Source organism: Poromitra crassiceps, assembly GCF_964638095.1.
Source record: "Poromitra crassiceps genome assembly, chromosome: 10".
NCBI classification, from domain to species: domain Eukaryota; kingdom Metazoa; phylum Chordata; class Actinopteri; order Beryciformes; family Melamphaidae; genus Poromitra; species Poromitra crassiceps.
This window is the reverse complement of record NC_139631.1, coordinates 31,952,031-32,024,119: the sequence shown is the minus strand read 5'-3', so window position 1 is coordinate 32,024,119 and position 72,089 is coordinate 31,952,031. Positions and strand designations below refer to the sequence as shown.

Below are 72,089 nucleotides of genomic sequence, written 5' to 3'. Positions count from 1 at the left end.
GCTAGACGAAAATAGAAGAAATATCCCACACACACTAAAAGACTGTACGTCTGCCCCCCCCCCCCCCCCCCCCCCCCCCCCCCCCCGAGGTGATTGATGTAAACGTGGAGGCAGCCTGAGAAAGTCCAATCATAACAATGGCTCTTGCAACAAAATGGATGATAAGCATTAAGGTGCACAATCACGGAGGGCATACTTCCTCCTCGGCTTACAGAAGCAGCTACCGGGCCGGCACGTCCACACAGTACAACAGGAAGTCATTGTTTTGTTTTCGGCGATTTAAACTCATTAGCTTCTTGGGCTAACATGCTCTCTCATCATCACGTTGGTGCTGCTGCTCCATGCTCTCTCACCTAGGCCTGCTGGATCAGGTGTGTCTCGGACTTGTGCTTAACTTCCCCTTTTCACATCCAGAGAATTTGGAAAGAACGAGCATAATAAATGATAGGCTTAGTGACTATTTGCTCATGTACTTAATCCTGGAACTGACAACAAAACAAAAACAGCTATTTGAGGCTCCAGCTCCCATCTTGTTCACAGGGTACTTGAATAACCAACCCCCTCCTACACACACTCCCGCGCCGAAACAGAGCCAAGTACATTAGTCTGTGCATTTAGACCGGGTTGTCTCGGCTGACTGTTATTATGCCAGCCTACATAGTCTTACAGTGGTGGGAAATGTACTATAGAGGTACTGGCCTGCAGGATTGCATGGCAGTAAATCGATCCCTCAACGACACCTGTGAGAAAGTACAGAGTTTATTACACCTTTTGACTTAATTGCTTAATAGCGGTGAGATTATCAGCTCTCCAAACAAGGAGGACTGTAAACAATCCATCATTGAAAAGGAATACGAATTTTCCCAACACCGACTCAAAGGCCTTATTGACGATGAGTGATAATGTCTGTCTTGTCTCACACAGGTGCTTAGATCCAGCTGCCTCGCTCGTCACACGTGTCCTATTTTGAGCCCTCCTTTGTCACCCGGGCCGTTTGAGTTCGACTCCATCTGTAATACTACCACTACAATACTACCGCCGCATGAGTTGCTTGGGTATGAGGAGGTAATGGCTCAATTTTCATTTTGGGGTGAACTATTCCTTTAATGGAAGTAGCATCATAGAGTCCAGCTCCACAACGGCCTTTCAAATCAGAAAGTGTCTGGCTGTGAGAATGTTTCAAATCATTTTGAAGCAGCATCATTTGACCAATAATAACCAGTGTTGGGGGTAACTCATTATAAAAGTAAATATTACATGTAATACATTACTTTTAGCAGTAACTTAGTAATATAACTTATTACTTTTAGGATTTCAGTAATGTTATACCAGGTACTTTGTCAAGTAACTCAAGTTACAAATTGAGTTAAAAGAAATTGTTTAATCAAGGCACATATTTAAAGATACAATCATTTCCTAATCAAATTGTCTGCTTTTATGCAAATAACCACTACAGATGTCAATCACAAAGGAAAAGGATAACATTTAGAATTTTGGATTGTTTACACTGACTTCAAGGCGGTTGAAATTTTTTCTCGGGATGGTTCCGGGGCAGCGATGTCATTCTGCTGCTGCTGTTGTTTTGGTGAAAGTAATGCAAAAGTAGTGTAATAAGTAACGAGTTACTCTACACAGAGAGTATTGTAAAGTAACTTATTACTTTCAAATGAGAGTAACTAGTAATATGTAGTATATTACATTTTGAAAGTAATTTGCCTAACACTGATAATAACAAAATGGATCAAAAAAATCACTACAAGAGTGAAGGTAGCAGCACTCCAAAAATTGAGATGCAAGACTTCAGATTTCCATTTTCTTTTTTTATTGAGGGCTAATGCGTTTCGGCATATGTGCCTTCATCAGAGCATCATACAGAGTGGTAGGATTAGCCTCCTTTTTAAAATGCAGGTAAAAACAGAAACAATCATCCCACCTGTGTAGGGGGAGGTACTTCCTTACAATCAATTAGGACACAGAGCACAGACAGAGAGCACAGGAATACATTTCAATAACAGTGGTGCATTCTCAGACTATATTCTATGAAAATATCACATTTCTTCTGGAGTTCAGAGGCACTTGGGTTGTTTGAATGTGACCCATACAGCTTGCTGCTCTTGATGCCTGATCTGTACTGTTGTCTGACCCAAGTGCCTCTGAACTCCAGAAGAAATGTGATATTTTCATAGAATATAGTCTGAGAATGCACCACTGTTATTGAAATGTATTCCTGTGCTCTCTGTCTGTGCTCTGTGTCCTAATTGATTGTAAGGAAGTACGGTACCTCCCCCTACACAGGTGGGATGATTGTTTCTGTTTTTACATGCATTTTAAAAAGGAGGCTAATCCTACCACTCTGTATGATGCTCTGATGAAGGCACATATGCCGAAACGCGTTAGCCCTCAATAAAAAAAGGAAATTGAAATCTGAAGTCTTGCATCTAAATTTTTGGAGTGCTGCTACCTTCACTCTTGTAGTGATTTTTTTTTATACTAATTTCAGTAGCTGAGCACCCACAGCCAAGGAGGCAATTTGAGGAAGCGCACCTGCTCTACATCTCAACATAATAACAAAATGGACTTTGTAACCTTGTTTCTTTTCTTCGGGGTGACATAATATCATCTTTAAGTCAGCTGTGTTTGCCTGTGTTACATGAATGACCGCTCGCTGTAAATCCCAATATACCTGAAACAGACTTCAAACAGAGAGGCCTTTTTTTTTATCACAGCTTCTTCATGTGTTGGTCTTGATTTAATGGCCGTCCTCATGTTGGCATGCTTCAACATGCCGTGCCTCGAGTGCCTGGTCGACTTCGCTTCACATCGCTGTCCCACGTCCCCACAAGGCCAGAGGTGGAAATCAGATGTCTCGAGCACTGTGCAACAGGAAATGGTCTGTTATTCCCAGGCAGCAGTGGAGCGGAGAAGCCGTGTCGCCGCAGAATTGTGATTCGTACAACACAATCATTATTGTATTATTAAATCATTATTGAGGGTCCAGTGCAATATTCATAACCTTGGGAACTACGAGCTTTTATAACCGGAAATCGCATAAATTGGAGGTTACAGTCAGAAGCTAATTAAATAAATAGTCTTCACTCATGGCTGATAGTCAACGTTGGGCAAGTTACTGAAAATTAGTAATTAGTTACCAGTAGGCTACTAACTGATTACTAAAAGTAATCAAATTACTTTACAAATTACTGCCAACAGCTGTTTTTCCCCCACTATCAGCAGTGTTGGGAAGTAACGCATTACTGTAATTCCACTACTTTTTGCAGTAACTAGGAATCTAACAAATTACTTTTTGAGAGAAGTAACTGTAACTACAGGTAATTACTACATTTCACTTACTTGCGCAACACTGCATATCTGTTGCGTCTTATTGTTCTACTACTTACTTTCAATAGTGATAATGGCGACAATGATAGATCAAATTGAACAGTTGTCTTGTCCTACACTGTGTCACAGCAATACTAGAGTAGCATTAATAAGATAATTGAAGCAAAAAAAAAAAAGTAACGCAAAAGTTACTTTCCCTATTAACCAATTACTTTTATTATGCTAAGTGCTTTACTGTACCTTCCATCATCCAAACCTCTAAGTCCAGAAAAGGACAATCGTGAGATTCACACAAGTCTTATCGTGGTTTGAATCAGTTTCCCACATGTGTGTGATCATGTTCAAACTGCTGACACGGTGTACTAGAGGGGTTGTGGTTTCTGTGAGGCAGTATTTCTCGTTCCTCTTCAGGTACTACCTGCTGCTGCCATCTATCTCTCAGACCATCTGACTCCTGTTTCATCCATCTGACACCTGTCGTCCTGTTTCATCCCAGCCAACGGTTTGTTTCCCCTCTCCTCTCCATTCCTGCAGCACAAAGGAGAAGGCTCCGGGCTATTGGCCATTGTTTACCATCCAAACCCCATATCTCTTTCTCTCCCTGTGTGTGTGTGTGTGTGTGTGTGTGTGTGTGTGTGTGTGTGTGTGTGTGTGTGTGTGTGTGTGTGTGTGTGTGTGTGTGTGTGTGTGTGTGTGTGTGTGTGTGTGTGTGTGCAATCATTGGTGGGATTTTTTTCTCTCTTTTTTTAAAGCAGGAAGAAAATTCCTTTGGACCCTGGGAACAAACTCCTTAGTGGGGAAATAATATTGATGTTTCTGTTTACAGTTTGGTATTCACACACAATGCACACACACACACAGACAGACACACACACACACACACACACACACACACACACACACACACACACACACACACACACACACGGTTTCACTGGCACTTTTTACCATGTTTTGGGTCTGTGAGTCAAACTGGTCTTCGCCAGAAATACATTTGCATTTTAATGTGTGGCAACAAACAGATATGATACACAGGATATGATGTAACTAACTATTTAACAACACGGGCACATGTAGAACTTTATCTGGATGATTGGGGAGAGGGCTATATTAAGACTTTGTCCAAGCTTGCTTTGATGGGTGGAAAGACAAGTAAATCATATGGGGGAGTTACAGTAGTCAAAATACTTGAGACAGAACCTGTTGACGATCTCATCCGGCAACATGAGCATGTTTTTCCTTTCAACTTGGAGCAGAACAGTGGGAAGAACAATCAGAAAAATTATGCATAACAGAACTTTATGAAAATGTGTAGTTGTGAATATAGGTCATGAGTTTGTGTGGAAACTCTGTCACCACCAGATCTCTATTTGTCCAATTTAAGTCTGCAGGCAAATTCATTCATAAACAAACAAGGCTATTTTTACTTGTAATGAGGTCATGCTAACCTTCTGCGCTGCCTCTTGGATCACTGTCTGTCTGTCTGTCTGTCTGTCTGTCTGTCTGTCTGTCTGTCCATTCATACTCACTGAGCTGTACAGGGATAGGTCACATGCCATGTGTCTGTCCCTCTCACTGAGCTGTACAGGGACAGGTCAGATCTCATGTGTCTGTCCCTCACGTTAGTCAAAGTTAGTCACGTAGACAACAGTGATATCGCCTCCATAGCAGGGGTGGACATCACTGATTGGCCGTTATCCGATTTGATTGAAAGTCAAATATCAGCAAACAAGCAAGCAAAAGATGTATTGGTATAGGTTGGTAGACTGACCCTATCAGCCGCACATCCCAGTGCCAGAACATGGGGACCAAATGAGTGTGAGACCTTGTGCCGGGCGAGCAGTGTTTTGGGTGCGCTGGTCAGTGCCTCTCTATCTGGTCCCTCTGGGAACAAAGGCCCTCACTGTGTGCGGATGGACAATGTTCAGAACAACGAGGCGTCTGGCTCTGATCGAGTGGACCGGCCGGCGACGCAGACGCAGGCCACACAGGCTCACGTCCTTTCATCGTAATCGTAATTACGCCCCTTCTCCTAATTGCGGAGTGCCGGTAGGGCCGAGGAGAGGGGAGGGTGCAGGTTCAGACTGAGGAGGTCTTATTGAATGGAGGGATGGAGGGAGGTGGGGTAGGGCGGGGTCAGGGATGGGGGGATGAGGGGAGGAGGAGAGGGAGGGGGCGGGGTCAGGGAGATGGTCGCTCATTAGGGATTGAACAGCTGCCTCCGCTCAACACAGGGATGAACTGAGGAGGCAGGAGCAGAGAATCTGTAGCTCTCCGGCTCGCTTTCTCTCTTCCTGTCTTTCACCGTTTTCCTCTTTTTCTTCTTTTGGTCAAGTTTTTCCGATTTTCCTCTCTAGCACATGCTTCCTCCGATACATGTGCAGTCAGTCGCCAGACGCTCCTTTTCACCTGACATTGAGGAGTTTCACCTGCTGGACCTAACGCGTGGGAGGATCACACTATTCCCCCCCAGCTCCCCTCCCCCCGCAATTCAGTTAGTTGGAATTGGACTTGCACCCAGCTCTCACAGAAACACAGTGTGAATAGAATTGAAAAAACAAGAAACAATCGAATTCCACTATTTTTCCTCCAAATTGAACTTCTAAGAGTTTGACTTGACTAGCTAAAAATGATCATCATATCAAACGTTTCGAATCAAATGAAACACATTTGAACAAATCAAACATATTCAGTCATAATGTATCTACAGTATTACTTCGTTTTTACCTTTATTTATACAGGGAGAGTCTCACCGAGTGCAATGCTGTGTTTTCCAGGAGTGCGCTGTTCACATTTACAAACACAATTGCATGTTCTGTAATCTTGTGTAATCTATGTAAAAAATGAAAACAAAAATCACAGAATTAAATTCAACTTCTTGGGATTCCAACTCTGTTTCGTCTCCCCCCACAATTCCAGTTCCTCAGTTGAACTGGAATGACTGTAATGAGTTCACTCAGGGTTCACAGAAGGGTTGAGTTCATGAATTGACACACTCTCTCTCTCTCTCTGTCTCTGTCTCTGTCTCTGTCTCTCTATTCTCTCTCTCTCTTTCTCTCTCTCTCTCTCTTCCTACTTTTGAGAGCCCCTGTTGAGTTTCTTATCCCCTTTATCAATTAGCCTGGTCCTCCTCTCTGTGTGTGGCCACAGAGAAGGAGAGTGTGAGTCTGGCTTAGCAGCCAGATCAACACCGTCTCCTGTATCAGTCACCACTGATGCTCCGGATTAGAGGTCTTCACGGGGCCTAAAAGTCAGGCCCGAAGCCAAAAGCCCCCCCCCCCAAATGTATAGTCTCAACACCAGACCCATCAAAGTTCTTACGCTGATACACTATGTTACTGCATGCTGTAGATCTCTCTCTGCGTCCGTGCGTTCTAGCTCCAAACTGCTGTTGGATTCAGTGATTGCTTCCCCCAATATCTTGGTTGGCACCAACAACTTTAGCGATCAGGTGCGCCCACCCAACCTTACTCTTGTCGACTTTTGAAAATGAACCACTCTCTCATTGGTGCTACAACCTGTCAGTCATTTAATTTCGACCCCCTAGACCCGCCCTCAAAACAGCAGCAGACCTCTACTACGGATGCAGCCACCGGCCCGGCCCCATCGTGCCAATTAAACGGCACGTAGCTGCGTCGTTAAAGGGATATTCCGTCAACTGAACTTTCCAGTGACCCGCAACGATCCCGCTTTTTGAGGGGGCCGCCTGGGGAAATGTGGTTCAGCCGGTGCGTTCGTTTCCCATTCGAGAGCCCAGGAAAGTACCCGACTTTTATGGGGTGTTTGATACATTGCGTGGCAAATTAGCGGTTTATTAGCGTTTACGCGGTGAGTTAATCGAAGCCACAGGTCCCCGGAGGACGGGCCCCCGGCAGATGGGAGAGGAGCGGTGGGGAAGGAGGGAGGTTTTTAAGGAGGTTTTTGACATTTCCCACTCCAGTCAGAACAGAAGAGCCATTCTCTTTCATCCATGATCGTACGCTGAAAACTCTTCTCTTTAATAAGAAATGTTTTAATGTCATCCTCTCCTCGCCGAATCATCCCGCCGCTGCCAGAGCTTCCTCTTCTGCCCACATCAAACACACTCACTCAACCTCTCTCCTTTGCTCTTTAGACTGGTCTCTTTTATACTGCTCACAGGGAAGTTGTACAGTAAGAGCACTATGGCTTTGATCCTGTAGCCCAGTGCTTCTCAAACCTTTTTTTGGCTTCAGTACTTTCCCTGATTTCTGAATCCAAGTACCGCTTTTTACCCGACTACAACATTTTGCTTAGAAAACGGCAAGAGAAAACTATATCGTATGATATGCAATGAATGAATGATAAACCCACCTTCTGAAGAATATAACAAGAAATGGAGTGAGAGTTGCCTTTCTCTCAAGTACCCCTGTAGTACCTCCACGTACCCAAATTGCGATACGCATACACCCGAGGGGGGTGTATGCGTATCGCGATTTGGGAACCATTGCCGACAGAATATAATCTCTGCATTGTACGTTTCTGGAATCTACGTAAATGTAGAATAATTATGAACATTTCTGAACCAAAATATGTTTCATATCACGTTTCTTTTTTCTTTCTTTTTTTTCTGATCCTTCCCCCACCAATTTCCCCGGCTGCCCTGGTCGCTGCCCCACCACCTCTGCCGATCTGGGGAGATCCGTAGACACACTCGTGCTTCCTCCGATACACGTGCAGTTGCCAGCCGCTTCTTTTCACCTGACAGCGGGGTGCTTCACCGGGCAGGACGTATAGCACGTGGGAAGATCACACTATTCCCACCAGTTCCCTTCCGCCCCGAACAGGCATATCACGTTTCTTCATGAATATTAACGTTAATACATGTCATCGAGTCTAACAAGTGTCTCACGTTGAAGTATGTTGCTGGTGCCCAAGTGTGAAGGGCTGAGATTGGCCGGTAACCAATAATATATGCAGATGTGAAATAAAGATCACATCAAGGAGAATATGGCAGTAAAACACCATTATGAATGATTAATATGTCAAAATCACTTCACGGCTACGCCTTTCACTGATGTTTCATATTTCTCACTCACAGGAAGCTCTCACCCTGTTCGTTCAAGAAGTAGTCCTGTCCTCGAGCTGTTTGTTCTGTTTGTGCGCGTGTGCGTGTGCGTGTGCGTGCGTGCGTGTGCGTGTGCGTGTGCGTGTGCGTGTGCGTGTGCGTGTGCGTGCGTGCGTGCTTGTGCGTGGGTGGGTGGGTGGGTGTGTGGTTGGCGTGCGCTGCACACTCCTGTTTGTTGATACCGGGACGAGTTCTCGTACAGTACAGTATGTGGGAGAGCTGAATGAGGACATTGTTTGTGTTGTGATAAGGTGTGATTCAGTCTTGGTTGTGTACGAGAGTAAGAATCTACGGAAAGCATTAAGTTTTCCCCTCCATGTCAGCAGGAAGTCAATGTTGATTTCACTGCAAGACATGAGACAATAACCACAAGTGCACTGAGTGCAACTAGCACGCTTCCAAGTGAGCATATTGTGGGAAGTTACATTAAAGGGTAATTAGGCTACTTTAGTACTTACTTTACTTCAAGATGATTGACCTTTAAAAACGAGTTACTTTTTTTAAGTTACTTGTTGAAATTAAATTAGAGTTACTTTAGAGTACTTTTACATTATCCACTGCAAAAGCATGCTTTAGCAATATGCTGTGTAGTGTGTTGTAGATCATAGTTTTCAAATGCAATGCAAGACTATTACTCAAACTAATTTGTACGTTGTGTTTTCAATTAGCAGCATTACCAAGATGTTCACCTTTTTCGCCCTTTTTTTTTTAAACAAAACGATATGAAAGAAAAATAAAAGTAACAACATTATAATAACAAAATTATATATTACAATAATTGAAATACTAACAAATCAAGTGCTTCACACTGTTTGGAGCTGCCCAGACTTTCTGATTCTGACTAATAAGAACGATGAGATACTACTAAGTAATAAGTGGATATAATAAAATAACAATAACAGCAATAAATTAGAATATAGACAAGCTGTGTGTAAACATAAACATAGTGTAACCGATAGGCTGCCAACATTTTCAACACATTAAGATTAAGACTGGAAAAGTGATAAGTATTGGAATGGAATGGAGGCCTAACACTTGTTGGTGGATTGTAATATGAAGTTTCAAAGCAGCAACCCTTGATAAGTGACAGCAGTTGAGCTGGGCATGGGATCTGTCAGGAGCTCTAAGACTGGGCTTATTATCTCTGTCAGCTCATCATGTGTCTGGCTCAGACACAATGTCACGACCGTCTGGCATGTGAGACACGGAAAGGGACGAGGGGCCGCATGCCCCTCCCCCTGCGGAGTTCCCTTCCTGTTTCCTCAACAGTCAGATTGGTCTCAGCACACTACACATAGGCCACAGAGCAACTTGAAGGATTATTTGGCCTAATGGGGGTGATATAACCTGACGCTGCTAGATGGTTTGTTTTCACCTATACATCTGTACACATTCGATTTCTAGGGTGGAGACTCTGGAGATGATGCGCCATGGGCGCAGTTATGGAAATGTTTCTATGATTACAGGATTACAGCAGCTCCTTATAGACGATGTCTGTTATTCCCTCCTCATCACCTTCAATAAGTACTTTCATCATGCTGCTGGCTGGCTTTTGCCTGGAGAAGGCTGTGTAGAGCTGGCCCTGAGTAAACACTGGCTCAGGTAGGTAGATGCCAACTCAGTCATTCTCTTGCCCTTTGACCTTTTGTTGATGGTAAATAAGAAAGCCAATCTGATTGGGAACTGCCATCTGACAAAGGTGAAGGTTCATTTCTGTCATGGTGAGGACTTCTTGGCAGGAAGATCCTTACACCTTGTTTGTCCCTACAGAAATCTCACATTCAACCACCGTGTCCATCATCTGCACCCGCACCCCACCATCCGGGTGCTGGGGCATGCTGGTGCAGTGGCCCTGTCGTCTCACAGCTAGAAGGTCCTGGGTTAAGTTCCTGCCTGGGATGCTGTGGGCGCTGAGGGTGTGTCCTGCCCCCATGTCTTCAGTGCCCACGGCCCAGGTGGGCTATCTCGTCAAAAGGGCCTTTCTGTGTGGAGTTTGCATGTTCTCCCTGTGTTCCTCTGGGGTTCCTCCATACAACATCGGTATGGACCCCCACTAAACACACGCAGAAGATTGTCATCTGACCAGTGATGACATTAGATGGACCCCGGGCGCTGTACACAAGAGAGCTAGCTGCCCAGTGCTCCTGGCCTGCCCACCAGTTCAAAGTTAAGAAAGATAAGATTAGGCTAATAGGGTGATGTCACTTGAGCAATACCAGTTCAAAGTTAAGAAAGATAAGATTAGGCTAATAGGGCGATGTCACTTGAGCAATTGTGATGTCATCAGTGAAGTCACTCGAGTGACATCATCAATGACATCATCGGCGACATCATCAGTGGGAAGCAGGGAAGGGATGCTGATGATGTCACAATGGCTCTGAGAGTGCGAAGGCCTAAAAACGTAAAATATCGCTGTAGTGCCCGCCGTGGGCGGAACAACTCCGGTCGGACAACCAGACAATCAGACAAACAGACAGCTCTCCAATTATATTAGTATGATGTCAACAGGTGGAGTTTTAAACATAGTTCAACGTCTCAGTCCAGTCATGCATATCCTCTACACCCTCCACCCCTCCATCTGAGCACATGGCAAGCACTAGCTCATTGTCAAATCAAACGTGAAGTCTCCGACACCACGTAGATGAGAGGTATGACACATTTTGGCACTGTGTTCTTGTGTTTGAAAGATGACACTGATTGGCCTGAATGAGACTCTACACTATACAAGCATCGGCTAACATCCTTTTCAATGATTCGTCCAAACATGGACTCCATCATGCGTGGGCGATGATGTGTTAACTACAGTAAGTGCTGCCTTGGTCTGTTTTGCTTTAGCCTTCTTAGGGGCAATATGGGTGGAGTTGGAGTTGGAGTGCCAACAATTTAATATACGTTTCTATAATCACTTGATGCAATAAACTCCACACATCTGGTTCTACATGCAGGTGAAAAAAAAAGGTTATTTGCCTCAGGATACACATAGCATCAACCAAACCACACAGACACATATGTGTCTGCCAAAGCACACCAACACACATGCCAACACATACACACACACACACACACACACACACACACACACACACACACACACACACACCGTCTCCCTCATTTAGACTGTAACAAACCACACTTTGGCATGTGAGGCATTGCTTGTTTATTCCCTCGCCTGGGACAGCCTTGCTTTGTGAAACCTGAGTGGAGACAAATACGTCGCGTCTGTTTGATGATCATTTGTCGTGTCGTCCAAGAAGTAACATTAGACGCATATGAACTATCAGCTGTTGCTGTGTAGTTGGTGGTAGAGAGGAAAGCCTTTTGACACCTTGGCTGTGTTGACCTTGGCTTGTTGACACAATCCCTCAGAAACACAAAGTGATATAACTTGAGTCAGCATTCAGCGATTTGAGATTTCACTCCCAATTTATTTTTTATTTTTTCATTTCATCATCTCTTTATTTGCTTTCCACAATGGTTTGATTTTTGATCCAGGGGCTCAAACGCTCTAAAGCTAGTTCTTAATACTTAAGTGTCTTATAAGTTATTTCACCTTTCTCTACACTCTCTGACAGATAAAAGCCTTTTTTTTTTTAATTTTTTTTCCCCGGATTTTTCTCCCATTTTCTCCCCGTACTTGGCCAATTCTCCCGTTGTTCCACCCCCTCTGCCGATCTGCAGATGCTTCCTCCGCTACATGTGCAGTCGCCAGCCGCTTCTTTTTACCAGACAGCGAAGAGTTTCACCAGCTGGATGTCGTGCATGGGAAGATCACGCTATTCCCCCAGTCCCCCCCCCCCCCCGAACAGGCACCCCGACCGACCAGAGGAGGCGCTAGTGCCGGCGACCACGACTCATAGCCCACCAGCTTCCCACCCGCAGACACACACGGCCAATTGTCTCTGTAGGAACGTCTCTGACCAAGCCGGAAGTACCGCTACCGGGAATCGAACACGGGTCTCTGCGGCCTGCGGTGGTAGGCGAGTGCTTTTACCTCAACACTATACACAGGCAGGTTGAAAATGTCACATTCGTAGTGGAAAAATGCTGAGCAAATCAGTCCAGCGTGATGTGGATGATGATGATGATATTTTTGGCTAAGGGGTCCAGACCGTCCAGACTGGAACGTGCATTGTTGTAATAATATTGACACGATCCACAAGTATGGCAGGAGTTATAGCTGCAGCAGCGTGAAGGCAGGCCACACTGCTAAGAGCTTTGGGAGCTCCGCGCCGCCCTGCTGGCTGGCAGACATACATGCTGCTGACAGCTGCTGCACACACGCACACACGCACACACGCGCGCGCACGCACACGCACACACACACACACACACACACACACACACACACACGCACACGCACAGGAGGTCTTTACACACAGCGTGCCATTGTTAACAGCTGGCAGGGGTTTAACTGCTGTATTACCGTAGCAATGTGGGACACGCAAAGGGGGAGAGGCTAATATGGAGGAGATAATATGGCAATGATAACCATGACTGTTAACATTAACAATGTGACACAAAGAGCCATTTTATTTGCAACTGATCTTTAGAGTATTTGTCATTTACAGAGAGAAATATATTCTAGACAGAATCTAGATTGTTTATGATCACTTCTCCTAAGAGTGGTTTTTCTCTGCATTGTTATGGGGTGTTGGGGTGTGTTCACAGCAAGCATGTTTGGAGCGTATTCAAACTTAGTAATGCTTACTCCTATTTGCTATTACGCCTTTACAAAATAACTGTGCAAAGACGACTGGGTCTCATTTATTACTGAGTGAGAATATAATCTGAATAGACTGCAGGAAACAATCCCAAAACACACTTTTTATGGGTTTAAGGAAATGAATGTTGACTGATGCTCGTAGTATGTATTTAGGTTTGGCTATATAGAATCGGTAGGTTATGTCTTGTGGAAAATTATGCTTTGTTCTGCTTCTTTTATATTTGTCCTACCATTCTGTTCACTTGATTGTTTCAGTTAGATCTCGCTGGTCTCTGTCTCCTTTGAGACATGCTTGTGATAAAGGGCTATATCATTAAAAACGTGTATTTCTTCACATTGTCTTAACTGTTATATGAACATCAGAGTAAATTGCAGCAAAGAGCACAGACATATCCATCATGCTGAGCTCAATTGATCAGGCCTGGAATCCAATTTATTTTGTCTCAATTGTTTTTTTGTTTGTTTTTTTTTCCCCTATGCGAAAATGTCCAGTCTTGTGGGATGACCAGAACTCTGTATTTGCTGTGTAAGTTACATCTAGTGTACGTTTTTGTTACATGCTGAGCAAGTAGGCAGCGTGAACCTAAACTAAATGCAACAAAGTAACCATTTCCACTGTGGTACGGGGCAAAGAAAACAAACTGTAGGTGTGATCGCACCCTTATAAGAACACATCACAGAGAGGCCATTTACACCTGGCGCTAAAATGCGTTTTCTGTGATCAGATTGCAATCAGTTTTATCACTTGAAATGCCAGGTGTAAACACCACCAAAATGCATTGAAGAAGGATTGCAATCTGATGGGCCAAACCACCTCCAGAGGTGGTCAGGGATGCATTGTGTACACATTGAACACAAGTGTAAATGCAATGTGTCCTCTCAATCTGGATACAGCAACTGTATGCGGATTGAGAGGACAACCATTTCTGCAATCTGATTGCAGAAAATGCATGTTAACGCCAGGTGTAAATGGAATCAGGCTGAAGTGATAAAATACAATCTGATTGCAATCTGATGGCAGAAACCACATGTTAACGGCAGGTGTAAATGGCCTCAGAGCGTTTCACCTCGGACGGGACAAACAAGCAGCAGCTCGCTTCCCACCAGCAGCTCTGCTGAGGTCTCCTTCAATTATCACCTATATCCATGGAGGATTGGAAGGAGAAAATCACGGATATGTTCCCACACACACACGCATGCATGCACACGCGCGCGCGCACACACATCCACACACACACACACACACACACATGCATGCACACGCGCGCGCACACACATACACAAATACAATCGGAACTTCCGATCGGATTTACACTTCCTGTTAGTTTCTCAAGCCAGGCGGTCTCGTCTGCATAAGGTGAATAGGATCGTGATTTAGTTTTTTGATCCCACAGATCTGACTTCAGGCACCAAATGCATCAAAAGGTTTGTCTGAACTAGGCATTTATTTGTTTCTGACTCTGGGAGTCACACAAAAATTGTAGGCTCTTCTATGTGATCTCTTTTTCATAACTGATAATGTAATAACTAATGTAATATTTTTTTCACTTCCATTCACTGAGCCTCCCCTGAAACTGTTTGGAGGACTTTCCACTGCATTTGCAAACCTGATCATCAAGGGGTGTGTGTGTGATGGTTGATGGGACTGAGGGAGGTGGAGAGAGAGAGAGAGAGACAGAGAGAATGACAGCAAAAACAAGAGAGAGAGAGAGAGTGATAGTGAGGGGAAATGAGTGGGAGAACTGGGGTCCCAGACGGGCAGAGCAGGTCCCAGGCCGATGGGGGACTAGTTAGAGCACTGAGGGGGGGTTGGGAGGAGTGGAACAAGGTTCCCATGCCCCGGAGGCCCCTGGGGAGTAGTGGTGGCAGATGTGACGTCTGGGGCCCTTCCCCCCCTCCCTCCCTCCCTCCCTCCCTCCCTTCCTCCATGGTCTGGCTGGCTGGCTGGAAGTCCTCCTCTCCTTGTCCTGGCTCGTCTGCTGCCTGTCTACTGATCAGGGGAACACTCCAATCTATCACTCCGCCTCTCCTACTCTATAAATACATACGCAAAAAAAGTCCCAACACAGGCTCTTATTGGCCGATAGCAACTGCTAGCCTGGTGGTCGGTCCAATCAGAAGCTGTCCTTGTCTCTGGGAACCCGAGTTGTATCCTAAACCGCCGAAAGTCCCATCTGAAGAGGTCATGAACATGCTCATTTTTCTATTCTGTGTGGGTAGGTTCTGTGTCTGAGAAAACTTGGGAAGGGGCTTTGCAGAGAACTACACGTACAGAGTTATGATCGAAGCAGCACCATGGCATGGGGGGCTTTGCAGAGAACTACACCGAGTTATGAAGGAGCACCATGGGGAGAACTTATCATAACAATGATAAAAGAGGATCTGCGGGCAGAAGAAGAAGGCCTAGCTAGCTCAAGGGTTGGAAAGGAGAGGGAGGCTGAGGCGAGAGAGAGAAGAGAGAGACCTGTGGAGAGGAGATACAGTGAGAGAAAAGGAAGGGATCCTCCCAGATCCACCCCGAGCCAGTTTTTCCAACAGGCTGTCAGCGTGAGACAGCTGTGAGGAGAGGCCTTTATCTGGCTAAAGCACTGTATTACAGCAGGCCCCTTGGAAAAAGCCCCCGTCTCTGTGCGGCTGGATGAAACGGATCCGGATTGGAAAACCCTCCTCTGAACAGATTAGGGCCCTGCGAGCAGTCGCACATCTGCAGCCGCCACGCTGCTCTTTGAAGCCCTGCGAGTGGCTGTCGACACCCATCAAACATGGCCGCCGTCGGCACCCACCAAACATGGCCGGGGGGGGGGGGGTGAGACGCGAATCTCGGGGTTGGAGGAGGAGCAGCGGGCGGCCTGTCTTTGAGGCCTCTTCCCAAGCTCCCTGATGATCTGTAAATAAACATATTTTAAAGTCCCTGACTGATAAGTGCCTGGCTGGCCGCTGCCGGGTTTTCTTTGGGAAGGAGAAAAAAGGAGAGGAGGTGATGGAGGCATAACAAATTAAGCAAGGACTTCCTGGATGGATGGAAAACAACCGCTGGGCTATTCGAGATGATGGCATCGGAAATAGCACAACAGGACACACACAATGACCTCAGATCCTTTGTGAATCATGCCTGTGGTGTGGACTTGAGGTCCTTACTGTAAATCGGATACTTTAAGGTGGTTGTAGACATCCTCATTCTAGGATATTGATGTGTTCTTGGGATATTACCGAAGAACACCGTTTTTCTGTGTTCTGTTTAGAAAACAGTTTTTCTAAACTCAGACTATTGGTTAACTTTTTTTTTTTTTTTTTACCAAGGAGATGAAATGTTGTTAGGATAGGTAGATTGTTAGGATACAGTAGGTAGGTATACTTTATTAATACTCATGCGGCAACACACAGTAGACAGTCTTAAATGACAGTCAGACAGACTTAAATAAATAGATCAAATCAACATCACAATAAGAAGTTAAAACAATCGGTCAGTAAAACTGGCTACTGAAATGTCTTCTTCAGTTAATGTGAGATCCATAGCCATACATAAAACAAGTGGACAGACAGCTGTTTGCCACTGAGCTACAGTATATTAAACGGCTTGTCGCTAGCAGGCCAGCTGCTTGTTTTACTACTCATAACTTGTTCTTTATGGATGGGAGTTAGTTGTCTGTCTGTTTGTCTGTCTGTCTGTCTGTCAGAAGGAGATCTCAGAAATCTATGAATGGATTTCCAGGAAATTTGGTGGACAGGCATTTGGTGGCCGTAAGCCAAAGAATTTAGTAAATATTTTTAATTGACAAGATGGAGACTTAAAGGTATGTTTGCAAGGCCAAGAAATTGAATTTTCTCTAACTTCAATTTATGTAATAGGAATGATGGGTAGAACAGCAGCAAAATAGTTCTGGTTGTGTCTAAAATTGACTGACTCCTATCTCTCCTCTCCTCTTGAATAAGGCCAGGCAGAGACACTAGACTCTAGTGTATTTACTCTGACCTAGGTTGATGTGTTTCAGAGATGAGGGCATCAGCCATCAGGCCAGTAATGATCAACTCTGCCATAGACGAATCACAGTAGCTGAATCCTCTCTCTCTCCAACAGTGTCGTCTCTCAGCTGTGAAATGGAGAGGAGGAGGGTCAGAAGGGAATGCCTGTTTGCACCTCCACACTTTCTGACACTTTGACCTTTGACCTTATTGAGTGTTTCATTCATGACACTTGGCCCCCGACCCTAAGCATTATCCACACTTACATTTAACTTAGATCTCCCCTGTGTCCGTTTGGAAGTGTCTACATTGACAACTCTGCCAAAGATGCTGTTCAGATGATGTGCGTGCGTATGTTTTCACTGTAAAAATCCTGCTCCAATGGATATTGTGCTGTAAGACAACAGAGAAAGAGCTTAGCCTACTGTATGTGTGATTTGAAGACAATGACATTTATTTTTGTACAATTCTGTTTTGTGCAATTCTCAGCCAATAAATGTATATTGTGTATGTATAGAAATTAGTGAATCATTGGATCTTTAATCCATTGCCAACTTGGAATATATAATTTATATCTATTGATAGTTTTTCATTCTTTCTTCCATTTTCTCAGAAATTGTGCTTCCACAGATTCTTCGTCCATTTTCTCAGAAATTGTGCTTCCACTGATTCATGTGCAGTGGCCAGCTGCTATACAGTACGTTTCACCAGCAGTTTCACCCCCCAGTTCCTCTCCTGAACTCCCGCACTGGCTTCCCACCCGCAGACACGGCCAATTATGTCTGTAAGGACATCTGTAAGAACATCTGACCAAGCCGGAGGTACCGCTGCGCTGCCAGGAATTGAACCCGGGCCTCTGTGTGTGGAGGTGAGTACTTTATACCACTACCCAGACGCCTCAACTTGGAATCATTGAGGTGTCAGACTAAAACCCTGTCTGTGAGGTTTTGTCACATAGTAAATCAATAGAAAGGCGGACAATAGTAAGTTTTTTTTTACAGTTTACACCCAGCAGTGACTATAGATGCACGCATCTCCACCCCGAGACACAACAGGGATCTATGGAGACAATTGTCCGCTTTTAGAGGTGTATGTATTGTATTGCCATACAGCAGCATCCTCTCTTTACGTGCCTATTCACAGGCACGTCAACTCTGCACCATGCAGGGGGGGGGGACTCTTCCCTATCGCTCCCTGGGGAAGCCCCGTCCCATCCCTCGCAACACCTGTTACAAAAAGGACATCCTCTCGCACCGCCAACCCCCGACCTCCACGCAACAATACCCGAAAACCTATCCCTCCTCTGAAACACAACGCGGGGATCTATGGCGGAGACTTTAAGCAGGAGTAAATATAGATCCCAGACCCGGTCCCTGCGGAGCGCCCACCTGATACCATTGTCAGTGGGTACATGAAGAACACCCACGCCCACGCCGAGCTGAATGTCTGAGCACGGCTTGAGGACAAGGCAGGGGACAGACAATGGCTGTGTTTCTCCACCACCGCGGTGCCTTCCTCTCTCCCTATCTGCCTACAGGGCAGGGCTTCCCTGCCCCTGAAACGCTGATACACCGAGCAGATAGAGAGATACCAGCGGCGTCTCACAACTGGGATCTGGTCCCGCTGTTGACAAAGGGTCAGAGTTGGGCTTTCTGGTCAGGTTTCGTTTCATAATATGCTTTGGTTTTGTGAAAGAGATATTGCGAGTGTGTGCTATGAAGAATGGCAAGTGACTTTTAGACCAAGCTCACCTTGAATCAGTGTGAGAGTTATAGCACCACTGCCCCCTGCTGGCTGTGACAGCATACTGTATATCAGGCAGACATGAGCTGGCATGGGAAGGCCAAGTTTGTCTGTCTTTGTATTCTTTTAATTGTATTCTTTCTCTTAATATACATTTTTCTGTAGTGGTGTCAGCCGGAGTTTAGTCTGACAATTTTATGCAGACAGGATAGTTAGTTAAGTTAGTTCGTTTAAGTTGTTAATTAAGTACATATAAGTGCCTGCTGGGTGGCGAGCAGACGACAATATTTGATCATTTAGCTGGAGCTCAGTCAAATGTTATTTCACCTTAGTTTTCATTGTGAATTAGAAAATAGTCGGGGGGCCACCCTGCACCTTATCGCGGGCCGCATCTGGCCCCCCTGGCCGCAAGTTGAGTATCACTGGACTAAGGCAACTCTTCTGCATTGCATGGCTAAAATTTGTGTTGAAATGATTAAAATCTCCAACGTGTAAGCAAATATGACTTCATCAGTGAGCACAAGACTCAAGAATGTGTTTTGTTGACATAGAGGTTGAATTTTGACCACATTAACACTGACATAATGCTGACAGAATGTGAGTTTTGGACCAGAATTGAAGTCGCTGCCTTCTTTCCTCTGCAGGTCAGAGAAAGTGAGAACATTCCCTAGACTGCTTTTTCACACTGGGCGGCGGGAGGAACGTCTTTCCAGTCTTTGTGTTTGGCTGGCAGGCAGCCTGGCAGGCAGCCGTGCGCTGCATCCTGAGCACGTTCGTTTACACCCAGGCTAACAGCTGAGTCAACAACACGCTCCATCTCATGCTGATAATAAGCCATCAATGTGTTCTTGAGGACAGACAGAGATAAGGAGGAGGACTCACTTATTTAATGGGCATGGCCTTTAAACTTCAGCAACTCGGCTAGTTGAATTCATCTCATTGATTATTGTCCATCATCAACACTAAGCATCGAAAGAACTTGATTAAAAAGAAAACAAGAAATATCATGCGTGTTGTATAATTTACAATACAGTTAATAACCAGTGTTGGGCAAGTTACTTTCAAATTGTAATATACTACATATTACTAGTTACTTACATTTGAAAGTAATAAGTTACTTTACAATATTACTGTCTGTGTAGAGTAACTTGTTACTTATTACACTACTTTTGCATTACTTTCACCAAAATAACAGCAGTAGCAAAATGACATCGCAGCCCTGGAACCATGTCAGTGTCAGTGTAAAGTCAGTGTAAACGTCCAAAATTCTAAATGTTATCCTTTTCCTTTGCTATTATCATCTATAGTGGTTATTTGCATAAAAACACACAATTTGATTCGGAAATGATTGTATGTTTATTTAAATGTGCTTTGATTAAAAAAATAAAATTGTAAAAGTAACTGGTATAATACTACTGAAATCCTATTGTAATAAGTTATATTACTGAGTTACTGCTAAAAGTAATATATTACATGTAATATGTTACTTTTGTAATGAGTTACCCCAAAACACAGTTAATAACTCCTATAATAATCATGTTTCCTCTTCATAAACTCCAGTGTGTATGTTCCAAGTGATCCAGAAGCTTTTTCATGAAATGACTCCTCTCTAAGTCACCATATGGAAGTGATCTGTGGATCTTTATTAAACTGTCGGGGCTCGGGGGACAGAGGTCAGGGGTTACTGAGGGTCATCAGGGCCCCATCAGTGTCTTCAGCACCGCCACTGCCCGAGGTCGACTCGGTATAGCCTCTGACATGGACCTCTGTTGTAGATTTATTAGTTAGGGGCGGATCTGTTCACATAGAAATGAAAAGCCTCAACAAAGGTCTACCATACGTAATTGTACTTCTGCTCCAGTGATTATTGAGAATATTACAGGGAAAAAGAAGAGCAAAAATGAATAGACACTAATACTATCCATCCAAGTAAGGTGGAAAAGTATATGTATAAGTATGTTTACTCCGTGGATAAATATCTGTATAGCTGTGACACTTATTATTATCAGTCGAGCAAAGGTATTCAGCTCCTGGCTTGTAAGTGTTTACCTTCTGAAATTGCGTAAGTACCTAAAGTGACAAAGGTCAGAGGTTAATTCAATCTCAGGTCGTAAAGAGTTCCCTCTGCTACCTGGTTGCTGCAGTTCCTCACTGGAACACCGATAAAGTCCAGGCCTAAGCGCAGATGGAGTCTGGTACGGTTCAATCCTCCTAGAAGTAATTAACAGTTTAGGAGATAAAGTAGCCCACGAATAGTCCAGAGAAATCAGTCAGAAAATGGTTCATAGTGTCAAATGAATTCAGCTGAGGTGGTGAATATAGATATACTGATATCAAGAGTTTTGAGGATGATGTCCGGCGATGATCTCAGAATTTAAGCTTATTGATTTATTGATTGATTTAACATTATTTCATCAGGTAGAGATTTGAAATATCTTTTTCAGAGAGAGAGAGAGAGAGAGAGAGACTTATAGTTATAGTTATTCTGCCCATTTCTGCCCATTCTGAGTCACTGATTAGTGTCATAAATGCAAAATGAAAGCAACTTCATTATTGACAATGCTATATGATTATAAAACAACAGAAACATAAGGGACAGAAAGCCTGTCACTGTATTACAGTTAGATCCACCCGTCATTTTGATTGACAGAAGCTCAACTTCTTTCTGTATCATCTTTCACATGTCGTCTCAAAGCCGGCAATCCTATCCATATTAGCGCTGAGAGCCAATCGTGACCTTTCACTTGATCGCGTCGCCCGGTCAAAAGCCAGAGGTCAGCGTGTGACCCCCACACCCCCCCGCCAGCGCTGACCACTACAGACGGGACACAATGAGACACACAAAAGACCCGGCTCTGTCCCATTAAGGCCACATCCACTCTCCATTCAGCGCTTCCTGGATATCTGGTGCTGTGAGCGCGACTGAGTTCCAGTGTTTGTTTCTTTCCCAAGGCTTCCAACTGCAACAAACAAAGGGAAGAGACAAACACAGAGAGAGGGAAACACGCAGCGCCAGAGCCTGCATTCCTGCTCCAGTGTGGGCTCTTTATCAACCAGGAGCAGGAGTCACTGTATGATGGCTGATTGGAGTGCAGTGTGAGATTAGTCTGAGGTTAGAATCATATCAAACCCAAGAAAATACCGTAGCAGTGTCATCTATTGAACTGAGGATGCTTGGGAAATTCCAATTCAATTCCTGGAGTTGGAATTGGAATATTCCAAATAGCGAGTAGGTTGGTTACACTCACGCCCCCAGTATAAAGGCCCGTTAACCAGCGCCGTCTCTTGGCATAGCGGTTAGCGCGTACCCTTTGGAAGCGGGAGGTCGGCGGATCGAATCCCGCTCCTCCACTCCTGGCCGAGCCCTTAACCTGTTAACAGCCCTTAACCTGTGCTGTCAACGCAACACAGGTTACATTTACATGAGGGCAAACAAAGGTTACTTGAACATGTCTCTCTCTCTCTCACCACAGTCTGATCTGCTGGCCACTGGAGTGGTTGGGGTTAAGGGCCTTGCTCAAGGGCACCTCAGTGGTGGTAGTGAGGGCGGGGAAAGCTTTTTACTTTCCCCATCCAGAATTATCCTGTCGGTCCCGGGGATTGAACCGACGACATTCGTGTGTGTGTGTGTGTGTGTGTGTGTGTGTGTGGGTGTGTGTGCGCGTGTGCGTGCGTGCGCGTGTGTAAAAGAAATACTGGTATATATAAATGCAAATATGAACTGTAAACTCGAGTATCAACTTTCTTTCCTTGATAACAAATACCGATAAAGTGGGCATGGGTGTGTGTGTGTGTGTGTGTGTGTGTGTGTGTGTGTGTGTGTGTGTGTGTGTGTGTGTGTGTGTGTGTGTGTGTGTGTGTGTGTGTGTGTGTGTGTGTGTGTGTGTGTGTGTGTGTGTGTGTGTGTGATTCACTCACTGCTCCAGAGCCTGAGGCCTCTAACGTGTGCCTGCTGTCTGTCGGCTGGAGATGCTATCATGTATGATTAGTGTACAGCATGTTTGCAGGCGCATGCTTTCTCTGATAGCAGTTACACACACACACACACACACACACACACACACACACACACACACACACACACACACACACACACACACACACCCTGAGGAGAAGGCCCTGCACCTGCCTCTGCCTGTTGTAAACAGCTAGAGAAGGGGAGGGGAGGGCAAAGTGGAATATAAATGGAGTAATTTGCACAGACAAGTTCAAGCAGCGAGGGCAAACTGACGCCTTCATACCTGAGGAGATGAACTGTGTTGTCCTAATTAGAAGCACGGATGCCGGAGTGGAGATTACAGGGGTTCACGGGTCTGGAACCACCCTCACGCCACCTCAGGGAGCGCAGGAACCGAGGATCACCTCAGGGGGCGCAGGAGCCAAGGATCACCCATGCAAATGAGTTTGTGTGTGAAATGAGGAGGAGATTGGTGTGGATTACACCCAGCATGTTGGAGCAAAACACCACCTCTGGGGGAAGAGTCCGCCTCCACGGTTCACTGCCGCAGGCTCTCAAACCACTCCCACTGTCTTGTCCAGTCGGAGCACTGCTTGCTAGACAATAAGGTCCAATTTGTGCAAAAAACCTGTTGGGAGTTTTCAAATTCAGCTCAGAATTATAGTGCATCACATTTTGTTTGTTTCTTGATAATAATAAGAAATAACTCACAGCTGTCATGCATTAATTAAAATCATTGAAGATAAGAGATAACAGTTTCCAAATCTGTATGTAGTAATGTCATCTTATTTTAATTTCAAATAATGGTCCTCTTTTGGTTTATTTTACAGTCAATATGACTGTTTCTGCATGGGATCCCACGCACATCTCTTGCAAGCACATGAGCACCTGACGCAGCTTCTTCTTTTTCTTTTGTGTCTGAGTCTGTTTTTGTTTTCCATGTTCTGAAGATTGCAAAAAAAGAAAAAAAAAATTCTATTATGTTTTGTTGCTTGGTTTTTGTCTTAGTGCAGCAAGGTTATTCTCCAAACAATAAATTGTGAGATGCACAAGTAGGCTACAACATTTCAAATGTCATGTTTATGTTTTGTTTTGGTTGATTTATGGTGTTTCCAGATATAACATTATAAACAAGGCTGACATCACTCATCATCACTGTGAAACTGACAGTTAAGGAGTTGTGTGTCAACTTGCAACACATAGGCCTAACTGACAGTGCAGCACGGAGCCAGGGGGGGGAAAGACCCAGCCTACCTGATGCTGACGTCACTGTGACTCGGGCACCTGAAAACAACGTATCAATAAACCCTCTTATCTATTTTGCCGCATCAAACATGAACACTGCAACAAAACTAGCTATGGGTGCATCATTGAAGAAAATCATTTTGATTTGTTTCCACGCGGCAGACTTGAGATTTGCTCTTGCTATGTGCAATGATTTTCTCGGTCTCCACAGGGCGAGATCTGGGGGAAAAGTGGAAACCTGCCATCAAGGGAACTCTGATGTTGCGAATCCGCCCTCAGGTTAAAAGAGAAGGAAACTACAGCAGGCTTTGATCTGCGTTCATATCCAGGCAGAATAACGATGGCAGGGGGGTTTCTAGCCATACGCGCACCTTAATGAGTTGTATTTGTTATGTTCTCCACCTCCTGCTCAGCTCAGTGCAGTGGGTGATGGAGAGGAAGAGGTATCAGCCTTCCCTACCCACACCTTCATGGGGCTAATTATCCAGCCCTCGTAAGGATCACCGCACAGCTTCACCTAAAGCAGCAGATTTCTCTCCCGCTCTCCACACATCATTCTACATTAACCTCCTTCGTTAGTGCAAATTGGACTGCATCTGTCTGCCACATTGTTCTTGTTGTGGATGATTTTGCACACATTTTCATACTACCTGTTCTCATCCACAGCAGGGCTTAAAGCACTAGACTTCTCAACGGGCCTGAACATTCAAACCCGACCCGACCCAACCCTAGTAAGTTGAAGCCCGAGCCGGACCCGACCTGACCAATTAGCATGATATTGTCAGCCCGAACCCGTCAGGGTCGGGTTCTTTCGGGCTCAGGCTGAAACTGAGAACTCTATAACGCGCACACACTGCTGTACTGATGGATATGAGGGAAGGAGAGGTTTTGACAAGATGTGTGTCAAATTGCAACAAAATTGCAACAATTAGGCTATGTGAACACTTTTTCTGTTGCTTTGAAATATCAGAGTATGATGATGAACTAGCACATCACTATGAGGTAAAAAAAAAAAAACTTTAGCTTAATGACAAATTTTGAGTTTATCCTGTATGTTTTGAAAGGCTTTCATAAGAGGTTGGAGAATTTTGTAAACCAACAGTGGTTTTCAAAGTGGGATCCGAGGAACCCCAGGGGTCCTTGAGGGGGTTTCAGGGGGGTCCCCAGCAAAAAGGGTAATCATTTCTTTTCACTAGAATCCCTTCCATAAGTAGGCTAACACAATGACAGAAGAATGTATGACTATTTTGGTCAGTTTCAAACACTTTCCGTAATAAATCTAAAAGTGTGACGACCCTCCCCCTCTCCTGGCCCTGTCTTGCAGGAGCCAGGTATTGTGGCCGTTAGGCTGATTGGCTGCACCTGGGCCCAGTGGGCTTAAGAAGGGCTTCAGACCATTCGGTCTGGAGGGTGACCCCAACACCAGTCTCCTGCTAGACAGGATCAGGAGGGTGACCCCAACACCAGTCTCCTGCTAGACAGGATCAGCAGGGTGACCCCAACACCAGTCTCCTGCTAGGCAGGATCAGGAGTGTGACCCCAACACCAGTCTCCTGCTAGGCAGGATCAGGAGTGTGACCCCAACACCAGTCTCCTGCTAGACAGGATCAGCAGGGTGACCCCAACACCAGTCTCCTGCTAGACAGGATCAGGAGGGTCACCCCAACACCAGTCTCCTGCTAGACAGGATCAGCAGGGTGACCCCAACATCAGTCTCCTGCTAGACAGGATCAGGAGGAGGGTGACCCCAACACCAGTCTCCTGCTAGACAGGATCAGGAGGGTGACCCCAACACCAGTCTCCTGCTAGACAGGATCAGCAGGGTGACCCCAACACCAGTCTCCTGCTAGACAGGATCAGGAGGGTGACCCCAACACCAGTCTCCTGCAAGACAGGATCAGCAGGGTGACCCCAACACCAGTCTCCTGCTAGACAGGATCAGGAGTGTGACCCCAACACCAGTCTCCTGCTAGACAGGATCAGGAGGGTGACCCCAACACCAGTCTCCTGCTAGACAGGATCAGGAGCGTGACCCCAACACCAGTCTCCTGCTAGACAGGATCAGGAGCGTGACCCCAACACCAGTCTCCTGCTAGACAGGATCAGGAGCGTGACCCCAACACCAGTCTCCTGTTAGACAGGATCAGGAGGGTGACCCCAACACCAGTCTCCTGCTAGACAGGATCAGGAGTGTGACCCCAACACCAGTCTCCTGTTAGACAGGATCAGGAGTGTGACCCCAACACCAGTCTCCTGTTAGACAGGATCAGGAGCGTGACCCCAACACCAGTCTCCTGCTAGACAGGATCAGGAGGAGTGTGACCCCAACACCAGTCTCCTGTTAGACAGGATCAGGAGTGTGACCCCAACACCAGTCTCCTGTTAGACAGGATCAGGAGTGTGACCCCAACACCAGTCTCCTGTTAGACAGGATCAGGAGTGTGACCCCAACACCAGTCTCCTGTTAGACAGGATCAGGAGCGTGACCCCAACACCAGTCTCCTGTTAGACAGGATCAGGAGGGTGACCCCAACACCAGTCTCCTGCTAGACAGGATCAGGAGGGTGACCCCAACACCAGTCTCCTGCTAGACAGGATCAGGAGGGTGACCCCAACACCAGTCTCCTGCTAGACAGGATCAGGAGGGTGTCAAAATAATATCAAATGGGGTCCGTGGTCTAATTTGTGTCAGTTTAGGGGTCCTTGACGTGAAGAAGTTGGAGAACCACTGCATTAGAAGAGCATTAAGAAGTGAAAATTGGAACTCGAGTTGCAAGGTTTTGTGGACGTTGCTCAAGACCGCCCCCAAATGCTCACCATGTAGAACTCCAACCTAAAGCATGTAAAAAGGTCCCTAACTAACTTGTGTGTTAATGCTGGGCTCAAATCAAACACAGAGACTCAGCAGCTCTCCAGGGCTCTTTCTTGCATTCAACTTTAATCTGTCTGTTCCACTTCTGAACACCCCCCGAAAAGTGTGTCCCTCAAACAGTAGTAGGCCCTATCGGTGGCAGCGCAGCGCTTCACCCCAAACAATACCCTCCCTATCTCTCCGTCCCCCGGACCCGGTCCATCTCTTACTCATTAAGCATATGTCCTATTTTCCATTTCAGACAGGAGATAGCACATAGAAACGCACACAAAAGCACTATATTCAGGCCCTTCGGCTCATCTCGTCTGAAAGTCTAATTAAATGAGAGGGGATCAAATCTAACTGACACCGAGGGGAGACAAAGGGAGGACGTAGCCCTGGGTGAGGGATGAGGCCCGGGCAGAACAATGGGCCCGAGTGTGCCGTCACCGCGCTGCTGCGGCGGCACGGAGCGGGGCCAGAGAATGCAGATGATTCTGTAATCAGGGATTAAGTGCTGGATTACGGGTCTTTATTAAGATGTTTCTGATCCTCATTAAGGCTGAATCTCATATCAGCATATCGATTCCCCGCCTCGCTCGCCGGATTGGCCGCTCTCTGGAGGAAGGAGACAGAAGAGAGAGAGAGAGATAGTAGACACACGCTTTAGAAGGAGATAGAGAGACAGAGAAGCAGGACGTGGAGAATGTGTGTGCTCCTCTGTGTTTGATAGAAAGCGTTGTCTCCTTCAGACTGGAGGATGAATTTTGAACGTGTATAATAATGTGTGTCTGCATTTGAAGAGAATATAGGATAGCGGTTGGAGCGCACAATCACTAATTGGCCATTTAGTCAGGCCTCGCTCACAGAGTTGGCATGCAGCCTCTCCTCTCTCTCTTCCCAGAGGGCTTTCAGAGTCCACTTCCCTGGCTGATTCCAACTCCACGTAGGTGTGTTCCATCAGTCTCCATAGAGACATTCAAGCTGCTACTTGAAGATGCATTACATAGGGATTGCACTTGTTTCTCGTAGCCCTCTTATTTGTCTGCATCTGTGATGTGCATGTGATTTTTGTTTATTGTTTTATATGTAGGCTATTGTAATATTGTAATTGTTTTATATGTGCTGTAATCAGGGCGTCCTTGAAAAAGAGAGCTTGCCCTCAATGCCCCCCCCCCCCAAATAAAGGTTAAATAAAAATAAAAAATAAAAAAAATCAGTAATGAATGGAGCTCTCCATGGTGCTGAACCTGTGTTCACTTATTTTGGTCACTAATTAGCTATTTTTATGGATTTATGGTAACTGTATTCTTGGCTTTACTGTTATTCTAAATGCATTAGAAACAATACAAAATAAAAGTATCCTAACTAAATACGGTATATTTCTTGTCTCCAGTATATTGTTACAGATATGTATAATTTGTCATTTCATTGTAAAAAAGAAATCACTACAGTATGTGTTTGGTGTTTGCTCATGCAAAGGCTTCACAGACTGTGAGCTGCCCTTATGAGGATCAGATCCACTGCATATGAATGAAGTCCAAACATCTGCTCTCACACACCTGCCAACCGCACTGCTCTCTGACTGCATGTTCACTGAATGAACCAGCTTTCACTGTGTCCACAGACAAACACTGTGTGTGTGTGTGTGTGTGTGTGTGTGTGTGTGTGTGTGTGTGTGAGCGAGCGCATGCATGCATGCGTGCGTGCGTGCGTGCATGTGTTTGTGTGTGTGTGTGTGTGTGTGTGTGTGTGTGTGTGTGTGCGAGCGCGTGCGTGCGTGCGTGCATGTGATTGTGTGTGTGTGTGTGCGTGCAGGTGCGTGTGTGTGTGTGTGTGTGTGTGTGTGTCGGCCTCTCAGAGTAACAAGTCTCAACTCATTCCTTCAAATAGAAGAATGCTATCCTCCACTTTCCTTTTACAATGAATCATACAACCAAACCCACTAACCTGACGCCGTCACGCCGCCAGATGGGGGCGAGTGAGATGATTTATGGATTAGGCGGCTACCAAACAAATGTATTCGCATCTATCTTTTCTGATTTTTCTTTCTCTCCCTCTTTATTGAATTAAAAGAAAAGCTTGAAAAGCTTGAACGCTTTATACTTGTGAAATACTGCCTCCTCTCATAATCAAATGAAACAACCTCATTAAAGGGAAAATCTTTTTTGTGTGTGGCTGAACTGCCTGTGACGTGCCAGGGGAGAACCACTGTTACGATGATGGAGAGGCAGATTTGTGATCAGACAGTTGCTGACTTTTGTGGAAAAGCGGCATGGCAAAAGTCAAGAAGAAACACTTTCCCTGCTGTCAGAAACTGCTTTTGGGGCGGAGCCACTCAGTGGTCATTGATTGGTCAACAGTAGAAGGCCACTGGGCAACTCCAAAGTGGGTGTAATTATGAATGTATTGTATGTATATGAATGTAATGTATATGAATGTCATTGCAAAGCAGTTGGAAAAAGACTTGGACACAGCAGACAGCAGCTTAGGAAAGGACAGTTTTATTCAGTGCAAAGAGAGCCTAGTAGCAGGAGTCCATGATGCGCTTCATGCTCATGAACCTCATGCCGCTCCAGCCCATGTTCATGAAGCTCCTGTACTCTCCGGGCCTCATGTACATCATCTTGCCTCTGTAGTTGGGCTGCTCGTACATGAGCCAGTGGCCGTCCATCACGTGGCAGGACATGCAGTTGTTCATGCGGTAACGGTCCATGATGTTGTCACAGTCGTCCATCAGCTCGGACATCTGGCCTCCGAAGTTCTCCCTCTCGTAGATCTTCATCCTGTAGTTTCCTCTGTGCTGTAAAGGACATGTCGAAAACATAACATATAAGTGCCAATGTTGTTTTCTTTCTTTCATTTTTTTATTAAGTTTCCCCCCATTTTCTCCCCAATTCTTGGCCTATTGCCCCCTGCTGTCCTGGTTGTTGCTCCACCCCCTCTGCCTATCTGGGGAGAGTTGTGGACTAGCACATCCTTCCTCCGATGCATGTGCAGTCACCAGCCCCTCTGCCTATCTGCCGCTTCTTTTTGCCTGCCGGCAGGTCATAGCATGTCGGAGGATCATGCTGTCCCCCCCCCCCCCCCCCCCCCCCAGTTCATGTCCCCCCCGGAACGGACATCCAATGTTGTTTTCAAACTGTCAACCCTTCAAAGCTATTCAAAGGAAACGCTATCAAAAGAATGCACTATCTTACCATGGGGATCATACGGCAGGACCTGATGGCACCGTTCCAGCCCCACATGCTCATGTAGTCGGCGTACTCGCCCCTCCTCATGAAGTACTGGTTGCCCATGTAGTTGGTGCGGTCGTACACCATGAAGCAGCCGCTCTCCACACGGCAGGAGTGGCAATTGCTCATGTAGGAGGACATGTCGGGGCAGTCGCTCATGCACTCATACTGACGGCCCTGGAAGTTCCTCTGCTCGTAGAAGATGATCTAGGGGAGAGAGAGAGAGAGGCCAAGGCTTTGGTTAGCGAGCATCCATCAGGGGCAAGAGTCACAGCTGCTCAAAGTGGGGTCCGGGGACCTCCAGGGGTCCTTGAGGGAGGGGGTTACAGGGCTCCCCAGCAAAAAGGACCATTTATTTACACTATCCATCCATAAGTAACACAACTATATGACTATTTTTGGTCATGGGTTTCATACACTGTAATAAAACATCTAAAAGCAAAAAGTCTTATCAGAGGGGGGACCCTGTGACAACATCTTATCAAATGGGGGTCCGTGGCCTAATTCGTTTCAGTTCAGGGGTCCTTGACGTGAGACAGTTTGAGAACCACTGTGTTGAGCTGTGCTAAGAAGTATGTGGGAGAGAGAGAGAGAGAGAGAGGCAGAGAGAGAGAGAGAGAGAGAGAGCTTTACTGTACCTTGCCCATGTTCATTCCGGTGGAGGTCATGTTGATGGTTCCGTGGGGCTTGTGCTGCTGGTGGTACTGCAGTTGCTCCTGAATTGAACTGTACCACTACCTCGTTAACCCTTTCCTTTTATACCTGAGCGCCGGGGGTGGCCCCTTTGTCTGAAAGGCCCCGAGTCAGCAACACGTCACAGAGATCCACTGAGCACAGACGGGCCTGGCTGTCCACCTTTTCAGAGGCCCGCTGGTCTCATGGGTCCTTTCAGCGGCACGCGGTCATACAAAGCCCGCTTTGAAAGGGTTAACAATCAGCTGTCACATCTTGACATTGTCTGCTTGGTATGGAATACAGTGTTTTGTCAGCAACAATCTTTTTTTGTTGCTGTTATAACACGACTTACACATATAGGTGACAGAGTTCAGTATTTCAATGAATGTGGAAAGTTAAGCTACACTAGCTGTCAAAGGTTTTGGACACATCTTAATGTTCTCAAATTTACATGATCTTAAAGACGTTTTGATCTAAAGGCTTATGCTTAAATGCTTGAAATGTACTTCTTAGACGAATAAATAGTGACATTGATCTTATGGATTTCTTTCCAAAACCTTTGCCTTTTCATCTCAAGACAAAGGGGTGGCTACTTAAATAAAATAGAATATAAGATAGTTTTATTAACAGTTTTTTGGTCACTTAATTCTATTTGTTATTTTATATGTTTACTATTATTCACGTGGAAAATGATAAAAGAAGAAGTGGTGTGTAGTAGACCGTTTTCGTTTATCGAGGCAAGTGAAACAAGAACTTATTCACAACAGCAAGTCAGGGGAGAAGTTGGAGGGAGAGGGAGGGTTGTACACACACACACACACACACACACACACACACACACACACACACACACACACACACACACACACACACTGCATTTACCCTATGGTTTGAACAGTACAGTATGCTTTGGACTGGATTGATGCTAGTACACTCTAGAGGTCTTGAATATTTTCCTTTCATCATAATGTGCATGCACGCCCAGAGAGAGAGAGAGAGAGAGAGAGAGAGAGAGAGAGAGTGAGAGAGAGAGAGAGAGAGAGAGAGAGAGAGAGAGAGAGAGAGAGAGAGAGAGAGAGAGAATTTCTATGATTTCTTCAATAGCCTATCGAGAGAGAGAGTCAACAAAACAATGCAATCTGTGTAAATTCTTTATTATTATGATCATACATGTAGATTCATGAGATGGTTATGGAAAAGGGGTTCTACAACACAGGCTGCAGTAACAGCCTCTATTCGAGAGGGCGCTGTGACACGTGTGGTGCTCAATGACATGACTCTCTTGTCTTGGTAACAAAAACTATGTTGTCAAACGTTGCTAAGGAAGTCCCTGCTCAACGAGCTAACGAGAGTTAAGGCGCTAGGTAATATGAAAGCTAAACAACAGAACAGGGACATGTCATAGCAAGGTTTACTGTCGTTATTCCATCTGGCTCTGTTACATGTAAATAAGCGGTACGTCAGTTTATACTATGGCAGTTGCCAGAAAGTAAAATACGTTAGCAACTTGCTAACATTGTTCAGCTTTGGCTAGCTTTTTGTTCTGCAGTAACGTTACAAACGCGAGTCTATTTAATCTGTTTACACCTGGTGTTATGTTGTTAACTAATATAACTATATCAGCTAAAGTCGCTAATTTTAGAGTTTACATCGACTAACAGCTAATGTCCATTATGTCCACATAGTTCACTGAGTTATAAACGGACATTTGCACTGTTTACGTTAGCAAAAAAAAATCCGGCCAACGTTTCAATAAATCATATTGTCTAACCCTTTATCTTCATATTTCTATCAGCTAGCAATGAGAAAATGGAACCCAGTTGACCGCAACAGGTGTTCGACATGACGTGAGGATGACTGAGAATGGGGAGGACAGCAGCCTCCATCAGTCCTGTGGAGGTCATGGGAATTCAGCTGTCAGTGACAACAGGCCATTCAAAGCCCCCTTAGTGGACCCCAAAACCTACAAGGACCTCGATGACTCCCTCAAACTCCCCCAGGTCGCCAGAGGCCCAGAGGGTAACATCAATCCGTACCAGCCTCGCCCACCCTCATTACCCAGGCTGTCGAAGGCCAAGAATGGCTCGATGGAGGAGACGGTGAGAGGCAGGAGGCTGAGAAACAGCCAGGAGAGTCTGAGCGACCCAGCAGAGACCGGCTCCTCCACAGACTCCCTAAGAGAGGACCAGACGGTCCCAGCCCCAGGCGGGGTTGTTCTCAGCGGTGCTGCCACCTTGGGACCCCTCTCTGCTACACTGATGGGATCCCCCGTTTTCCGGAACAGGGGGAACAGTCTGTCTGAGTATGAGAGGAGGCCCCGCAACCAGCAGAGCGACCCCGCAGAGCAACGGGTCAGGTCGTCCAAGGTGCGTCTGTCTCCGGTGCAGCCCACCGGGCCACTACCCACTCTGGAGAAGAACTTTGCATTGGCCACCTTAAGGGCATCTAATCGGATCGACAGGGATTGTGTGGATTATGGCGCGCTGGCCAGAGGGGGGGCCGGGGAGAGGCTGCACCGGAACCTAAGTGACAGCCGGCTTCTGGAGAACATGGTGATGGACAGTGCCTCTGTCAGCTCCATGAAGTCCACCCTCAGCGTGCTCAACCCCATCAGACCCCAGGATGTGAGGAACAGGTAGGCTCAGTTGCTGCTGTGCCTGGGGTGGGATCGTCCTCAGACTAGATATGGAGGCTCGTTTGTGAGGTGGACTCGTGCTGGTGTCAGAGTACCAGTAGAAACCTGTGTCGGCGAGGCTAGTTCTTGGTGTGCATGCGCACCTTCTTTACAACTATAATGCGTTCCTTCATGTAGTAAAATATATGGCACAAACCTAGCATAATGGTCAGCGCGATAAAGCATTCACGAGCATCGGCACTCAAATCGGCATGCAAATTGGACTGGACAAAGCCAGATATAGGGCCCGCGCTGGCCAAAAAATAAACAAAATAAAATAAATGCAGATTTGCAGCTCAAATTTCTTTAGTATAACTATGGCAAATAGAGGAACAGACAAATTAACATAGTCAGAGAAAAAACATAAATTAAATCAGTTTAGAAATCATATAAAACATGAGTTAAAACAGAAACAGAGAGGGGGGGGATGCTGATTTCAGATTGAAGAACAGTAGAAATACTGGCTAATTAACAGCAATACTAAACAAGTGTAGATGTACTCCCTATCCTCTCAGAAAGGACATTTCTTGATCCATCCCAAAAATATTGGGAATACTGTATGCAGTAATCCTGGTGTTTCCCTGTGGGCTGGGCCAATGAGCATAGCACATCTGGTGTTTCCCTGTGGGCTGGGCCAATGAGCATAGCACATCTGGTGTTTCCCTGTGGGCTGGGCCAATGAGCATAGCACATCTGGTGTTTCCCTGTGGGCTGGGCCAATGAGCATAGCACATCTGGTGTTTCCCTGTGGGCTGGGCCAATGAGCATAGCACATCTGGTGTTTCCCTGTTGGCTGGGCCAATGAGCATAGCACATCTGGTGTTTCCCTGTGGGCTGGGCCAATGAGCATAGCACATCTGGTGTTTCCCTGTGGGCTGGGCCAATGAGCATAGCACATCTGGGGCCGGTTGCACCAACTGGTCTTACACTGGTCTTAAGCTAAGTTGGTCGTAACTTTACGACCTAACAGCTACGCCGGTTGCACCAAGACGACTTAAGCCTTATTTTCACTAAGAGCAGGCGTAACTCCTACGCCTCGTCAGGAGGAGGCGTAGAGCCTGCATGTAACAGAGATCTCCGCGGAGACCTTTTTGTCATCGTCGTAACACCGCCAGTTCGCCGTCTTTGAAAGCACGACGTTAGATTATAACTAACTAGTTAACCTAACCCGCCTTCCAAAATGTTGCCGTTAGTTTTTTAGAAGTTAATACATAGAATTGGGAACGTTACATTCAATTTCATTCAGACTGACTCTGTCTGCTCAATAGCCGCCATTTTTCCCCCGGAGCGAGGGAGGATGGGAGGAGGGAGGGTGTTTTACAGTAGTGGCTGAGAGAGCGTAGTGGCACAGTGCTCCAAGCAGGTCGCGAGGCACATTTTTTGCAACATCATCCAATCAGGGTGCATTCCCTGGCAATTCACATGGACGCGCATTGCTACGACCAGCATAGTTAAGACCAGACATAAGCCGTGTTGGTGCAACAGGCGTAAGTCCATGGTCTTAACTAAGACCGACGTAGGAGTTACGACCAGGCATAGTTAAGACCAGTTGGTGCAACCGGCCCCTGGTGTTTCCCTGTGGGCTGGGCCAATGAGCATAGCACATCTGGTGTTTCCCTGTGGGCTGGGCCAATGAGCATAGCACATCTGGTGTTTCCCTGTGGGCTGGGCCAATGAGCATAGCACATCTGGTGTTTCCCTGTGGGCTGGGCCAATGAGCATAGCACATCTGGTGTTTCCCTGTGGGCTGGGCAAAATGAGCATCGCACATCTGGATCTTGGCGCTCTAGCAGTGGTGTGTGTTTTTAGCAATGCTGACTTAAGTTCTGTGTGTAACCAAGGCGTCAGAGATTAGCACTTTGTGTGTGTGTGTATGTGTGTGTGTGTGTGTGTGTGTGTGTACAGTGCTCATTGTCAGGGAAGAAGGGAAGGTGGGAGAGTGGATGGGGATTAACACAGGATCAGAGAAGATGCTTGTTCAGCAGCACAGCTTTTGACAGTGAGACAGGAGAAAGGATGGGTCTAAAATACACAATCGGTGTCTTCTTAGCAGGGAGAGGCTCACATAGTCAACATCCCAGACAGCAGCCTTGCGCTCCTCTCTTTTCAAAACATATTCTGATTCACTTCCACATCCTATTCAGATTGAGGTCAACGTCGTCAGATGCAGTCAGTCGAGCTGTAGAAGCCTTAAGACAGCGGCCTGTAGGAGCGCTCGACTTCCCCTGTCCACGTGTCTCACTGTGTGTGTCTTTCCAGGAGCTTTCTGGAGGGCAGTGTACTGGGAAACGGAGCGCTGCTGGGGGCCGAGGAGCTGGACCGCTACTTCCCTGACAGGAGAGTGGGCGTCTTCATCGCCACCTGGAACATGCAGGGGGAGAAGGTACAGTCTTAGGGTCGGAAGAAGCCCTATATAGGCCAATTACCGCCTGCCTCATTCCAGGCGCTAAGTCACTTGTAACCATGTTTGTGTCTTTTCCAGGGGCTTCCAACCAACTTAGATGATCTGCTGCTTCCGACAGACTCTGAATTTGCACAAGACTTTTACATCATTGGAGTCCAGGAGGGCTGTCCTGACAGGTATGTTTTTTTCATTATAATTTTTTTAAATCAATGTTGAATGATTGAGATTGAATCAGAATGATCCCTGATAACAAGACAGTGCAGTATTTGTGTGTGTGTGTGTGTGTGTGTGTGTGTGTGTGTGTGTGTGTGTGTGTGTGTGTGTGTGTGTGTGTGTGACGTGTGTGTGTGACGTGTGTGTGTGTGACGTGTGTGTGTGTGTGCGTGTGCGTGTGTGCGCAGGAGGGAGTGGGAGATCCGTCTACAGGAGACTCTGGGGCCATACTATGTCATGCTGTATGCAGCATCACATGGCGTTTTGTATCTCACCATCTTTGTCAGAAGGGACCTCATCTGGTTCTGCTCAGGTCAGTCCTTTTTAATACATAACATAACATACATAACATAACACGAATAGCTGCAAAGCGCCTGGAAGTGCAGCCAGTTTCTTTTCGCCACCCAGACCGTCCGTGCCGCACCGGCACGCCCCCCCTGTAGTGCCAATTTCGCCGTCAGGTCTATTTTTTGCCAGAGCCGCGAGCGATTGTGTGAAGCTGCACAGGAAGTCGGTACAAGTTGTGCGCGGAGCGAAGCAAAGCACGTCTGGTGTGAATGACCAGGTTCCTGCTTGAACTGAATTTACGCTTGGCACTGGCAGCGCTTATGGAGCTGGTGTGTTTTGCACCATAAGATCCAAATGATAGACTTTTTCAACTCGACACCATAAACATTTTAAATTCCCCCAGCTTACTTCCTGTTACAGTGTCTGCTAGGACAATAACTGACGGGATATCATTTATTTTCTTTCATTTTTTTTTGGTTACTTATGCTTATATGTGACTGGTGGTAAACTGCTGTGACTTAAGAGGCTAAAGTGTAACGTTGGTTCTGTCGTCCGGCACAGAGGTGGAGCACGCCACAGTCACAACCAGGATCATCTCTCAGATCAAGACCAAAGGGGCTGTGGGGATCGGCTTCACCTTCTTCGGCACCTCCTTCCTCTTCATCACATCCCATTTTACCTGTGAGTATAGTAAGGAGGAAGGCTGCTGCTGAACGGTGCAGCGATTGATCATAGTCGTGGCTATCCTCTTGATGGCCTACACAGGAATGTTTCTGGTTAGTGGTTACCAATGGTTACCAGGGACATGCCGCCATATTGGACGAGGATCAACAAAAGCAAAATGTATAACATTACATAACATCGCCTCATTGACAAAACAAGGAAGACACCGTTTGGTACGGTGTTCAAATTGGATTATAAAAGAAAAACATCAAATCACTCATAAGAACTCACTTTCAGAATTGCTTGATTATCTTGCTTCTGTTGTTAAACTTTATTTTTATATTATTTAGCTGTACAGATGTGATATTTTCTTTTAAAACACTTTTTTTTAAAGTGTTCTATAAATAAGGGGGACGTTAATGTTGCAATCCATCCTTTTGTTGGCACTCCTCGAATATAGTGTGCCATGTCCATTGTAAACTATGTTGACCGTGTCTGTCTATACATTCTCATTACTGATTTTATGTCTGCCCATAATATGACATAATTTCAGTGAAACTATGTGATAGATTTGGTGAATCTTGATAAAATCACGTGCATCAAACTGATTCGAAGGCCATTTTCATGTTCCTCTAGCTGGAGATGCCAAAGTTTACGAGAGGATCCTAGATTACAACAAGATCATTGAAGCCCTAGCTCTTCCGAAAGGCCTTCCAGACACCAACCCTTACCGCTCCACAGCCTGTGAGTCTCTGAGTCAGTGTTGTTGCTGTTGTCGGTTCCTGAGTGTAGAGGGAACAGTGGCACGTCATTGGAATTGATACATTTGTAGCCAACAAGAATTGGCCGATCGATGATGTTTTAATATCAAAGCGTATTATTCACTGCCACAGCTGATGTCACCACAAGATTCGATGAGGTCTTCTGGTTTGGAGACTTTAACTTTCGGCTGAGTAAGGACCGGCTGGGTGTGGAGTCCATCATGAACCAGACAGCAGGGGGCGACATGGGCCCTCTGCTGCAGCACGACCAGCTCTCCAAGGAGATGAAGGATGGTAAGCTTGTCTAAAAAAGCGGTCGTTTTCAAAGTGGGGGCCAGGGGCCACTAGGGGGGCCTCAGCAAATTAATCGAAATGCTTAAATTAAAAAAAAAATCTTTATGGGGAAGGAAATGATTCAGTAATATTTTAATACTACAGTATAATAAATAAAGAATATAATATATATTTGTATTATATTTTAGAATTATATTCTCCTTTCCTTCCACATAAAAATCCTAACAATGTTTATAATGGAAAACACAAAATAAAAGATTTGAGATACAAATGTAATTATTAGGTTATTGCATTAATAAAAGTAAGGAAATATATTGTGAGGTTGTATGGAAATGATTTTTGACATTTTCAATAGTATTGTCAATGGGTTTTTAAAGACATCTTGCCAAAGGCTAATGATATTTGGGGGGCCTTGGCATGGAAAAGTTTGGGAACCCCTGTCCTAAAGGATCCACTAACACTGTACTATTCCATATAAATAGATTTTTTTATCCTGTGTGCGTTGGCTCTCCCCTAGGTTCAATCTTCAAAGGCTTCCAGGAGGCGCCCATCCACTTCCGCCCCACGTACAAGTTTGACATCGGCTGCGATATCTATGACACGACTTCCAAACAGAGGACGCCTTCATACACAGTAAGGCATCGGCCTTTGCCTCTGTAATCTTATGCATGGGCAGACCACATCTCGGGGAAGCCAAATAGAATCTTTCATAAACTGAACTGTGAATTGTCTCTGGTTGTGTGTGCAGGACAGGATCGTGTTCAGGAGCCGGCAGGCGGACGACATCAAGGTGGTGAAGTACAGCAGCTGCTCCAGCATCAAGACGTCAGACCACCGGCCCGTCATCGGCGTCTTCCACGTCAAGCTGAGGCCAGGCAGAGACAAGTGAGTCCCGTTAGCTCACACAGGTTTGGCTTTTCAGCCCAAATACAAACTGATGGACATGATCGGAAGGTTAAAGGTCCCATTCCGTGCAAAAGCTGTTTTTACTTGTAAATGCATATATACTGCTGTCAGCCCTCCCTGTAATGAGTGGTCACACGCTCAAAACTGCCACAGTTGGATTTGTCCCTATCCAGCGTCCCCCTGCAGTCTCCTCCAAGCCACACCCCCAAACGCTTCGTTTGCCCAGAGGGGAATTGGGACGTCACTAGCTTCCTCCTGCATACTGCGCGGGTCTCTCTCACACAAGCTACCTGCACCATTTAGTCTATAGCCACAAAATTAACACTTCTAGCTGGAGCGACGCCAACTGTACGTGATCCAGCAACTGCAGAGGTGCATTCGGTAAGTCTAGGCATTTTGAGATGTCCTCTTTAGCGTAGTACCGTTAAGTTAACGATAACTCGCAACCTAGCGTGCTGGTCCACAGACGCTAATCTGATTGGCCGCTGGGAGCCTGGGGCGGGCTCTCCCTCAGCGGCCAATGGGAACTGTTAGTTCTGAATATATTATAGAAACAGGCCATTCTTGGGAAGCGACGAGATGAGGAAGTGAGAACTCCGTCACAACAAACGGGGTTGCTATATTTTCGACAGATTAATCCAGAATCATGTTTTATGGACCAGAGACACACGTTTTTAAGAGGTTACAGCTGCACGAATTGGGACCTTTAACAGTAATCCATCGCCCTCTATTGGCGACCAGTAGGAATTGACAGGTCACATCCCCCAACCTTAGCCTGATATCAGACTGAATTTTGAACTTGTTACACTCATTTCCAGCAGCCAAAACTGCAAGGTCTGGAGTCCATCAACCCAACCCCCGCTCTTGTCATCCCTTTGACTTGACGGTGGCCTGTAATAGACACAAATAATAGTCATATTTTCACAGTAAAGACGAGTAAAGTAGCTAATTAAAGCAGAGATCCAACAGAAACGTCTAGTGAAGAGGTAATATAATCACAATGCAGATCTGTAAATGAGGGCCACCCTCAATGATTTTCGAGTTTAACTAAAAGCAATATATATATTGATCATCAACCTCTCGCGTGCAGTTAAATCTTACTTACTGCCCTTTAACAGTAGACTATTGCATGTGGGCCTCAGAAAACCAGGTGTGTTACATCTGCTTGTGTGTGTTTTGTCAGCATCCTCCTGGGTGCGGGGCAGTTTAGCCAGGTGTGTCACATCTGCTTGTTTGTGTTTTGTCAGCATCCCCCTGGGCGCGGGCCAGTTTGACCGCAGCCTGTACCTGGAGGGCATCAGGAGGAGGATCACCAGGGAGCTGAAGAGGAGGGAGGCCATGAAGAACCAGAGCAGCAGCAGCTCCGTCTGCTCCGTTTCCTAAAGCTGCTCTGGACTCGCCAGACTGGACAAGAGGATCAAAACCCCCCATCTGAAACCAACCAGGAAGGGACCAGAAGGCTGGTCTGGACTCACTAGACCAGATCAAACCCCCATCTAAAACCGACCAGGAAGGGACCAACAGGAAACCAGTTATCTTTCCAGCACAGAATCCCCAATGCAGGTTATAGTGACTGAGCAGTGTATGCTCTCTTTTGGGTGTTGTTGGGAAGTGCGTGTGTACATGTGTCCTGGTCAAATGGGTCTGGGGAAGTGGCTGGCTGCTCTTGAGGGCAGGGACCTTGAGGTCAGACAGAGGTCTGCAGACACAGCAGTCTGGCCTTTATTTACACAGCCCCCTCTACTCAAACAGGACGGGGGGGAGGAGGGACAGCCGTCGCAGCTTATTTCAGTCACATGCAATGTGAACTGACTAAACCTTCAAGGCTCTGTATGTGTCATTGCATTTTTCTAATCATTGTTTTGTATGTATTTTAACAAGCAAGGCTGATAATGGACCATGTTCCTCTTTTCCTCCAATGCTACTTCAGTGTTCAAATGCCTTGTGAATTAATTTCCATCGAATGGCGTACAAAACCACGCAGTGAAACGTTAGGTGCCGTTTTTAATGTATTGATGTGTACAGTTACAGTAATGCCAATGTGTGGCTTTCACTTTGCACTGCATTTGGGGGATGTTTTGTAGTAGATGCAAGAGGACCGTCGACGGGATCTGTCATAAAACATTATTGTATATTCTGTCCTACGCGGAGCAGAAACGCTCATCGGATCACATGTATGATTTCAAGAACACACACACACACATATATATATATATATATATATATATACTAGGGCTGTGGCGATTCACTTATCTCCCGATTCGATACTATCACGATTCTTGGGTGCCGATTCGATTTATATTGCGATTCTTAAGTATTGCGATTCTACGATTATTGCGATTCGATATTACGATTTATTGCGATTTTTGTTTATTTTTTTCTTTTATTTTTTCAGTTTGTTTGCTTTTTTACACTAGATTAGAACATGGGAAAAGTTGAATCATACACTACAGACTGTATATTATATCATGAGTAGGGCTGGGCGATATAGTTAAAAACAGGGGCGGACTGGGATCATAATTCAGGCCGGGCATTAGATACCAAGCAGGCCAGGCCGATATGGGCCGACGCGCGTGAAATTTGGGCTGTTTGAAGCCCAATTTGGGCCGTTTGAAGCCAGATTTGGGCCGTTTGAAGTCCAATTTTACAATGAGATGCACCCACTTTAACCCTGAAGTGTAATTATTACTTCAGACTAACTAATAAAGTAATAAAACCACTAGTAAACCAGTAGGCGGCGTCTGGCCTGCTGTTCAGTGAGTGGCCTTTTTTTTTTTGCGATTATCGATTCTGGAATAAAAGATCGATTCAAAAAATCGTGACATTAAAAATCGCGATACTTAGGTGAATCGATTTTTTCCCCCACCCCTAATATATACACACATACATATATATACACACACACTAGTGTCAAATTTCAGGGAGATCAGACTTATTTGATAGCTTGTTGAACCCATTTTCTGCAAGAAGTCACTTCCTCCAGCAGAAAGCAGATAGCATTACCTTAATGCCAGACGATACTGTATAACACCCATCACTAGATGACTGTCTCTTAACTAGGCTGACAGTAGGTGATCATTTTGCGACAGAACAGACTTAACTCAATTCGATGCCTTAGCGCTGTGTAACCTGGTCACATGTACTGTGCTACACTAACAAGCTCAAAGAGGAGTTGGGTTGTAGTCGTGTTCCCTGCATGCGGAGTGCTGATCTGGTGGATCTGTGAACCATGAGGTGTCGTCCATCCCTCTGCTCCTGAAAGTGCCTGTGGGTCTCGTTTACATTTCCTCAGGATCTCTTATATCCTTCTTCTATAACACACTCTGACGTCAACATCACCATAATAAATGTTTTGAAAGAAAGGGAACTTTGAAAGGACTTTGTTCATGGGCTAAAACTTTTCACTCATCTCATCGCAAGAACCGACCCGTCGATCACAACACAAACGCCTTTTAAAATAGATGTTCTTTTTTATTCATGGAAATAATTACATTTATGCACCAGCTAGATTGTACAAGTTAACAGACTTGAGGGTTCACGTCCAATATAACCACTCCAGTCACAAATGAAAACCGTAGTAAAATACTCATGCGTATTACTGCAGTCAGTGCAGACATACTAAATGGTTTTTGAAATGTTCTTTAGCCTAGTGATTCTCAACCTTTTTCATATGAAAGGGCCCTACTTCTGTCAGACATTAGGGCCACACAGACACCCCCCCCCATTTGATGAGGTTTTGGCTCTTGGACCCTAAATCGGAGAATATTTTGTTTATTGTTATGATTTTGTCCAGAATTCCATGATCGTCTGTGATGACGGCAAAACTATAATCAAAACATTCTTCTACATTCTTTAATTGTGTTAACTTCTTGTCAATTAAATAATGGTGAAATGTAACAATTCATCAATTTTCTGGGGACCCCCTGGAACTCCCTCAAGGACCCCAGGTGGTCCCCGGAGCCCATGGTGAGAACCACAAATTGTAACAGAGGAAAACAGACATCCACGGCAGAGGAGATGTATCCCTCAATTTAATTTAGCCCCTTCCTCTCTCTGGTACTTGGCAAGGACAAAAACACAACCACACACAGAAATACAAATATACAGAAACAACAAATGGCAAAGTCTGACTTGAGGATAAGAACCTCCTTACAGTACAGCTGAGAGAAGTGCATGTAACAGAAATCACATCACTTTAAGTCTTGATAAGTGAAGACAAACAGTTACATGGTTCATCAATTACATGGTTCATCAAAACATTCCCAGTAGTTCTTGGGACTCATGATTTAGAGGTACTGTGCCCTCGATTTATAGACGTATTTATATAGTGTCTCTTACGTGGGAGCTTCTCAAGGGAGATTCTGAAGTGCTGCTGTCACTTGAATATCATCCATTTTTCAACAAAGTTTTGAGCCATCCTTTCTGGGAAAAAAGACAAGGCTTTATAGGTGAAGCTCAGTGGGTTTTAGAGAGCTGAGGGTGAACCGGCCGAGTGAAATAATAGCTCAGTAAATGGGTCAAAAACTGCAGGGACGTTTGCCTGCCACCCGCCCCCTCTCTCTTAACACACAGAACAAGCCTGCTAACCAGGAGCAAGACCCAACCCAAAACCTGTTACTTTTTAAGACCATTTCACACTTTTTTCCACAGTCATTCAAAAACGTCTTAGTTTGGCAATTTTATTGTGTGAAATTAATACCTCAAATTTGGGTTTTCTTTTTTTTTTACTGTCCCCTTACAATCAAACTCGTGCAAACTCATCCCAGCAGGAAATAAAATAGGTCTTCTCGCCGGCAAAGAAGAAATACAAATACTCCAACTGTATAGACCATAATAGACCAAGGTTAGTAAGGCTAGTAAAGAGTAAAATGTCGTTTTCTTTAAAATCACCAGGTTCTCAACAAGCTCAGTTGAGATCCTGGACATAGTCCCCTCCCGGTGCTTTGTGAAGCTCTGCGTTGGGAGGGAACACTAGTGTGAAGCTTCAGTGTCTGTCTCAGTCCAGTTTATTTACAGTGTTGCTTGCCAGGCCAGTGCTGACCGGTTAAATAGGGGGGAAGGCGTGGAGGAGGTTCTACCGGAAGAGGCGGTACTTGCGAGGCAGACGGCCATCCTTGCTGGACAGCGCCGCCTGGATGTGTTCGTAGGAGGGCAGCTCCGTCAGGTCGCCCAGCGCCGCCACCGCAGGCTTGCTGCGCAGCATCCTGCTGGTCACCTTCTGGATGTCGCTTGCCGTCACGTTGCCTGGGAGACAGGAAGTGGAGACGTAAGGGATATGCAACCACAACAGTATCAACACAATCAAAACAGCACAAACCAATCGTCAGATTTGGCTACAAGATGCATTTAGAATGTCAAAATGTTATTTAGGGAGTATTGAAAGACAAACAAACTAAAACTAAGTCAGCTTTGATTAGTCCCCTACTAACCCTAACCCACTCGGCTCTGTGGTGGAAAACAAGCTATTGGCATGTCTGGCAATACCATAAAAATGAAGATAAGAAGAAAACAGGACTAACAGTTTTTTTCTCCGATTTCTTTCCTTTTGGAATTTTATTTGTCTACGAAATAATATATTTGCATTGCATATGATAGAGTACTTTATATTGGCAAATGAATAAAATTTGTACCACTAAAATTAATTGTATTTTAAATCACAATATACCACACATTGCACACTATATTTGATTACTCTATGGAAAAAAAATAACAGATTGAAATGCAAAAAAGAATGGTACCTGTGTGTGTATTTGAGGTCTTAATTTTTTTAATTTAAATTTAAATTTCATTATGAACTTTCAAAGGTGTTTTTGCGCTCAGCCTCCATTTAATAACAAGCCAATTGCCAATATGCCGAACCACAAAATGTAGTTTTGGTCCAGTACTCACTTATGAGTGTGCACAGTTCATGTGGCAGCTTTCGCTTTCCCGTGGAGAGAACCTGGCGGCCAACATCCTCAAAGATGACCGGCCGCGACTCCAGGTTCATCATCAACATGGACTTGAGCTGCGTCTTGGCCCTCTCCAACTCAACCTGGATACACACAGAACAAAATCCACCAAGTCATCCACCAAGTCCCCCTTTGAGTGCCACGTCACGCAAGGGATCTGCTACTGTCGGAGTATTCTGCAACAGCCATCATTTTGGACAAAAATGTGGTTATTTTCCCTTTACTAAGCCACGAATGCCCAATTAATTACCTCTTTTGCTGTGCCAGCCATCTGAATAAACTCTCTGGTTATTATCTCCACCATTTCTCGCACCTGGAGATGAAGGTATGAGATAAGAAAACTCACATAAACAAGATTATTAGCCACTCGCATACGAGCACCCATTCAGACATGAATACCACATGCAAAATAATGAAGAGAAATAACCCTAAGCCATTACAATTCACACCAATCATTTGCAAGTTCCGTTTTGCAGGGATATTTGACATGCTTGTAAAACCCTGTGATTTTTTTTGAAAATGGTTATGTGGATGCCAAGTTACAAGAAAGCAGAGCCATTGAAACCCTGCTGTTCTGAGTCTGTACCGACCTGTCTGGGGTCGGCACTGGCATGGATACACAGCAGACCGCTATCCTCATAGCTATGATGGTAGGAGGTGGCGTTGTACATCCAATGATGCCTAGAAGAGACAAAAATAAAAGATTGAACCTCCAGGAAAAACTGATAACACTTACTGCCCGGTGTGTTTAAGTGCCATATGGTCAGGATCATCTGAAAGACTGCAGAATTACGTATGCGTGATGTTCACCTGTTGAGTACGTTCAGGTACAGGCGGGTGAACATGCCTTTGCCAGGCCCTCCGGCAGAAAAAGACCCGCCTCCTCCCATCATCATGTTGAGAACAGCGAATGGGATGAATTCGTCTTCCTGCCATGGGGAAACAAAACGTCCCTGTTGGCTTACAGATATCCATCAAGTGAACAGAGATTCTCAGAGATAGCCAATCATTATGAACACCCACCAGGTAGGAGCAGCTCTCCAGGCCAATCATGATGTGGGTGAGCTCTGGGATGGGGGTGGGGCCCAGGCTCACGTCAGACATGTCCTTCTCCATCTAACAGGATGAAACAAGATGGCTATTAAGCCTAACCAGCAGAGCATGCTTATATATATATATATATTAAAAAATGGCCTTTGTTGAATACTCAATTCTGATTTGCCAATGAACGCATTCTGCAAAATTGGTCATTTCTGATTTAACAGACCACTGCTTCACATGATCTCATAATATATTAATAATAAGAAGAAGAATAAAAACGTTATTTATATTACACCTTTCAAAACCCATCTGTAATCAAGATGTCTGGTCGATTTTGTAGATTTCTAATCAAATGAATTGGCTATGCCTTGCTAGATTTGTCCAACATTGCTTTGAATTTTTTATTATTCAGACAGCACAAAACTTTTTGATCATATTGATGTTCATTTTGATGATTCAGACAGCACAAAACTGTAAATCACCTTGACGATGCCGCCAGTGTACTGTGCCACAGAGAGGTCGACGTTGGCGGGTGTGCTCCCTCCCCACACGGGCTTGACCCCCGTCAAATACTTCCTGGCACACTCAACCAGCTGCTCGTGCTCAATGCCCACGCCTGCCAGCACCATGCGCTCGGGACAGTAGTAGCTGCGCAGGTAGCTGTGAAGCACGTTCTTGTCGATCTTGTCCACGTTGTCTGCGGGACAGAAACGAGGCAGTCCGACTGTGTTGCCTCGATACGCTGCCTGGAAACAAACAGAAAATGAAGAACCGTCACAATAATGTAGGAAAAAGCAATGACACTCAGTGCAACCAGCATTACAACTAGATCGGGTGCAATAAGTACGATTTTTTTTTTTACTACTCCATAGCACTAAATAATATATCTGCAGAGATTTGATCCAGAATCAGTGCTCGTGAAGAAACTTCTGTAGAAGATCTAGTATGAATGATGTTGCAATTCTTACTGGTCGCCCATAGAGGTCGATAAAGATAATAAATTCCTTGCAGCCCCTCTTTACAGAGAGCTAGTGTTGGGAGCATGTGAAGCAATGGTGTGACTCACAGCATGGATCATCTCTGTGAGTAAGGGTTCAGGGTCCGGCCTCATATTTAGGTCCTCCATCTCAAAACGCACGGCCATCTTGGTCATCTCGACTTCTTCGTCTACAGGTACAACACACAAATGACGTCTCAAAAGAGGCAGTTACATCAGTGGAGACAGAGACCCATTTTTCTCTGAAAGTGTCATATGGACTGACCTAGCAGGCGAGGCTGCAGCACGGCATCAGAGAGAAGGCTGACCACTGTGTCCAGGCCCTTCACTTCAGCAGACACTGCGTACATGGTAGTATCCCTGCAGAGCAATATACATGTGTTATATAACCAGTGTTGGGCAAGTTACTTTCAAAATGTAATATACTACATATTACTAGTTACTTTCATTTGAAAGTAATAAGTTAACTTACAATATTACTTTCTGTGTAGAGTAACTCGTTACTTATTATTACACTACTTTTTCATTACTTTTACCAAAACAACAGCAGCAGCAGAATGACATCGCCGGCCCGGAACCATCCCGAAAAATTATTTCAACCGCCTTGAAGTCAGTGTAAACCATCCAAAATTCTAAATGTTATTCTTTTGTCTTGTTATTGTCATCTATAGTGGTTATTTGCATAAAAACACAGAGTTTGATTAGGAAATGATTGTATCTTTTTTAAATACCGTAAATTCCGGACTATAAGCCGCGGCTTTTTTCCCGTTTTTTGGCCTTTTTTGCCCCCTGCGGCTTATATAACGGTGCGTCTTATCTATGGATTTTTTCCAAAAAAAAAAAAAATCTCTCTTTTTTAGCACTCTTTCTAACTATAAATCCACTTCTGTTTTAATTTCCTCTCTTGCCCTCTTTTAACAACATAACATAACATAACATAACACAACACAGGTAAGCAGAAAGAAAAAGACGAAGCAATCACGCCATGAATGAGGAAATGACTCACCTGCTGGAGGCTGGAGATACACGCTTGGGCTAAACTTTTACTCCGTGAAACACTATCGATTAAGTCCGACATCGCTCAGAGGTTTTGAGCAGCTTGAAAACAAGTTTGAAAACGTGCAGAAGTCCATCCACTCACTCACTAAAGAAACTAAGGCAACCGTGAACAGAGTTTATAATGCGGAAACATCCGCGCACTGGAGGACAAAAACAACACAGTGAGTCCGAAAATGGATAAAATGCAAAATCGAAACCCTGCACACGCAGGTTGATGACTTAATCAGCAGGAGTAAAAGAAATAACATTCGCCTGATCAATGTAAAAGAGGAGCTGAGATTGGTGACATGGACGCTTTTGTGGCAAAATCCTGTGTTACATCCTGGACCTGAAGGAAGGCGAGAAACCACCAGAGGTGGACAGGGCACACCGGGCGCCTCGGCCACGTCCAGACCCCGGCCTGCCACCGAGGGCCATCTTCATCTGCCTACTCCGCTGGCCCGACCGTCAACTCATCCTCCAGGCTGCGGGGAAGAAGCCCCTCACCTGGGAGGGTACGCGCTTTTTCGTCCTTTTTCGGACCTCTCCGCGTTGGTGCAACAGAAACGCGCAACATACAACAGCATCATCGAGTCAATGGATATCGCTTTGGCGTACTGTACCCAGCGAGACTCGTCATAACCAGACCGGACTATCTTTAGCACTCTTTCTAACTATAAATCCACTTCTGTTTTAATTTCCTCTCTTGCCCTCTTTTCACCACACCGCGGACACTGTGTGCCCAGCGGCGGAACAAGAGCTCAAAGTGAAACTGCCGAATATCTTTTGAGTTGGACTGGTCAATAGTACTGTGAGTAACTAAAATAAAAAAATAAAAAACGGAATTCTCTCTTCTTTAGCACTCTTTCTAACTATAAATCCACTTCTGTTTTAATTTCCTCTCTTGCCCTCTTTTCACCACACCGCGGACACTGTGTGCACTGTAAAAAAAACAAAAAATACCACAATGTGTGATTTTGTCTGGGGATTAGTGACCTGACTTTTGTTTTGTTGAAATGTTAATAAATGGGAGCTTCCCCAAACAGCCATCGATCCCGACAATCCCCTCTGTGCACGAAGCCTTACATATGGTAATTAAACATCAAAACACCCGCGGCTTATAGACCGGTGCGGCTTATAGAAGAAAAAAATAGTCACCTTTGAAGGTGCGGCTTATAGACCGGTGCGTCTTATAGTCCGGAATTTACGGTATGTGCTTTGATTTAATAAAATGTAACTCAATTTGTAACTTGAGTTACTTGACAAAGTAACTGGTATAATATTACTGAAATCCGATAAGTAATAAGTTATATTACTGAGTTACTGCTAAAAGTAATATATTACATGTAATATGTTACTTTTGTAATGAGTTACCCCCCCAACACTGTATATAACACAGCATACGCCTGGAAAAGCCTATTTTGCATGCGGAACGCAAGACTTTACAGGCTGTTTTATAATACAGAGAGAGGCAGGGCAATGAAAGTCAACAACATACCTGGATGTTTGGCAGTCACATATCCCTCCATGTTTTTCGAGTGTGAGTAGAATTTCATCTTTACTCCCATACTGAGCTGTGGACTAAATATGCAAATGACTTCTGTCAACATCAGTCAGAGCACAATGCAGCCCACGGTGACTGACTGTTGGTAACTTGACAGTTACAGAGGAGAGTCACTACTTTAATCTCAATGTAATTCCATAATTATTAGATTCATGTTTGGGGCATTGTCACTTAATATCCAAGTTTCTATTCATTTCCATTGGCAAGCTCAGCACTGCAACAGTGGGTCATACAAAGTCGTATGAACTGTGAGCGCACAACACTGAAAAGCCAGGGGAAACACACTGTACAATAGTGGATACAAACTGTCTATATAGGCTAATCACACCATGTGTAAATACACAGCGTACTGCTGAAAGTGTTTGCTGTTTTTCCCCCCCTGTGTCACGCTTACAATTCAAAAGTAGTTACATAGTTCCCCCGGCCTTTCAATTTAACATCCTTTTCCTTTATTAATTTGATGTTATTTATTTGCATGTTTCTGTGTATGTGTGAGCATGGCATTATGTTTTAGGCCGCCCTGCGTACCAAATGAAACTAGCATTTAAAAAGGCAAAATAGCTGGTCTCTTACTGTGAACTAGTCAACTACCAACAGAGCCATTGAGTAATGCTCCAAAACCAGCATTGGATATCATTTACTAATTTTAACCCAAAGTAATGCTCTATTCTGTGTCTCCAGTCAATGTCAACAGTCACCTAGGGCTGGACGTTGCAAAAGAAGCAAAGTTGCAAAGAAATTGGCATTGTTGCATCATGTTGCAACTGTGTGTGAGGAGGCTGACAATATTAAGTTGAGTTAATAAGTCTGATATGGCCTGCTAAAGTTTGTACTTACAGAAAAGGCGAGTTTCTCTAAGACGTGCGCTATTCCACTTGGGTACTTTGCCTCATGTCTGGATCCAGAGTTGACTAAAACTAAAATAGAAAATAATACATTTTTATAAAATCTGCTATAACTCAATTCTAGAGACAACTGGAAACAAAATTATTTCGTATCACTTTTTGATACAACTTACTTCCAACTGTGCAGAATTGACCAAACTTGTTTTGGGAAGCAACTTTAAGGCCATTTTCCAACGTGGTGATCTTGGTCTCGTATTTCTCATGGCCATCCACGGATGCAAACACCGGCTTGGGGATCCCGGGCAGGGGCGAAGAGAGGGCGATATTCGGGTACCCGCCGCCGCTGCTGTAACTGTACTTTCTGTAAGCTGCGACTCCAAACCTGGAGAGCAGCAAAGCAGCCAAGTTTCAACTTACACAAGCAACACCATTCGGCATTTACACAAAACATAACGTTACACCAGCCTGCTAATTATCCCCATCAGCATCAGTGAGGTCAACTCACTGACGGACCTTCTTGTCTTTACGTGTTTAACAAGGTGTCAGTTGTCCTGCTTGCTAACGTTACAGTAATGGTTACAGTGCTTGTTTGACGGCTAACAGTTAGCATCATGCTAATTGAGTAAGCTAATCTTGGGTGATTGCGTAAATGTTACGACAGTAGGTTGTCAATGGGTGATGAGAAAAACAGTGTGTGGCTGTGCGTTTCTGCCTTTGAATTCGTGCTGACGATAATTTAAGCACATTTTATTTAACCGTTTATTACCTACCTTTGAACACGATTCCAGGTTCTACACCGCGACATGTGGGTCGCCATCTTGGATCCAGTGTGACCACAAAATCAACCCGGATGATGATAAAACTGTCATGAAGCACTTCCGACGGTCATGAAGCACTTCCGCCGCATATCCCCCTTCACAGGAAACAATCAACAATCCAATTAATAGTGTCAACAACGTGTAATTGTAATGTACAGTCATTTGAATTAATCACTCAATATGGGGAAATACTAGTCTGATATCAGACTATATCGTCAACGTCAACTCGTTCACTGACTGACTCAACTCACTGGAGTCAGTCGGCGGATTCGAAGGTTCTGGACCTCAATGTTCTGGACCCAGGCCAGTCAAGGTAAATACTGTACCTGGCATCTGCCTAGTTACATACTGTATCCACTTTAAAATGTGTTACAAATAAGTGATCAGATTAATAGCTTTATATTTATCTACATTTATTTAATTAACATTTGGCAAACACAAGGTGATGCAGTATATGGGCTATTGCTGACAGTAATCAAAGATTAATTTTAATCAATTGAATCCTTTTGGCAGTTATATGTGATATCTAGTTTGACTGCAGCTATATATAGAAAAAAACATCACATGGATGCAACTGGGACGTATCATCAGTGATGTACCCTGGGGTCATAGGATGTTTCGGGTACTGCAACATCATACACCCTCGCCCAGGTGACCCAGCCGGGGTTGATCAAGCCCCGACCTACGTCCCCGTAGCTACCCATAGTCAGCCCTCTTAGGGAAAGACAGTGCCACTCAATCCGCTGCTCCAGAACTACTCTGCCGGGACCGGGAGGCTCTGGCACGTGGAGGGACTGGGCTCTGTGGGTTGACTCCTGTCCGGGCTCCTCCTACGTCTCACCAGGTCCAGGACCTGTGCGTTGCACCAGACTCCCCCGCTCCAAACATTTAATTCTGGTATGATGTTTCTTGGGCCGTGGTGGTACTGCAGGCTCCACTTGCGGCTTGAATGGCCCTCCTAAAAGGCCTCTCGTGGATTTGTTGGGCTTCTTCCTCACGGAAGACACAGGCTGGGGCGCTAACCCATACTGCTCCCGGGTGCCGTCTACATTCCGGCTGTCAACTGTCTCTCCAGTGGACACCAATGTATTCCTGGTTGTCACGTAGTCTATTCCTAGGAGTCACTGGCTAAGCCAGGCTAACTATATAGAAAAAACATCACATGGATGCAACTGGGACGTATCATCAGTGATGTACCCTGGGGTCATAGGATGTTTCGGGTACTGCAACATCATACACCCTCGCCCAGGTGACCCAGCCGGGGTTGATCAAGCCCCGACTTACGTCCCAGTAGCTACCCACGGTCAGCCCTCTTAGGGAAAGACAGGGCTACTCAATCCGCTGCTCCGGAACTCATCTGTAGTCCATGATGTAATAACTCATTAGACTCTATGCTAGTGTTTATAGGATAGACTGTAAATATAAGGGTTTATACTCAAATACCGATACTCAAAATGCAAACAAAACAGAATACTGTGTAGCTGTCACTGTGTCAGCAGGTGTGAACAACTGATAGGATAATCAATACATATTGAACAGCTCGTCAGAGCACTGAGATAAGTCAATGAGTCTTCAGTACAAAGGATAACATTTCAATATCTCTGTTGAATTGTGTTTTTCTTAAGCTCTTTCACACAAACTGTCAGGGAATATTGATATGCTACACCTGCTTTGATAGATTTATGTGTTTGATGTTGTCCTGAAGCAACAATGTTGGATTTTGCCCACAAAATCAGTCTTTCTCTGCGTAATTAAATGACCCTTTCTGCATAGATTATAAATCGGTCCATTTGTACTTTAATTTCCATTTGATTATGCTGAATGGATTGGGAAAATACGTCAATTTACATTTGTAAAGGCTTCCTCTGACCAGGTAGATGCGGCAAGACGAAGTGCTGCTGCCTGTCACTGATGTGAAACAGAAACCGCTGCAGGGACAATTGTGTCCTGTAATGCAACCAAGAGATCATTTTCATGATGTTAGTTCAGTGATGCACCTATGTTTATTTAGCACATTTTCATACAAATACAGTTCAAAACAAAACAATAAAATAAAAGAATAAAAACAAATGCAACATTTGAGGATTTTTGTTAGTTTGTAAATACAAGTAAAGTGAGATGATCTCAGCCCACTGCCATATTTATTCACTTGATCTTAAGAAATCAAGATTTTAAGAGTACCGTAGATGCTTTAACCTACATTTAAGAGAAAGCTGTCCTACCTGCACTTTGTGACACATTTCATTAACAAATCCACGGAGGTATAGGTCACATGGCAGTGAATGAAGCATTAACAAACATGACTGTTGATGCAATATTGGCTTACATATTATTGACTTCCTAATACTAGAAATACTTCTCAATGTTGACCATTGACAGTTTTACTTTTCTTTCCCAAGCGCATGCTACAGATTAGACGCTTGGCATTACATTTTGATTATATTAACTGTATTTGTGAGGAGGAGAGTGTTTGTCTCTAGGCTAACAGATCATTTTTGCTTTTCTATTCACTGGTCTATTAATGATTGCTACACTTCACAATCATGATTTTGGGCTTCACTGCAGCCGCTCGTTATGAGTGAGTGAGTGACTGAGTGAGTGAGTGAGTGAGTGTGTGTGTGTGTGTGTGTGTGTGTGTGTGTGTGTGTGTGTGTGTGTGTGTGTGCGTGCGCGTGCGTGTGTACACCACATGTAAGCGGCAGTTGCTTGTTGTTCTCAGCCAGCTGAAAGCTAAGCGTATGCATCAGGAGCAACAGAGGTTCTCTGCACAGCTACAGACAGAGACCGAAGGCGAATGGGCTCACTGCAAACCAACACAGAAACAACAGTAAGTATAATTTACTCTCTGTTGTATTTTACATAGTACTCATCTTCTTTCAGTGACACTGATATGGGCGAAAGAAGGTTTTGCATCATAACATCATGCAAAAATGTTATGTATTGTCCCACTTGTCTGCCAGAATATAACACATTTTGAGTAGTGTTGCATGTCTGATGCACAATTTTTCAGCTTGACATTGCCTTTCACTGTAGATCACTCAAATAGCGTACATGTTTGAATGTGCTGTGTGTTCCTACTGGCAATGTGCTCCACGTTCTATCATAATTATGCAAATGTTTCGCCCTGATCCAGTTGCTGAGAGCGCTGTTGCTGCACAACATGCACTGCATTTGAACAAGCATTGCATTTCTATTCGTTTTTTTGCATACCGGGTTTGTCTGATTCCTGCATGCATTTTAGAGTGATTCTGTCACTTTTGGTGCTGTGTTGTGTTCATGTTGCTGGGACTGGGGATGATCTGCATCACGATTCGATCATCTCATCATTAAATAATCATAATAATTAATTATCATAAATCATCTCAAAATTGATGAGAAGAGGGGGACAAAGAGAAGGAGAAGAGGAAGGAAGGAGACAGAAGGGGACACACTTGGTCGCAGAATAGCCTTAAGATTGAAAAAGAAAACAAATTACTTCACAAAGCGTTTTTGTAATTTTGTAACTCATTAGGGGCAAATCACATTTATATAGCCTATATATCAAACTTGTGGAGAATAATAGCTCATCATCCATCCACCATCTGAGCCAGAACACCTTTGGTGAAATTTGCAGAAAGTGTATTGAAAGAAGGGGCATCCATCCAAGTGATTGTGTGGTTTAAAAACAAACATCTTAATGACATGCTAAACAGTGTAAATGGTCTGTTGTGAGCCACATACACACCACCCGGCCCAGACTGCCAAGCCACCAGGCCCGATGAGTCACACCGCTCAGAAGTAGACGATCAAGCACTTCCTCAATGCATGTAGTCCAGCAGTCATTTCTAATGTACTATTGTCTCCAGACTTCTGATCATATTGCTACAAGGTGCTGATGCCGCTGTAGCTGTATCGTCATGTTAGAACTGATGCTGGTTTGATTTCACAATTTCCACCATGTTCTTGCACAACTAATAACTTAGAGGCCATTTACACCTGGCGTTAACATGCGTTTTCTGTGATCAGATTGCAATCAGATTGTGTTTTATCACTTGAAAGTACAGGTGTAAACACCCCCAAAACGCATTGAAGAAGGATTGCAATCTGATCAGCCAAACCACCAGGGTGGTCAGGGATGCATTGTGTACACAGTGACCACCACAAGTGTAAAATGCAATGTGTCCTCTCAATCTGGATACAGCAACTTTATGCGGATTGAGAGGACAACCATTTCTGAAAATGCATGTTAACGCCAGGTGTAAATGGAATCAGGCTGAAGTGATAAAATACAATCTGATTGCAATCTGATGGCAGAAAACACGCATGTTAAGGTGTAAATGGCCTCTTAGATTGCCTGGTTTGCTGATTTCACAAAATCCTGATCACCTTACAGTACAAATGAGTAGTGATCAAATCTGAGGTGAGGTGTCACAATTGACATAATTCTGTGAATTACGCTGAATTGCATATCCTAAAATATCATGCTATAATTTCTTACAAAATATGTCTTTATCTCCTGTGGTCTCTCTGTAAAATGTCCACGTCTTACCTTACGATGCAAACCAAACCAATTTTACATTTGATTGTAGTCAACCCTTTCATCATACATTTTCTCAGATCTATGAGCTTCTTGAGATCAAAACTATACCCTGGGCATACTGGGATAATAACGTATTTTCAGGATACACATCCAATATGAAAGGACTGCACCTTGGGTATGTTTCCTTAGATCATCTCCCGTCATTCCTGATGATTTTCACTCGCACAAATTCAGGGCTTGCCTGAGCAAAAAAGAAGTGGGTCGCGTTCAGACAATGAGGGATCCTTACATGGCCATATTGAGGATCATGAAAGCCTGATATGATCAGACAGCTACTGTAGCTTTCCTTGCAGGGAGGACCGATAACTGATCTTCTCAGTACAAAGCTCCGCAGCCTCTTTTCATGTCACTTTCATTGAGTGGAGGGCCACAACGTGAGCCCGATAAAGTGCTTGGCCCCATTCAGGGGACTAAAGAGGACAAAGCTGAACTGCTGCCACAGCATCACAACCAAAATGGGAATGAAACAGGGAGGGGGGGGGGGGTGGGGCATGGAGAGCAAGATATAGAGGGGGTGGGGCATGGAGACAGACAGACAGACAGACAGACAGAGAGAGAGAGAGAGAGAGAGAGAGAGAGAGAGAGAGAGAGACCTTAATGTTAAATGCATCTGCTGAGGATATTTGCTGGGAACTAATCAAAAAGGAATCTTTTCACAGAGCATCTGCTGCATTGTTATGGTGCAAAAATGCATTATGCACACACCTACCTACTGTATCTAATTTGAATAGTGACATCGATCACTATGTTATAAGAGGTGGTAATGATGGAGTGAGTGCATCAGAGAAAAATGAAAGCGTTCAATCTGGACCCTATTTTCCCATCTTTTTTTTTCCATTATACCAATCAATCCTGACCAGAATCTCCTCAGTTGCGTCACTCACTATATAGAGCTGCTAACGTTCTAATGCTCTCCAGTAGGCCTAACAGTCCTACAAGGGCAATGGATGCTCCAAAAATCAACCTCAAAAAGACTTAAAGCTTGTCTTTGATACTGACTGAGAATGAGAATGAGACATGTCACCAAAAAGATTGAAATACAAATGATGTAAAGTCAGGTCTTGAGCTCGTACAGTGATGCTACCTTGGCCACTGCTTCAGCAGCTGTGACTGCCTTAAACAGTGATGGCTTGTGAGTTAGTGTCAATATGCCCGGGGGCATGACGTAAGGTCAGAGCTATCATAAAACAATTGACACAATTTTTGTCAGAATCAAATGGTATTGTTCAAAATCATGGGCTAAAAAGTCTATGTACTGTATGTCCAGATGTTCCTGGCTGGTACCATGGATGAAGCGGTTTGGGTGTCTCCGCACGCCTCCCAGGGGGCGCTGCAGTAGGATGCACGGCTCCGTCTCTATCTGGACTCTCCCACTGATGCCTTCCCACCTCTGCCTGCTCATCTTGTCCAGCTTGTTCTCTGTCCAGCCAGTCTCATCTGAACTGGGTGAGTGAAGCCCACACAGCCCTGACTGTAGTGTCCCTCGTTGGCCACAGGGGTTCCTCTTTCCTGGGCCAACTGAGAGATCTTTGAAGATGAAGAAATGTAACCCTAACCCTAAGAAGAAGAAAAATGCATGTTGTTAGCAGAATGTGATGCCAATTTATAGCAGAATTGGTCCTTTTCACAAGCAACCATTTTTAGGTGGTAAAGCAGGTGTATAACCAATTAGATTAATGGGGGCCCTGGCACTGGAACACCTAAATGCAACGGGACCATCATTAATGATATTAGTTACACCTTGCTTTACTTCCTGCTTTACCACCTCCAAAATGGTGGCTGTGAATGGGTCTTTGTGATCAATTCAATTGAAACAGGCATGACACTGAAAAAGGATCATGTGGTGGATAGAAGAAAGCAACAAAATAAGATGATACGTCCACTTCAAATAAATTCTCCTTTCCTTGCAAAGTCAGTTCGTGCAGGCATGTTTCTCTCGTCATATACTGGAAATCGGCAAGCAAAGGCCTATAATGTGACTAGACATCCATGACAAATGATTCTTATGCCATTGATTGTCTCTTGTTAGTATTGAGCCCATACTAATTTACATACCCCATGTATAATGTGACAAGTGCTTAAAAAAACAACTAGCCCAGCTTCATCAGTAACCTAGCAACATGCATTTGAAAGGTGTGATCTGATTGAAGTTTGATGCAACTGAGAGGGATCGTGTGTTTGTGAAATAGCAGGCATTTAATCTCCAGCACAATGAGATATGCTGCTGAGAGAAAAAAACTATATTTTTATGACCAATACAGTTAAACAAATGAATGTGATATGATGTCATTTGCTTCATGAAAATGCACAATATTGACATTTTCAAATGATCCTCGAGATTTTTGATAAAATGTCTCAATCTAAATCTTTATATATTCTTCATAAATAAGGTTATTATTAGGCTATTATTGTATTATATTTTTGTTGTTAGTATTATATCATTCTAATCTAATGCAAAATCAGTTTTGTGCTGTCAATCAGCACTTTCCACTTCATAGTATTCTGTTACATCACCACAATAAATTCACAGGTTATTATAATCAAATGTGTCTGTGGTAAAGCACCAGTAGGAAATGCATGTGACATCATGGGAATACTATGAATAATTTTAGACCCCACCAGACCCAAGACCCACTAGAACAGGGGTGGGCAATTTTCTTTCCTGAGGGCCATACTGACTTACATCAAGTAAGCGAAGGGCCACACATTGGAGATTATACCTGCCAACACTCCTGATTTTCACAGGAGTCTCCATATGTTTAACCCTCTCTCCCATTGTGATTGCCGTTGTGATTGGTAATTTATTGGTAATCTCCTGATATAATAGTGATACAAATCCAATGGCTGTAGCAGATGAGATTTATTAACATAATTCTGCCTTTTATTGAGTTTTTGGGGGTCGTTTTGTTTTTCTTTGAGTCCGGCCCTGGGGCCGCATTTTGCCCATGTGTGCTCCAGACTCTAGAGCAGAGGTTCTCAAATGTTTTTCAGCCAAGGACCCCTTACAAGATAGAAAATATACCGGGGACCCCCTCATTCTGATTTGTGATTTTGGGCTAAGCTTAATTGTTTCCACGGTAACGTGCTTGACTTTTAATTTGATAGGTTTGTTATTAGAATGTAATCCATGAACCATTTTAGATTTAAAGCATGAACTATTTTCGTTGAACTATGAAGATTTTGCAAAAAAAATATATATATGTATATATTTTTTTATTACATTACATTTACCGTACATTACGTCATTTAGCAGACGCTTTTGTTTTGTCCAAAGCGACTTACAATATCACAATTTGTCAACATTACAGAAAACCACTATGCAACACAATCAATGACAGCCAAGATATTTTGATAGACTAGCACCATGTAGGAAGTAGTTTGAGAAGGAATAAGTAACATGTAGCATTTTTTTTGTTTTTATTAAAAAAAAAAGAATTAACCTGAAAACTTTTCGCGGACCCCCTGGCAAAGTGCCACGGACCCCTGGGGGTCCGCGGACCCACATTTGAGAACCACTGCTCTAGAGCACACATGCACACATTTTGCCCCAGGCCAAGAAATGGCAAGACATGACTGTAGAACAGTCATGTCTTGCACATGAGATTACTTTTAGCCTTTTAGTCATAAAGATTATTGAAAGATAGCCTATTCCATATTCCAGACTGAAATGTTATAACAGAAGTGGAGTATTGACCAGAATGACATGAACATTTGGACACTTATTCAGAGGGTATCTTGCATGTTGCATTCAGGTGCACTGTAAAAAAACATTCCATCATGGGCCACACAGGGGGCGTCCGCATCCGGCCCGCGGGTTGTATTTTGCCCATGTGTGCACTAGAATTAGGCATTAACCCCCCCCCCCTCCCAAATAAATTAGTCCCAGTAATATTGATGTAAGCATAGGCCCTCTGTGTCTCCTTTGCAGTCCAGATGTGTGAGACCTTTCCCTCTCCTCATGCAGTATTCTCCACCCAGCCGGAGGATGCGCTGGCAGAGTTGGGGGCATCTCTGGTTCTGCGCTGCGCAGTGTATGACTCCCGCCAGCAGAGGGCGCTGACGGTGCGGTGGGACAGAGCCAGCGGAAAGTCCGTCCATGACCAAGGAGGTCTCCTAGTAGATCCAGAGATCCACCAGCTGGCCAACGGCTCTCTGCTTTTCCCCCGGCTGAGAGAGAGACACCTGGGCAAATACGTCTGCAGCGCCGGTGCCGGATCCGAGAGCATCAGCAGTGTTGTACAAGTGGAAAAAGCTGGTTTGTGCCCATGACAAGTACATTGGCAGTTATTAGGCCTACATGCCCCACATAGTCATAGACTCATACTTTTTAATTGTCCAATCCATTTGGAGATGCACTGTTTTCAGCTTCATTGTAATTTGTTTTGTTGTCGTTTGTTTGTTTGTTTGTTTGTAGGTTTGGATGATGTTTTCTTTAGTCCCCAGGCCCAGACGGTCCGGGAGGGACAGGGCTTTTTCCTCCAGTGTGTGTCAGGGGAAAGCTCACCACGGGCACACATCACCTGGCTCAAAGATGGGACCCCGGTCACAACAGGTAGACATATTCAGGTAAGCTCTGTGTGTGTGTGTGTGTGTGTGTGTGTGTGTGTGTGTGTGTGTGTGCGTGTGTGTGTGTGTGTGTGTGTGTGTGTGTGTGTGTGTGTGTGTGTGTGTGCGTGCGTGCGTGCGTGAGTGCGTGCGTGCATGTGACGCACAAACATTTAATTGCAGGTTTCATTGACTGTTTTTATGCATCTGTGATCAGGGAGGGACCTCCATCATATACGTAGTGGACGACATGACTGGCTGATAGCTGATCTTTAGGCGCTATGGGTGAAAATATAGCTAAATGGATGCAAGTGTGCGAGTGCCTGTTTCTACACCTCTGTAAGCATTCTAACTTCACAAATAATAATAACAACCGTGTTTTCCTGTTCAGGGTGAGTATGGAGGCGGTAAGCAGAAGAAAACCTCCAGCACGCTCCATCTTTCCAACGTGAGCCTAGAGGATGATGGGACATACGTTTGTGTCGCACGCAATCCTTTCCTGAACATCAGCCGGGAGAGCAAGCCAGCTAAACTAACCGTGCTGGGTGAGTCCGTCCACAACAAGTCTGCCTTTCTCTTCTTTATCCTGATCAATTTCTACCTGCAGGGGGCGCTGACTGGTGCATCTGACAGCTGTTAGCGCAGGTGGCTGTCAAAGTCTGTCACAATCATTCATTCACGAGCATATAAGGTCACAAATATTCAGTCTAAAAATCATATTTGTTTGTTTGTTTCAAATTTCACTTGATACACACTTGTGTTCCCACAGCCTGGAAAGCTTCACTTATAGTGCCTGTCCTGAAAACATTGAGAGCACAGGTCTTAAATTATTCCCCTTCCAGGGGATGTTTTGCTGTAGTGGCACATATTTCTGCTGTCTACATTGACAGCGGGCACATTTATTTCTACTTTTTTGTTTGCCCTTTTGTTCAATGAGATGAACATGAACATGAATTATGATTGAGCTCGCGATGGGCCCTGGTTGTTGTTGTGGTTGCTATGATGTTGTTTTTCAACCATAATTGTCCAACCCTAAATGTGAAATATGAGGGTGTGTCACTTGCATTTTGTAGTATTCAATAATTGCTCATTGATAGGGATGTTGATGTGACTTTGTGGTCAAATATCTGTCTTAATTGTACTGTCTTTCCTGTGGTTGTAGTAGTTGTCTGACTTTTGCCACAGATGCAAAGAGAATTTCCAAAAGGATAAATAAAACTAACTCTTCGAGGATGCTGACGTCCTCGGCTGACATTGCTGTCTTTCAGAGGCTGTTGCGGGCTCATTTTAGAGTGAAGATACTGGGATCATATGTGACTAGAAGACCTAAGGCATCCATTGGTACCAACCTTGTCATGCTAGCGTGTCAGGAAGGTGGCTAAATAACAATACAATTTAGGCAAAACCTTTGCGAGGAAAAAACTGGCATATCCATTTTTAGGGTCGAGTCCCCATGAGAGGCCCCCTTGACCTCTCACCTCAAGATATCTGAATGAGAATGGGTTCTATGGGTACCCACGAGTCTCCCCTTTACAGACAGCTGCTATTGGTACGTGATCGGCAAGCTGCGCGATCACTGGACAGGCGTGCTTGTCAGGGGCCTTTCGAGGAACTGCAGTTTTTGCCATTTCCCCCATTGGCTTCATCTATCCAAGCCTAAACCTCCCCATGGTGTTCCCCATCTCTCTTGCAGGAGTCCCCAGGAGGCTGCAGATCACTGAGGGCCCTGACAACATCACTGTCGCCATGGGAACGGAGGCCTTCATGCGGTGCGCCGTCCGCGGCTTCCCTGTTCCCATGGTGCACTGGTTCAAAGACGGTTGCCTCCTGACCAACTGCTCCGCCTCACTCAGCCTCCAGGACAATGGACAGCTGCTCGCATTCAGGTCCAATACTGCAGACAGAAAAGGAACAATGGTTCTTTATTGTTTAGTGCCAGTTTTATATGATGAGATGAGAGGTGTGCGCCAAAGCTAAATTACTTCAATTTCTTCTTATTTCTTATGGTTAGACCAGTGGTTCTCAGTGTGGCGTTCAGGGACCCCCAGGGGTCCTTGAGGGGCTTCCAGGGGGTCCCCAACAAAAAGGCGGATCATTTATTTTCATTATAATTCCTTCCATAAGTAACAAAATGACTGTATGAATGTATGACTATTTTGGTCATGGGTTTCATACACTTTCTCTAATAAAAGATCTATTACCAAAACTCTTATCAAATGGCGGACCCTGGGACAAAAGCGTATCAAATGGGGGTCTGTGGTCTAATTTGTGTCATAGGGGTCCTTGACATGAACAATTTTCAGAACCACTGGGTTAAACTATGAAAGATTTTAGATGTTTCAAAAAGATGCACTATGTGTTTTACGTCATCTATACACCATTAAAACAGTAAGAGTAACAGTAAGTTTGTAAGATTCCCGAGTTTGTTCAGGAATATGTTTGTTAAACATAAATTACAAAATGGACGGCATCTTCAGCACTGTCATGGCCGCTCCTTAATATACTGAAGTCTTTGATGCTTTTGAAATCAAGTTTATCGTTCCCTAAAGTGTCATTTCTGGCCTTGTCCCGTAGGAATGTGTCCAAGGAAGATGAGGGCTCCTATCACTGTGAAGCGTCCAATCAGAGAGAGACAGTCAAGTCTCAGGCCGCCTTCCTGCTTCCAGCTGGTACTTTATGCCAACAACTGCAGTCAATTAAAGCACTATATATCTCTATCTATCTATCTATCTATCTATCTATCTATCTATCTATCTATCTATCTATCTATCTATCTATCTATCTATCAATCTATCTATCTATGTAACTATCTATCTATCTATCTATCTATCTATCTATCTATCTATCTATCTATCTATATCTATATATCTCTATCTCTCTCCCTCTCTCTCTCTCTCTCTCTCTCTCTCTCTCTCTCTCTCTCTATATATATATATATATATATATATATATATATATATATATATATATATATATATATATATATATATATAGAGGTTTAGTCACAGCTCTTGACTGTTGCAGCTCAGTGGAATGGGAAACGGTGAAATACCCACAGGGACACAAACCTGCAAATGGACTTCAATGACCCCCTGCCTTCTTTGCAGTAATGGGTTGGAGTTTTGTCCAGCAGCCGAGCGACCTGACGGCGAAGAGAGGAGAGAAGGCCACTCTGACCTGCAGGCCGCCCCACAGCAGGCCCTCAGCTCACGTCTCCTGGTTCAAAAACAACCGACTTCTCTTTGCCACTGGGGCTCACTTTACTGTCACGCCCAGTGGAGACCTCTTCTTCCACAGGTGTGTGTGTGTGTGTGTGTGTGTGTGTGTGTGTGTGTGTGTGTGTGTGTGTGTGTGTGTGTGTGTGTGTGCGTGCGCGTGCGCGCGTGCGTGTGTGTGTTTGTGCGCGCCCGTGTGTCTGTGTGCCTCAATGTTTTGTCTAAAGTGTTCTTGCCTCCCCAGTGTCCAGGAGTCTGACAATGGGACCTACTTCTGCAGGGCCTCCAACAGCCACCTTCACAGATACGTCACCTCTAGAAGAGTCACCCTAACTGTGCTGGGTATGTCGTTATAACAAGACACCTGCCATCTCATGTCATCCATCAATCAAACAGTATATCACTTCATCAGTTACCCCATCTCATCATAGCCATCCTGCCTCGACATAATATAGCAGTAGAGACACATAGCTCAGCAACATAAACCAGCTACAGTACCAAGCAAACCAGACCCCCGCCCCCCCCCCATACAATTCTTCTTGGCGATGGAGCGAAAATGTCTGCATCTATTTTGTGTCATAAATCGGCCGAAGCCTAATCAGCCTTTAACAGTCCTCCTCATCCTTCCCCCTCCCTGCCAGCCCCCCCTTCAGTGACGCTGTGGCCACAGGTGGTGGCACTGGGTGCCCGGGTGCTGCTGGAGTGTCAGGTGCACGGCCACCCTCCACCCTCCATCAGCTGGCTCGTTAAGGGCCGCTCCACGCAGGCTGGAGACAAGATGACGATGGGGTATGTTCACATATATATTATATATGTATAGATTATATACATTGAAATGTTGACTCTGTGAAGAGTTTACCTGTTGCGTCTTTATACAAAAGGAATAACAATACATGTACTGGAATATAAATGTAAGTTGTTTTCTGCGTCCTATAACCATAATTGATGCAGCTTTAGCAGTTAACACCAGTTTTATTCATTGCAAACAGTAGTTTGCATACATTTTCAGCATTAGTGCTCCCTAAACATAGCAGTTTAATTCATATCCAGTGAACTAACAGGAAAAAAGTGAAGTAACCATTGAGACACGAGAATAATATGTTCTGCCTCGTAAAAACTCCTGGCACGCTAGCAAAACCACAGGAAGGACTACTGTAACGGCATGATCTTGGGTCTTTCTCACACAGAGTGAGAAACGCCACTCTTCACATCCTGTCGGTCATGAGCTACGACGCGGGGACGTACGCGTGTGAAGCCTCCAACACACTGGGCCGAGATCGCAGCATCGCCATGCTAACAGTCGCTGGTAACTCTCACATCAGCTTTCTACAGAGTAATGCACTAACAGCTCTCACGTCAGCTTTCTACAGAGTAATGCACTAACAGCTCTCACATCAGCTGTATACAGAGTAATGCACTAACAGCTCTCACACCAGCTTTCTACAGAGTAATGCACTAACAGCTCTCACACCAGCTTTCTACAGAGTAATGCACTAACAGCTCTCACATCAGCTTTCTACAGAGTAATGCACTAACAGCTCTCACATCAGCTTTCTACAGAGTAATGCACTAACAGCTCTCACATCAGCTTTCTACAGAGTAATGCACTAACAGCTCTCACATCAGCTGTATACAGAGTAATGCACTAACAGCTCTCACACCAGCTTTCTACAGAGTAATGCACTAACAGCTCTCACACCAGCTTTCTACAGAGTAATGCACTAACAGCTCTCACACCAGCTTTCTTCAGAGTAATGCACTAACAGCTCTCACATCAGCTGTATACAGAGTAATGCACTAACAGCTCTCACACCAGCTTTCTACAGAGTAATGCACTAACAGCTCTCACACCAGCTTTCTACAGAGTAATGCACTAACAGCTCTCACACCAGCTTTCTTCAGAGTAATGCACTAACAGCTCTCACATTAGCTTTCTAAAGAATAATGCACTAACAGCTCTCACATCAGCTTTATACAGAGTAATGCACTAACAGCTCTCACATCAGCTTTATACAGAGTAATGCACTAACAGCTCTCACATCAGCTGTATACAGAGTAATGCACTAACAGCTCTCACATCAGCTGTATACAGAGTAATGCACTAACAGCTCTCACACCAGCTTTCTTCAGATTAATGCACTAACAGCTCTCACATCAGCTGTATACAGAGTAATGCACTAACAGCTCTCACACCAGCTGTATACAGAATAATGCACTAACAGCTCTCACACCAGCTGTATACAGAGTAATGCACTAACAGCTCTCACACCAGCTTTCTTCAGATTAATGCACTAACAGCTCTCACATCAGCTTTCTACAGAGTAATGCACTAACAGCTCTCCCATCAGCTTTCTACAGAGTAATGCACTAACAGCTCTCACACCAGCTTTCTACAGAGTAATGCAGTAACAGCTCTCACACCAGCTTTCTACAGAGTAATGCACTAACAGCTCTCCTATCAGCTTTCTACAGAGTAATGCAGTAACAGCTCTCACACCAGCTTTCTACAGAGTAATGCACTAACAGCTCTCACACCAGCTTTCTACAGAGTAATGCACTAACAGCTCTCACACCAGCTTTCTACAGAGTAATGCACTAAGAGCTTGCAACCTTATTTACCACAGTGCAACGCAAATACCACTGAGGAACGCATGCTGCATCAATTCAAAAGCATCAAAACTGATCTCCAGTCAGAAACAAGTCAAGACCAGATCCAAAGATGGATAGAGACCAAGTCAAGAGCGAGGCCAGAACAAATCAAGTCTTATTTAAGCCCGAGACAAAATAGGCAGTAAATGCTGTAAATTGGATTCCAAATGTAGAAATATTCAATTTCTTAAGGCTGAACAGAAATGTATAGTACACCTTTCTGAAATCTGCTCTACACTAAACCTTCAGCATCCAACTAATCGATGCATAGAAGGGTTTCTAGAGAGAAATCCCTAAAACAAACATCAATAAAATTACAAATTCTTTACACTTTTAAAAGAAAAGACAATGTTGAATCATTATCCAATTATGGTCGCGTCTGAGATAAGTCCAAGTCGAAACAGATACAAGCCCAAGACGTCAAAAAAGTGTTTTCAAGACTGGACTCAAGACCAAGCCTAGATTTGAATACAACAGCCTTGGTGGAAAGCATGACAGTTACATGACAGCAGTCTTGAGCTCTTGATGTGTGAAATATCCTGTGTGTTGAGAAATGATGTGGAGAATATAAGTGGGAACTCTCCGTGTCTCCACCTTTCTTCTCTCCTCCCAGTGAGTCCCATCATAGTGTCGTCCGTGCGGCAGGTGAGCAGCAGGACTGGAGCTTCGGTGGCGTTGCCATGCAGAGCTGTAGGGATTCTACCCATCACATACACCTGGACCAGAGGCGGGGCGGACACACCCACACCCACTGAGGAGGACTCACACATGGACGGTGAGGCCTTCAGGACCTACGACACCATTGTAATGTAACTTACTATTGATCGTGTAAGCAGTGTAAACTAAAGGTGCAGTGGCCAGTGGGCGCAGAACAAGATGATTATGTAAAACACTTTGACAGTCCCTGAATGCACCTCATAGTTGTTGGACCATATTGTCCAGGTTAGTATACTGTATGGTTTCCTCCCCTTTTCTTACCTTTATTTATCCAGGGGGAGTCTCACTGAGAGGAATGCTCTCTTTTTCAGGAGCGCCCTGTTCACATTCACACACACATTCATACCTGGAAGCTGACCAGTACAACCACAGTCTGATCTGTTGGCCACTGAGCAGCTCCACTGGAGCAGTTGGGGTTAAGGGCTTTGCTCAATGGCACCTCAGTGGTGGGAATGAGGGAGGGGCAAGCGCTCCTTTTTCACTTTCCCTACACAGATTTATCCTGCCGGCGACCTTCCAGTCACAAGCTCGCTTCTCTAACCTTGAGGCCGACACTGCCCTCATGCGGTTTCTCACAGGGGCCATTTTGTGTGGAAAAGGCAGGGTAGGAAAAAAGTGGAATGCGCACACATCCTAGTAAACAGGTGCTGGACCAAATGAGATAACTTAAGAAAAAAGATAGAGGTCCGCACACTGCATAATGCTCCCGAAGTGGATTTATTAAAAGCACAACGTTTCGGACGTCACGTCCTTCATCAAGGTGAAAAGGCAGGGTAAACACAGGTGCAAGCAAAACAGTAATGAGCGGTTCCAACTTTCAGTCATGGAAGTTGGAGCCCCTCATTAGTGACTGGATTGACATATAAACCTCTTTGTCTGCATCCTTTGTGATCTTCCTGCCTGTGTAGACGATGGAGCGCTACATATTAGCAACGTGCAGCGGGCCGACGCAGGGGAATACTACTGTACTGCTGAGAACCGAGCGGGACGACAGCAGAGACAAACCACCCTCACTGTCACTGGTAGGCTAGTCTCTACTTAACATCCATCCTCTTTAATGGCAGAGTAGCAAATTAATGTGTAGCATGCTATTACTGTATGGTGAATACAATGCACACATTTTCGTTTTTAGCCTACTTGTGAGGCCTTGTGTTATACTCCTAGAGATGGTCATACCTGCTCAGAAACACACACACACACACACACACACACACACACACACACACACACACACACACACACACACACACAGGGGTTTCTCTCTCACGCTGACCATTATCTCCTCTATCCTAAGCTGAAGATCAGCCAGCTGATAGAGGCGAGCAGACACGGCTGATCTTGTCTGCCGTGAGTAAAGGATGTTGTGAAAAGTCTCTGCTATGGCTTACTGTACGTGGTAACTTGCCGTTGTCGTCAGTGGGTCCAAACATTGATCGAATGACGTCATTCCTCTGATCGTTGTGGCTTATTATTACCCGCTCATCACCTGTTTTGTGGATCATTTTGGGTGCCGTTCTGATTGTGTTGTCTTTCTTTTACAAGGTTTTCTCCTACCCGCCGCTGTGTTCTGAAAAAACTGAGAGCCTCCATTTTCATATTTTGTAGAGAACCAGCATTGACGAAGAGCTGCACATTTCCCAATCCAGTGAATCTGGGGCAACCCGTCATCCACTTCTACAGAGCCAACACAAGGAGACCATGTGTATGTACTTGAATCGCAAATTAAGTTGTGATTAAATTGAAACAATGCATTAACTGACCATTGTTTTCTCTATTTCCAGGCCCTGGATCACATTGCAGTGCTAACACAAAAAGGCTTATCACTTTCTCTCCATCTCCAAGGGGAACCATGGTTGGGCCAAAGAAGCCACCAAAGTCACCGGATCCTCATTCTTCACAACAGCCACCGAATCAGCCCACCACCAATCCGTCTCAGCCCATAGTCACACAGATGCAGCCTCCTATGTTGCCACCTCCTCCTTATCTGAACTTCCAGTCAGTAGAACTCCTCACACAGTCGACAATGAACAGCGCTCCTCATTTCATCTCAAGCACTGAACCACCGATAGCACACAGTCAAACACCAGTGGTCAGCAATCAGCTTTTGGTTACAAGCATCCTGCTCTCCCAAAGTCTATCCCATTTGACAAAAGTATCATCGCGTTCGCGTGCACAATTTGCTGAACCGCCGAACCAATCCGTGAAGCTTGAATCCCGGCTCTCCGATGTCCTCGCTGTGTCTCCACCCAGTGAAATGGTAGTTCCTCTCACTGACACAGCATTGACCCAGCCTTCACAAACCAAGCTGCAACAATACCAAGACCAACTCCTAGATCAAAACGCCAGTCGCCAGCTTTCATCAACCCTCTCACAACTATCTCAAACTCATCCTCAAGAACCCTCCACCCAAAGTCCTTTTCCCCTGTCACATCTTCAGCCACCTTCACCTCATCATCCACCTTCCACACAAGCACAACCTCAACCTTCGCCACACCCAAATCAGTCTCCACTCACCAAGCCTCAGCAGTCCAGAATCCAGGAACATCCTTCTCCAACAGAGCCCCAACCACCTTTAACCATATCTCCACTTCCTCCAACTCTTCAATCACTTACAACCCAACTTGAGCCACTCCACACGCCACCTCCACCGACACAAACGGAGCCTCTTCCACCCCAAATCCAACCGAGCACCCCTCTCCAGCTCCAACCCTCTGCCTCGACCGCCCGTCCTGCTGATGAGCGCTCCAGCCCGTCTACCTCAGAGCCTGAGGTTCCAGTTGTCCGTCAGGTCACCACGTCAGATCAGGGCCATCCAAACGCTAGCCAGCAGGCTCGCCCAGTGCAGTCAGCCAATTCTGCCAATGACACCGAGCTCACAGAGTGGCTGAAGAGGAACACCTCCCTGTCCCCTATGACCAGCAATGCCCCCAGGTAGGCGAAGAAAGTTTCTAAGACCAAACACTGTTTTGTGGGAGTGTTTCACATGGTCAGAAAACCCTTCCAAACATTTCCAACCAGGACTTTTCATTGTTTGTAGCAAAAATACTGTAGATCGTTAAGGTGTCACTTTTGTATATGTGTTGATCTCTTGCATGCCAGAGTGACACAGCAGTCTCCCTCTTGGCTGCCAGTACTTGAGAAACATGACATCCCCATTGTGGTGGGAGTGGGCGTTTCTCTGGCCTTCATCTTCATCACCATGGCCTTCTATTCACTGGTCCAGAAGAACGAGCCTGCGCCCGCGAGCCGAGCAGGTCACCTACATTTCAGTAATTGCATTCTCATTATTACTGAACTTTCAATGTTTTCAACTTAATTAGTACCTTGTTGAGGTTTTGATATAAACTCATCTTGGGCTTTTTTTTAGCTCACCTTTCTTTCTTTGGCGATTCTCTTCCGGTAGTTTTTGTTTTGATAGTTTGCTTTTTGTAATATAGCCTATGCTATAATAATAATATAATATAAACTAAAACTATAAACTAAATAGCACACCTATTTCACACTAAACTCAACCGGTTTAAAACCGCAAAGTCCTGCAAATTGTTATTAAAGCTTTTAAATGTTCTCCACAGCTCAGAGGAACCTAGGCATCCCCATACGACACACTGAACGCCGGGCCGCAGGCAGAACATATGAGAACAGGTAAATACTCTGTTACAAATCATTCAGTTCTTAACAATTCTGTCAATTCAACCTTTATTTATTTATCATAGAAATTATTATGGGTGGCCCTCATTTACAATGTTGTCGAGATTACAAGGATAAAGCAAAACAAACCCAGACAAAACAACAAAAATGACCATGACAGTAAAGGATGAATAACCCGTTAAAAACAAGTGCATCCAAGATTTTGGGAAGGTTTGTGTTATTACAGGAAGTGACGTTCCACTTTGGCTCTCTATAGAGAGCCAAAGTGGAACGTCACTTCCTGCTTCAGCACTGTACCAGAGATTTTCATCCGCCATTTATTTTCCCATAGACATTTCGTAAAATGCTTATAAAAATAGTTGTACCGGTACTTGTTCAAACCAAACGGTTCAGCTATATTTAGAAACAGAAGAGATCGCATAACATTTAACTCAGACCAAAACGTAAGACAAAAACGGGTTGAAAGAAAATATTTTTCCGATGTTTTTTTTTTACGTTTTGGTCCGAGTGAAATGTTCTATGGTCTCTCCCGATTCTAAATATAACTGAACCGTTTGGTTTGACCAAGTAAAACTATTTTTATAAGCATTTTACAAAATGTCTATGGGAAAATAAATTGCGGAAGAAAATCTCTGGTACAGTGCTGAAGCAGGAAGTGACGTTCACTTTGCCTCTCTATTGTGTGTGTTTTTTTTAACCGCTGTGTAAATGACTCATTAAAGCACAAAGTGCCGTGCGTCTCGTCCAGAGCTTTTGAAGACGACGAGTGTGTGGCGGTGATCGAGCAGAGCCCCAACACGTCAGACACCCGTGCCAGACCGCCCAGCCCCCCCAGCCTGGTCACCGTGCAGATGGAGCCCACGTCTGAGGACCTCCAAGAGGACACCCAACCCGCCCTGGATGACCACTCTGTCACTGTGGAGACCTACCCGGATCCCATTCTTGATACAGAGGTTAGATAACTTAGAATTACACACACGCCAGGGTAAATACATTTCAATAAATACATGTTCCTGTTCTTTTTTTCCGGTCTTTAGGAGCCTTTTGGTCCTTTTTGGGGGCAACTGATTAAACTATGAAATTATACATTTGTATTGCATATTGACAAACAAACACGCAACAGGGTGAACAGGGTGAAATGCAACTGAACTTTTGTCCCATGCCATTGTGAATTTGTGACTGACACCCAAATGCACAATCATAATAGGAGTGCATAGCAGAGACCTTTAATATTAGATAGAAACATCCCACCCCAGGCTCCGCCAATTGTAAGAAATGGTACTGTTCCGGTCTCCTAAATGGGCGCTTATGATTGGCTGTCTGTAAGTGGTATGAAACTTCATTAGCTGACCAGTCTAAGGGGGCGTACAGACAGTGGCGAAACCTCCGTGGCACAGATACCGTACAGGAAGTGACTGGAAGTTGGGGGTGTCTCTATCTGTATTAAAGGTCTCTGGTGC

General features: G+C 44.7%; 3 protein-coding genes across 3 annotated transcripts; 1 reads left to right on the top strand and 2 right to left on the bottom strand.

Annotated features, from left to right (window-relative positions):
* Positions 1 to 29,432: 29,432 nt before the first annotated feature.
* LOC310783698 (gamma-crystallin M2-like) lies at positions 29,433 to 30,812 on the bottom strand (the record flags this gene model as incomplete). Its single annotated transcript, XM_083644620.1, has 3 exons — positions 29,433 to 29,711; positions 30,109 to 30,351; positions 30,783 to 30,812. The coding sequence occupies 3 exons, from the start codon at positions 30,810 to 30,812 to the stop codon at positions 29,433 to 29,435; spliced, it is 552 nt and encodes a 183-aa protein (XP_083500746.1).
* Positions 30,813 to 32,217: 1,405 nt separating this feature from the next.
* inpp5e (inositol polyphosphate-5-phosphatase E) lies at positions 32,218 to 42,341 on the top strand. Its single transcript, XM_083644444.1, has 11 exons — positions 32,218 to 32,274; positions 32,615 to 33,454; positions 35,753 to 35,876; positions 35,976 to 36,073; positions 36,299 to 36,423; positions 36,960 to 37,079; positions 37,698 to 37,805; positions 37,955 to 38,116; positions 38,634 to 38,749; positions 38,865 to 39,001; positions 40,270 to 42,341. The coding sequence occupies exons 2-11, from the start codon at positions 32,673 to 32,675 to the stop codon at positions 40,403 to 40,405; spliced, it is 1,908 nt and encodes a 635-aa protein (XP_083500570.1). The 5' UTR covers positions 32,218 to 32,274; positions 32,615 to 32,672; the 3' UTR covers positions 40,406 to 42,341.
* A 163-nt stretch (positions 42,342 to 42,504) lies between these two features.
* Positions 42,505 to 51,275, bottom strand: pmpca (peptidase, mitochondrial processing subunit alpha; the record flags this gene model as incomplete). The annotated part of the gene is made up of 13 exons (XM_083644248.1): positions 42,505 to 44,266; positions 44,912 to 45,056; positions 45,224 to 45,286; positions 45,564 to 45,654; positions 45,784 to 45,902; positions 45,997 to 46,089; positions 46,497 to 46,760; positions 47,081 to 47,181; positions 47,277 to 47,371; positions 49,548 to 49,630; positions 50,451 to 50,530; positions 50,632 to 50,840; positions 51,229 to 51,275. 13 exons carry the CDS (start codon positions 51,273 to 51,275, stop codon positions 44,097 to 44,099), a joined length of 1,560 nt encoding a protein of 519 aa, XP_083500374.1. The 3' UTR covers positions 42,505 to 44,096.
* Positions 51,276 to 72,089: the final 20,814 nt, after the last annotated feature.

Excerpts from the sequence above, each read along its gene's own strand:
- inpp5e (XM_083644444.1), top strand. The coding sequence starts at position 32,673 with ATGACTGAGAATGGGGAGGACAGCAGCCTCCATCAGTCCTGTGGAGGT. Across the intron at positions 38,750-38,864 it reads AGAGGACGCCTTCATACACA|GACAGGATCGTGTTCAGGAG; the intron begins GTAAGGCATCGG and ends TTGTGTGTGCAG. Across the intron at positions 39,002-40,269 it reads CTGAGGCCAGGCAGAGACAA|CATCCCCCTGGGCGCGGGCC; the intron begins GTGAGTCCCGTT and ends GTGTTTTGTCAG.